At 47.0% G+C, this 71095-nt stretch overlaps 4 protein-coding genes across 4 annotated transcripts; 2 read left to right on the top strand and 2 right to left on the bottom strand.

The window, feature by feature from the left end:
- Positions 1–45415: 45415 nt before the first annotated feature.
- Positions 45416–46392, top strand: LOC100275427 (uncharacterized). Its single transcript, NM_001149502.2, has one exon. It carries the CDS (start codon positions 45506–45508, stop codon positions 46178–46180), a length of 675 nt encoding a protein of 224 aa, NP_001142974.2. The 5' UTR covers positions 45416–45505; the 3' UTR covers positions 46181–46392.
- A 356-nt stretch (positions 46393–46748) lies between these two features.
- On the bottom strand, positions 46749–51010 carry LOC103629005 (pre-mRNA-splicing factor SLU7). Its single transcript, NM_001359643.1, has 9 exons — positions 50843–51010; positions 50390–50553; positions 50176–50288; positions 49559–49969; positions 49231–49366; positions 48814–49113; positions 47818–48034; positions 47120–47223; positions 46749–47023 (listed from the first exon to the last, which is right to left on the bottom strand). Exons 1-9 carry the CDS (start codon positions 50856–50858, stop codon positions 46877–46879), a joined length of 1608 nt encoding a protein of 535 aa, NP_001346572.1. The 5' UTR covers positions 50859–51010; the 3' UTR covers positions 46749–46876.
- Positions 51011–51219: 209 nt separating this feature from the next.
- LOC100217132 (Chloroplast J-like domain 1) lies at positions 51220–55551 on the top strand. The gene is made up of 10 exons (NM_001359641.1): positions 51220–51420; positions 51523–51631; positions 51710–51814; positions 51919–51996; positions 52373–52428; positions 52729–52786; positions 53169–53294; positions 54364–54459; positions 54587–54658; positions 55162–55551. The coding sequence occupies exons 1-10, from the start codon at positions 51308–51310 to the stop codon at positions 55222–55224; spliced, it is 876 nt and encodes a 291-aa protein (NP_001346570.1). The 5' UTR covers positions 51220–51307; the 3' UTR covers positions 55225–55551.
- Positions 55552–56623: 1072 nt separating this feature from the next.
- On the bottom strand, positions 56624–58980 carry LOC100284364 (acid phosphatase/vanadium-dependent haloperoxidase related). The gene is made up of 5 exons (NM_001157259.2): positions 58669–58980; positions 58412–58568; positions 57581–57631; positions 57141–57233; positions 56624–56960 (listed from the first exon to the last, which is right to left on the bottom strand). The coding sequence occupies exons 1-5, from the start codon at positions 58812–58814 to the stop codon at positions 56889–56891; spliced, it is 519 nt and encodes a 172-aa protein (NP_001150731.1). The 5' UTR covers positions 58815–58980; the 3' UTR covers positions 56624–56888.
- Between the last annotated feature and the right edge of the window lie 12115 nt (positions 58981–71095).

The following is a 71095-nucleotide window of genomic DNA, read 5'->3' as shown; positions in this document are numbered from 1 at the left end:
GGAAGTTATCGGGAATTTTGTGAGCTTTGAATGTATGATCAAGGGCTCAAAGAAGATCAACGAGCTTGATGAACCCTCCACGTCCGAAGCACAACCGGTGGCATTTAAGGCGACGGAGGAGAAGAAGGAGGAGTCTACACCAAGTAGACAACCAATTGACGCCTCCAAGCTCGACAATGAGGAGATGGCTTTAATCATCAAAAGCTTTCGCCAAATCCTCAAGCAACGGAAGGGGAAGGATTACAAATCCCGTTCCAAGAAGGTTTGCTACAAGTGTGGTAAGCCCGGTCATTTCATTGCAAAATGTCCTATATCTAGTGACAGTGACAGGGGCGACGACAAGAAGGGAAAGAGGAGAGAAAAGAAGAGGTACTACAAGAAGAAGGGCGGCGATGCCCATGTTTGCCGGGAGTGGGACTCGGACGAGAGCTCCACCGACTCCTCCTCCGACGAGGACGCCGCCAACATCGTCGTCACCAAGGGACTCCTTTTCCCCAACGTCGACCACAAGTGCCTCATGGCAAAGGACGGCAAAAGGAAGAAGGTTAAATCTAAATCCTCCACTAAATATGAATCCTCTAGTGATGATAATGCTAGTGATGAGGAAAATAATTTGCGTATCCTTTTTGCCGATCTTAACATGCAACAAAAAGAAAAATTAAATGAATTAATTAGTGTCATCCATGAGAAGGATGATCTCTTGGGCTCCCAAGAGGACTTCCTAATCAAGGAAAATAAAAAGCATGTTAAGGTTAAAAATGCTTATGCTCAACAAGTTGAAAAATGTGAAAAATTGTCTAGTGAGCTAAGCGCTTGCCATGAGACTATAGACAACCTTAGAAATGAAAATGCTAGATTAATTGCTAAGGTTGATTCTCATGTTTGTGATGTTTCAATTCCCAATCTTAGAAATGATAATGATAATTTGCTTGCTAAGATTAAGGAATTGAATGATTCTCTTGCTAGCCTTAGAGTAGAAAATGAAAATTTGATTGCTAAGGCTAAAGATTTTGATGTTTGCAATACTATTATTTCCGACCTTAGAACTAAGAATGATATGTTGCATGCTAAGGTTGTAGAATTAAAATCTTGCAAACCCTCTACATCTACCGTTGAGCACACTTCTATTTGTACTAGATGTAGAGATGTTGATATCTGTCGGGGACCATAATTAGGGGTACCCTCAAGACGCCTAATTCTCAGCTGGTAACCCCCATCAGCATAAAGCTGCAGAGGCCTGATGGGTGCGATTAAGTCAGGGATCAGTCCATACGAGCGACTCGATCACGCCTCGCCCGAGCCTAGCCTCGGGCAAGGGCAGCCGACCCCGAGGGGTTTCCGTCTCGCCCGAGGCCCCCCTTTTAACGGCGGACACATCTCCGGCTCGCCCGAGGCCTTGCCTTCGCTAAGAAGCAGCCCTGACTAAATCGCTGCGCCGACCGACCGAGTCGCAGGAGCATTTAACGCAAAGGTAGCCTGACACCTTTATCCTGACGCGCGCCCCTCGGCAGAGCCAAAGTGACCGCCATCACTTCGCCGCTCCACTGACCGGTCTGACAGAAGGACAGCGCCGCCTGCGCCACTCCGACTGCAGTGCCACTTGACAGAGTGAGACTGACAGGCAGTCAGGCCTTGCCAAAGGCGCCATAGGAAACTCCGCTCTGCCCGACCCAGGGCTCGGACTCGGGCTAAGCCCCGGAAGACGGCGAACTCCGCTCCGCCCGACCCAGGGCTCGGACTCGGGCTAGGCCCCGGAAGACGGCGAACTCCGCTCCGCCCGACCCAGGGCTCGGACTCGGGCTAAGGCCCCGGAAGACGGCGAACTCCGCTCCGCCCGACCCAGGGCTCGGACTCGGGCTAAGGCCCCGGAAGACGGCGAACTCCGCTCCGCCCGACCTAGGGCTCGGACTCGGGCTAAGGCCCCGGAAGACGGCGAACTCCGCTCCGCCCGACCCAGGGCTCGGACTCGGGCTAAGGCCCCGGAAGACGGCGAACTCCGCTCCGCCCGACCCATTGCTCGGACTCGGGCTAAGGCCCCAGAAGACGACGAACTCTGCTCCGCCCGACCCAGGGCTCGGACTCGGGCTAAGGCCCCGGAAGACGGCGAACTCCGCTCCGCCCGACCCAGGGCTCAGACTCGGGCTAAGGCCCCGGAAGACGGCGAACTCCGCTCCGCCCGACCCAGGGCTCGGACTCGGGCTCAGCCCCAGAAGACGACGAACTCCGCTTCGCCCGACCCCAGGGCTCGGACTCCGCCCTGGCCTCTGCCGAACGACCTCCGCCTCGCCCGACCCTGGAGCTCGGGCTTGGCCTCGGCCATGAAAGACAGACTCGACCCCGGTTTCGGAGGAGCCTCCACGTCGCCCGACCTAGGGCACAGGCCCGACACGTCAACAGGAAGTGCCATCATCACCCTACCCCGAGCCGACTCGGGCCGTAGAGAACAAGACCGGTGTCCCATCTGGCTAGCCTCGCTAGATAGGCAATGATGGCGCCCCGCTAGCCCTGTGACGACGGCGGCTCTCAGCTCCCTTACGGAAGCAGGGGGACGTCAGCAAGGACCCAACCGCTCCGACAGTTGTCCCTCCGCCAGGCTCCGTTGCTCCTCCGACAGCCACGACATCACACCAGCAGGGTGCCAAGATCTCTCCGGCTGCCACATTGGCATGTACTTAGGGCGCTAGCTCTACCCCGCTAGACACGTAGCACTCTGCTACACCCCCATTGTACACCTGGATCCTCTCCTTACGCCTATAAAAGGAAGGACCAGGGCCTTCTTAGAGGAGGTTGGCCGCGCGGGGACGAGGACGGGACAGGCGCTCTCTCGGGGCCGCTCGCTTCCCTCACCCGCGTGGATGCTTGTAACCCCCTACTGCAAGCGCACCCGACCTGGGCGCGGGACGAACACGAAGGCCGCGGGATTTCCACCTCTCTCACGCCCGTCTCCGGCCACATCGCTTCCCCCCTTCGCGCTCGCCCACGCGCTCGACCCATCTGGGCTGGGGCACGCGGCACACTCACTCGTCGGCTTAGGGACCCCCCGGTCTCGGGACGCCGACAGTTGGCGCGCCAGGTAGGGGCCTGCTGCGTGCTGACGAAAAGCTTCCCGTCAAGCTCCAGATGGGCAGTCTCCAACAACCTCTCCAACCCGGGACGGTGCTCCGTTTCGGGAGTCTTGAGTTCATGTCCTTCGACGGCAGCTACGACATGATACTCCTTCCACCGCCGCGCGACAACGACAATGGCGGCCGACAACCTGCCCGCCGGCGGCGGAATCGACGACATCTTCCCCGCGTGGTGGAAGAACAACATTCGAGCTCGCCCCGTCCTCTCCCCCGCCAACGGAGGAGGAGGCGGGGCAACCAAGGCCAAGCGGGAGGCCGCGCTTCGTCGGCTGTCGAGCGAATCGACGTCCCCAGCGCCCCAACGGGGGGCGCGTCGGGCGTCGACCTCGCGTTTGAGACAAAGGCGAGCGCCGTCCCCCCGCGACACGCCAATCCCGAGCAAGTGGACGACGCCAGCGCGCTCGCGGAGGGCCTACAGGACGTCGCCCTCGTACCTAAGACGACGGCGCAATCAGTCCCCGACGTGACTATGTCGCTCCTCGTCGACCAAAAGGTACTGACTGATTCCCATCCTACGTCATTTCGACTCGGCCTCAACCCGCCTAGCGACCTCGCTTTGGCGGGCGCTCTCGTTGAGGCGAGTGCAACCCCTCTGGGGTTTCGTATGCGGTCGCCTTGGGACCGATTGACGGACGTCTCGACCTACGGGCCCTCTGGGTCTGAGGAAGATGACGATCCCAACATCTGCTGGGATTTCTCTGGATTTGGCAACCCCAGTGCCATGCGGGACTTTATGACCGCATGTGACTACTGCCTCTCCGACTGTTCCGACGGTAGCCGCAGCCTTGACGACGAGGACTGCGGCCCAAGCCGCGAATGTTTCCACGTCGAGCTAGGGGATCCCTCCAAAGGCAACCATCTCGGCATGCCGGAGGACGGTGATCTCCCTAGGCCGGTGCCTCGCGCCGACATCCCGCGGGAGCTAGCTGTGGTCCCCGTTCCGGCGGGGGGTCACGACCCACAGCTCGAGCAAGTCCGCAGGGCGCAGGCCAGGCTCGACGAGGGAGAAGGAGCTCTCGAGTCGATCCGCCGGGACGTCGGGCAGGTATGGGCGGGCCAACCCCCGGCCGGAGAAATACGTCACCTGCCCCAGGGTTTCCAGCATCGCGTCGCCAACGACGTCAGGGTCAGGCCGCCACCCGCATCCAACGGGGTCGGTCAGAACCTGGCAGCCGCAACGATGCTCCTCCGCGCGATGCCGGAGCCATCAACCACCGAGGGTCGGCGAATCCAGGGAGAGCTCAAGAATCTTCTAGAAGGCACTGCGGCCCGACGGGCCGAGAGCTCTGCCTCCTGAAGGCAGGGATACCCCTCGGAACCTCATGTCGCGACCTCCCGATTCATGCGGGAAGCCTCGGTCTACACCGGGCGCACGCGCAACACCGCGCCTGCGGCCCCGGGCCACCTCGGCAACGAGCACCATCGTCACGACCGTCGGGCCCACCTCGACGAAAGGGTGCGCCGAGGCTACCACTCCAGGCGTGGGGGACGCTACGACAGCGGGGAGGATCGGAGTCCCTCGCCCGAACCACCCGGTCCGCAGGCCTTCAGTCGGGCCATCCGACGGGCGCCGTTCCCGGCCCGGTTCCGACCCCCGACTACTATCACAAAGTACTCGGGGGAAACGAGACCGGAACTGTGGCTCGCAGACTACCGCCTGGCCTGCCAACTGGGTGGAACGGACGACGACAACCTCATCATCCGCAACCTCCCCCTGTTCCTCTCCGACACTGCTCACGCCTGGTTGGAGCACCTGCCCCCGGGGCAGATCTCCAACTGGGATGATTTGGTCCAAGCCTTCGCCGGCAATTTCCAGGGCACGTACGTGCGCCCCGGGAATTCCTGGGACCTCCGAAGCTGCCGGCAACAGCCGGGAGAGTCTCTTCGGGACTTCATCCAGTGATTCTCGAAGCAGCGCACCGAGCTGCCCAACATCACCGACTCAGATGTCATCGGCGCGTTCCTTGCCGGCACCACCTGCCGCGACCTGGTGAGCAAGTTGGGTCGCAAGACCCCCACCAGGGCGAGCGAGCTGATGGACATCGCCACCAAGTTCGCCTCTGGCCAGGAGGCGGTCGAGGCCATCTTCCGAAAGGACAAGCGGCCCCAGGGCCGCCCGTCGGAAGAGGCCCCCGAGGCATCTACTCCGCGCGGCGCCAAGAATAAAGGCAAGAAGAAGTCGCAAGCGAAACGCGACGCCGCCGACGCGGACCTTATCGCCGCCGCCGAGTACAAGAACCCTCGGAAGCCCCCCGGAGGTGCTAACCTCTTCGACAAGATGCTCAAGGAGCCGTGCCCCTACCATCAGGGGCCCGTCAAGCACACCCTCGAGGAGTGCGTCATGCTTCGGCGCCACTTCCACAAGGCCGGGCCACCCGCAGAGGGTGGCAGGGCCCGCGACGACGACAAAAAGGAAGATCACCAAGCAGGAGAGTTCCCCGAGGTCCGCGACTGCTTTATGATCTACGGAGGGCATGCGGCGAATGCCTCGGCTCGGCATCACAAGCAAGAGCGCCGGGAGGTCTGCTCGGTGAAGGTGGCGGCGCCAGTCTACCTAGACTGGTCCGACAAGCCCATCACCTTCGACCAAGTTGACCACCCCGACCACGTGCCGAGCCCGGGGAAATACCCGCTCGTCGTCGACCCCATCGTCGGCGACGTCAGGCTCACCAAGGTCCTGATGGATGGGGGCACCTGCCTCAACATCATCTACGCCGAGACCCTCAGGCTCCTGCGCGTCGATCTGTCCTCCGTCCGAGCAGGCGCTGCGCCCTTCCATGGGATCATTCCTGGGAAGCGCGTCCAGCCCCTCGGACGGCTCGACCTTCCCGTCTGCTTCGGAACGCCCCCCAACTTCCGAAGGGAGATTTTGACGTTCGAGGTGGTCGGGTTCCGGGGAACCTACCACGCGGTGCTGGGGAGGCCATGCTACGCGAAGTTCATGGCCGTCCTCAACTACACCTACCTGAAGCTCAAGATGTCGGGCCCCAACGGGGTCATCACCGTCGGCCCCACGTACAAACACGCGTTCGAATGCGACGTGGAGTGCGTGGAGTACGCCGAGGCCCTCGCCGAGTCTGAGGCCCTCATCGCCGACCTGGAGAACCTCTCCAAAGAGGTGCCAGACGTGAAGCGACATGCCGGCAACTTCGAGCCAGCGGAGACGGTTAAGGCCGTCCCACTCGACCCCAGTGGCGACACCTCCAAGCAGATCCGGATCGGTTCCGGGCTCGACCCCAAACAGGAAGCAGTGCTCGTCGACTTTCTCCGCGCAAACGCCGACGTCTTTGCGTGGAGTCCCTCAGACATGCCCGGCATACCGAGGGATGTCGCCGAGCACTCGCTGGATATTCGGGCCGGAGCCCGACCCGTCAGGCAGCCTCTGTGCCGATTCGACGAGGAGAAGCGCAGAGTGATAGGCGAGGAGGTCCACAAGCTAATGGCAGCAGGGTTCATCAAAGAGGTATTCCATCCCGAATGGCTTGCCAACCCTGTGCTTGTGAGAAAGAAAGGGGGGAAATGGCGGATGTGTGTAGACTACACTGGTCTCAACAAAGCATTTCCGAAGGTTCCCTACCCTCTACCTCGCATCGATCAAATCGTGGATTCCACTGCTGGGTGTGAAACCCTGTCCTTCCTCGATGCCTACTCAGGGTATCACCAAATCCGGATGAAAGAGTCCGACCAGCTCGCGACTTCTTTCATCACGCCCTTCGGCATGTACTGCTATGTCACCATGCCGTTCGGTTTGAGGAATGCGGGCGTGACATACCAGCGGTGCATGAACCATGTGTTCGGCGAACACATCGGTCGCACAGTCGAGGCCTACGTCGATGACATCGTAGTCAAGACAAGGAAGGTTTCCAACCTCCTCTCCGACCTTGAAGTGACATTTCGATGTCTCAAAGCGAAAGGCGTCAAGCTCAATCCCGAGAAGTGTGTCTTCGGGGTGCCCCGGGGCATGCTCTTGGGGTTCATCGTCTCCGAGCGAGGCATCGAAGCCAACCCGGAGAAGATCGCGGCTATCACCAGCATGGGGCCCATCAAGGACTTAAAAGGCATACAGAGGGTCATGGGATGTCTCGCGGCCTTGAGCCGCTTCATCTCACGCCTCGGCGAAAGAGGTTTGCCTCTGTACCGCCTGTTAAGGAAGGCCGAGTGTTTCACTTGGACCCCTGAGGCCGAGGAAGCTCTCGGGAACCTGAAGGCGCTCCTTACAAAGGCGCCTATCTTGGTACCCCCACCTGATGGAGAAGCCCTCTTGGTCTACGTCGCCGCGACCACTCAGGTGGTTAGCGCCGCGATTGTGGTCGAGAGGCAAGAAGAGGGGCATGCATTGCCCGTTCAGAGGCCAGTTTACTTCGTCAGCGAGGTACTGTCCGAAACCAAGATCCGCTACCCACAAGTTCAGAAGCTACTGTATGCAGTGATCCTGACAAGGCGAAAGTTGCGACATTACTTCGAGTCTCATCCGGTAACTGTGGTGTCATCCTTCCCCCTGGGGGAGATCATCCAGTGCCGGGAGGCTTCGGGCAGGATCGCAAAGTGGGCGGTGGAAATCATGGGCGAGACAATCTCGTTCGCCCCTCGGAAGGCTATCAAGTCCCAGGTATTGGCGGACTTCGTAGCCGAATGGGTCGACACCCAGCTGCCGACGGTTCCGATCCAACCGGAGCTCTGGACCATGTTTTTCGATGGGTCGCTGATGAAGACGGGAGCCGGCGCGGGCCTACTCTTTGTCTCACCCCTCGGAAAACACCTACGCTACGTGCTACGCCTCCATTTCCCGGCGTCCAACAATGTGGCTGAGTACGAAGCTTTGATCAACGGATTGCGAATCGCCATCGAGCTAGGGGTCCGACGCCTCGACGCTCGCGGCGACTCGCAGCTCGTCATCGACCAAGTCATGAAGAACTCCCACTGCCGCGACCCGAAGATGGAGGCCTACTGCGATGAGGTTCGGCGCCTGGAAGACAAGTTCTACGGGCTCGAGCTTAACCACATCGCTCGGCGCTACAACGAGACTGCGGACGAGCTGGCAAAAATAGCCTCGGGGCGAACGACGGTTCCCCCGGACGTCTTCTCCCAGGATCTGCACCAACCCTCCGTCAAGATCAACGACACGCCCGAGCCCGAGGCACCCTCGGTCGAGCCCGAGGCACCCTCGGTCCAGCCCGAGGTACCCTCGGTCCAGCCCGAGGCGTCCTCGGTTCAGCCCGAGGTACCCTCGGCCCCCGAGGGCGAGGCGCTGCGCATCGAGGAGGAGCGGAGCGGGGCCACGCCTGATCGAGATTGGCAGACCATGTACCTGCAATATCTCCGCCAAGGAGAGCTACCCCTCGACCAAGCCGGGGCTCGGCGGGTAGCGCGACGCGCCAAGTCGTTCGTCTTGCTGGGCGATGAGAAGGAGCTCTACCACCGCAGCCCCTCGGGCATCCTCCAGTGATGCATCTCCATCGCCGAAGGTCAGGAACTCCTGCAAGAAATACACTCGGGGGCTTGCGGCCATCATGCAGCGCCTCGAGCCCTCGTCGGGAATGCTTTCCGGCAAGGCTTCTACTGGTCGACGGCGGTGGCTGACGCCACTAGAATTGTCCGCACCTGCGAAGGATGCCAATTCTATGCGAAGCAGACCCACCTGCCCGCTCAGGCTCTGCAGACGATACCCATCACCTGGCCCTTTGCTGTGTGGGGTCTGGACCTCGTCGGTCCCTTGCAGAAGGCGCCCGGGGGCTACACACACCTGCTGGTCGCCATCGACAAATTCTCCAAGTGGATCGAGGTCCGACCCCTGAACAGCATCAGGTCCGAGCAGGCGGTGGCGTTCTTCACCAACATCATCCATCGCTTCGGGGTCCCAAACTCCATCATCACCGACAACGGCACCCAGTTCACCGGCAGAAAATTCTTGGATTTTTGCGAGGATCACCACATCCGGGTGGACTGGGCCGCCGTGGCTCATCCCATGTCGAATGGGCAAGTAGAGCGTGCCAACGACATGATTCTACAAGGGCTCAAGCCTCGGATTTACAACGACCTCAACAAGTTCGGCAAGCGATGGATGAAGGAACTCCCCTCGGTGGTCTGGAGCCTGAGGACAACGCCGAGCCGAGCCACGGGTTTCACGCCGTTCTTCCTGGTCTACGGGGCCGAGGCCGTCTTGCCCACTGACCTGGAATACGGCTCCCCGAGGACGAGGGCCTACGACGATCAAAGCAACCAAGCTAGCCGAGAAGACTCGCTGGACCAGCTGGAAGAGGCTCGGGACAAGGCCTTACTACACTCGGCGCGATATCAGCAGTCCCTGCGGCGCTACCACGCCCGAGGGGTCCGACCCCGAGACCTCCAGGTGGGCGACCTGGTGCTTCGGCTGCGGCAAGACACCCGAGGGAGGCACAAGCTCACGCCCCCCTGGGAGGGGCCATTCGTCATCGCCAAAGTTCTGAAGCCCGGAACGTACAAGCTGGCCAACAGTCAAGGCGAGGTCTACGGCAACGCTTGGAACATCCAACAGCTACGTCGCTTCTACCCTTAAGATGTTTCCAAGTTGTTCATATACCTCGCACCCACGCAAAGTTTAGTCAACAAGGAAGGGTCGGCCTCGCCTCGGCAAAGCCCGACCCTCCCTCGGGGGCTAAAAGGGGGGAAACCCCCTCTGCGTCAAAATTTTCCTCGAAAAAAGATCTCTTTTACCAGAATATCTTTCGTGCTTTTTGACTACTTCGAAAAGTGGGTCCTGGAAACGACGGAGTACACGTAAGCAGCCAAGGCTGACCAAGCCGAGGGACTCCTACGCCTCCGGGATACGGATACCTCACTCATCACCTTCTGCGATAAGTAACTCGCGTTCGGATAAAGTGGCTCCGCGGATCGAACAAGTCTTTACGTTCGGAAGCCCTTCTGCCGAAGCGATCCTTCGAGCCTTCTCGATCGAGTCGGTGACAGGGCCTCACGGACGGGTGAAAGTACGCGTAAGCGGCAAGGCCGACCGAGCCGAGGGACTCCCATGCCTCCGGGATACGGATACCTCACTCATCACCTTCCGCGAGAAGCAACTCTCGCTCGCACAAACATCCCTGTTACCGACAAAAAGTCCAGATACTCGAAACAAGAGGAAAAGAGACGCAGCTTTACAACGCAGCGAGGGTGTGTGTTCTGGCCTCGGTGGCCACACAAGGCACACGCTACAAGACAATCTGATCCTGCAGGCTCGGGTCTTGATGCTGGAAGGGGGCAGCAACACCCTCGGCATCGACGACACCTTCGGCGAGGCCCGACCTAGCCTCGGACGGCGACGCGGTCCGAGGTTCTCCGCTCCGAAGGACGACGTCATCACCACGCCCGGGCAATCGCTGCCAGGGACTTCTCCGGGAATCCGGCCCGAGCAGGCGGCTCGGCTGGTTACCCCAGGGGCCTCGGCCAACCATCTTCCAAGGGCGCCAGCCCGACCTGAGGCCTCGGCTGATCAACTCCGACGTCGGTCCCGCCAACGGACAACCCGGCTAGGCTACGGCCAACCAGGTTTCATTCTCGAGCCGACTCCCGACACGCCAGCATAGAGGCCCAGGCCCACGCATCGCGCAACCGGCACGCCGGACGCTGCATGCAAGCAACTGCACCGCCTGTGCCACCACCGCGCCTCCTCGATTGCGGAACTAATACCGCGACTCGAGGCGACCCAGCGCGCGACCCAGCAGCGCTAGCCTGACGCGGCGGCCAACGCGGCTAAAAGTGGGCCGGCAGTAATGACGGTGGCAAGCGCGCGGGAGCAGCGGTCACGTCGTCAGCCAAGCTCACGTCCCATCCGAGGGCAGCAAGAGAACCCCCTCTCACGGCGTGAAGACAACGCGCCCGTGATCCGTTCCTCGAACGGCTCGCGCACGCGCAACGGCCGCCCTGCCAACTACTCGCCCCGTCGCATTAACCCCGCGGCTGGACAGGCGGCGCTTCTAGCAGGAGCAGCGGGCGACGCTTCGCCTTCGCCGAAACAACCGCGCCAAAAAAGGTACGCCGCGTCGTTCGGTTTCGTATTCTTTTTCCTTTTTTCCTCTTTCTCTATCTCTTGCGACAGGGACCGGGAAAGGGGGATACCCCGAAAGGGATCCTTCCCCGTGAAGGAACCAGGCTCCGAGCCTCCTTACTGATCAGGGGTTCGAAGGCTGGCCCCCCGAAGGGTTCAACAGCCGCCTCAGATCGCGTGGGCCCTACACCCACTACTGGTCAGAGGTTCGAAGGCCGGCCCCCCGAAGGGTTCCACGGCCGCCTCAGGCTACTCGGGCTCCGCGCCCATTACTGATCAGGGGTTCAAAGGCTGGCCCCCGAAGGGTTCACAGTCGCCTCAGACGCCGAGCGAGGGATGACCAGGGGTACGTTTGATACATAACCAAGGCTCGGGCTGCGCTCCCGAGGTACCCTAGGACATTTCCGAGACCAGCGGGAGCGATCTTGTAACGAAATCCCATCGGAGGGAGGCATCGAGCCCTCGGACCCCGTCGCCAGGGGACCAGGTCCGGCAGATCACCCGCAGGTACTTTTGGGCGTGCCTCTGGGCCCCTAGCTGACCCCCAACGAACGGGGCACGGACGTCCACTCGGATTACCCGCTTGCAGCTCACCGGAGACACCATGTTCGGTGCCCATCGAGGGTAACATGGCGCTCTCCCCCCTCCTCCTTGCGGAAAGGCGACGTAGGGGCGTATGTAAAAAAGCCGAGTCTGTCCCTGATCGCCCTCTCGCCTTGTGCGGAGGCTCGGGGGCTGCTCTCGCAAACCCGGCTCCGGCCGAACCGTTGACAGCGTCAGCATACCAGCCCGAGAACTTGGGCCCCGACCGTGCTCCCGGGCTACGGCCAGTTGAGAGCACCTAGAGGGGGGGTGAATAGGTGATCCTGTGAAACTTAAACTTATAGCCACAAAAACTTGTTAAGTGTTAGCACAATAATCGCCAAGTGGCTAGAGAGGAGTCTCAACAAAACACAATACCACAAGAGATCAAACACAGAGATGACACAGTGGTTTATCCCGTGGTTCGGCCAAGACCAACACTTGCCTACTCCACGTTGTGGCGTCCCAACGGACGAGGGTTGCAATCAACCCCTCTCAAGCGGTCCAAAGACCAACTTGAATACCACGGTGTTTTGCTTTGCCTTTCAATATCCCGTTTGTGAGGAATCTCCACAACTTGGAGCCTCTCGCCCTTACACAAGATGTTCACGAAGAATCACAGAGCAAGGGAGGGATTAGCAACTCACACACGACACAAAGATCACAGCGAATACGCACACGCAAAACCCAGACTTGAGCTCAAGAGACTAGCACACTAGAACGGAGCTCAAATCACTAGAATGTCGAACAAGTGCGCAAGAATGAAGTGTGAGTGATCAATGATGCTCAAGGGATGCTTGGTGTTCTCCTCCATGCGCCTAGGGGTCCCTTTTATAGCCCCAAGGCAGCTATGAGCCGTTGAGCACAAATCTGGAAAGCCATTCTTGCCTTCTGTCATCGGGGGCACCGGACAGTCCGGTGCACACCGGACAGTGTCCGGTGCCCGATTTCCTTCCTTAAATGGCGAAGCCGACCGTTGGCGGCCTTGGAGCCGTTGGCGCACCGTACATGTCCGGTGCACACCGGACAGTCCGGTGCCCCCTTCTAGCCGTTGGCTCGGCCACGTGTCCCGCGCAGATCGCGCGGCCGAACGTTGGCTCGGCCGACCGTTGGCTCACCGGACAGTCCGGTGCACACCGGACAGTCCGGTGAATTTTAGTCGTACGTCGCCGGTGAATTCCCGAGAGCGGCCACTTCGCCCGAGCCAGCCTGGCACACCGGACACTGTCCGGTGCACCACCGGACAGTCCGGTGCTCCCAGACTCAGCAGATTCTTGGCTGCTCGAGCCAAGACATTTCCAATTGGATTTTTCCTGTTTCCAGCACTTAGACACAATACATTAGTCCATAAAACAATGTACTAAGTCTGAGAAACATACCTTAATTCTTGATTTGTACTTTGTCCATCTTTTTACACTTAGGCACTCTTGTTGAACACTAAATCACCAAAACACTTAGAAATGGCCCAAGGGCACATTTCCCTTTCAATCTCCCCCTTTTTGGTGATTTATGCCAACACAACATAAAGCAAGTAGAACAAGTACAAAATCAAATCAAATAAGAACTCAATATTGTTTTGTTTCAATTTGACATATATGGATCACTCTATGCCACCACTTGGTTTGTTTTTGCAAATCCAACTCAAATTTCTATCTCTAAGTCAAACACACATGTTAAGACATAAAGAGAGTCATTCCAAGAGAAATTGATCCAAGATTTCGAAAACTCCCCCTTTTTCCATAATCAATACTTCTCCCCACAAGAAGCCAACTTTTGACAAGAGAGACAACAAAAGAGTTTTAACAAACCAAAAGCTCTCTTCTACTCTTTTCAAAATCTCTCAAGTGGTAGCTGATCCATTTATCGCTTTGGCCTTTATTTTCTCCCCCTTTGGCATCAAGCACCAAAACGGGATCTATCTTGGCCCTTTAACCCCATTGCCTCACCAAAATCTTCAACTAAGAGCAAATAGGCAATGAGAGTATAAAGATGAACTTGGAAGAGTTACTCTTTTCATCGGAGTGCAGTGGAAGTCTTGCATGGTCCAAGTCCACCTTTTTCCCTTTCAATTCTCCTTGGAGACTAAAACAACCAAACTCAAGTACATGGTTAGTCTCAAAGGGCCAAGTTGTAGCACAGCTCCCCCTAAATATGTGCATCACTTGCAAACAGGACTTGTGAGGTCCAGGGAGTGTTTGTACAACTTGAGCACCATACTAAACAACAAAATGCAAAAAGTAACATGATCAAGAGCATAAATACATGTATGCTACAATTCAATCCAAGTTCCACGAATCTAAGACATTTAGCTCACTACGCAGCCTGCAAAAGGTCTTCTCATCTAGAGGCTTGGTAAAGATATCGGCTAGCTGGTTCTCAGTGCTAACATGAAACACTTCGATATCTCCCTTTTGCTGGTGGTCTCTCAAAAAGTGATGCCGGATGTCAATGTGCTTTGTGCGGCTGTGTTCAACAGGATTTTCCGCCATGCGGATAGCACTCTCATTGTCACATAGGAGTGGGACTTTGCTCAGATTGTAGCCAAAGTCCCGAAGGGTTTGCCTCATCCAAAGTAGCTGCGCGCAACACTGTCCTGCGGCAACATACTCGGCCTCAGCGGTGGATAGGGCAACGGAGGTTTGTTTCTTAGAGTTCCACGACACCAGGGACCTTCCTAAGAACTGGCACGTCCCTGATGTACTCTTCCTATCGACCTTACATCCAGCATAGTCGGAATCTGAGTATCCAACCAAGTCAAAGGTAGACCCCTTTGGATACCAGAGCCCGAAGCAGGGCGTAGCAACCAAATATCTAAGAATTCGCTTCACCGCCACTAAGTGACACTCCTTAGGATCGGATTGAAATCTAGCACACATGCATACGCTAAGCATAATATCGGTCTACTAGCACATAAATAAAGTAAAGACCCTATCATTGACCGGTATGCTTTTTGATCAACGGACTTACCTCCTTTGTTGAGGTCGGTGTGTCCGTCGGTCCCCATCGGAGTCTTTGCGGGCTTGGCGTCCTTCATCCCAAACCGCTTTAGCAGATCTTGCGTGTACTTAGTTTGGGAGATGAAGGTGCCGTCTTTGAGTTGCTTCACTTGGAACCCAAGGAAGTAGTTCAACTCGCCCATCATCGACATCTCGAATTTCTGCGTCATCACCCTGCTAAACTCTTCACAAGACTTTTGGTTAGTAGAACCAAATATTATGTCATCGACATAAATTTGGCACACAAACAAATCACTGTCACATGTCTTAGTAAAAAGAGTTGGATCGGCTTTCCCAACCTTGAAAGCATTAACAATTAGAAAGTCTCTAAGGCATTCATACCATGCTCTTGGGGCTTGCTTAAGTCCATAGAGCGCCTTAGAGAGCTTACACACGTGATCGGGGTACCGTTCATCCTCGAAGCCAGGGGGTTGCTCCACGTACACCTCCTCCTTGATTGGCCCGTTGAGGAAAGCGCTCTTCACATCCATTTGGAACAACCTGAAAGAATGTTGAGCGGCATATGCTAGCAAGATACGAATTGATTCTAGCCTAGCCACAGGAGCAAACGTCTCCTCAAAGTCCAAACCTGCGACTTGGGCATAACCTTTTGCCACAAGTCGAGCCTTGTTCCTCGTCACCACCCCGTGCTCGTCCTGTTTGTTGCGGAATACCCACTTGGTTCCCACAACGTTTTGCTTGGGACGAGGCACCAGTGTCCAAACTTCATTGCGCTTGAAGTTGTTGAGTTCCTCCTGCATGGCTAACACCCAGTCCGGATCTAGCAAGGCCTCTTCTACCCTGAAAGGCTCAATAGAAGAGACAAAGGAGTAATGCTCACAAAAATTAACTAATCGAGATCGAGTAGTTACTCCCTTGCTAATATCACCCAGAATTTGGTCGACGGGATGATCCCTTTGAATCATCGCTCGAACTTGGGTTGGTGGTGTCGGTTGCGCTTCTTCCTCCATCACATGATCGTCTTGTGCTCCCCCTTGATCACACGCCTCTCGTTGATGAACCTGTTCATCGTCTTGAGTTGGGGAATGCATCAAAGTTGAGGAAGAAGGTTGATCTTGCTCCTTTTGTTCCTGTGGTCGTATATCACCAATCGCCATGGTTCGTATAGCGGCCGTCGGAACATCTTCTTCATCTACATCATCAAGATCAACAGCTTGCTCTCTTGGAGAGCCATTAGTCTCATCAAATACAACGTCGCTAGAGACTTCAACCAATCCCGATGATTTGTTGAAGACTCTATACGCCTTTGTATTTGAGTCATAACCTAACAAAAACCCTTCTACGGCTTTGGGAGCAAACTTAGAATTTCTACCCTTCTTCACTAGAATGTAGCATTTGCTCCCAAATACACGAAAGTAAGATACATTGGGTTTGTTACCGGTTAGAAGCTCATACGACGTCTTCTTGAGGAGGCGGTGAAGGTAGACCCTGTTGATGGCGTGGCAAGCCGTGTTGACGGCTTCCGACCAAAAACGCTCGGGGGTCTTGAATTCTCCAAGCATCGTCCTCGCCATATCGATTAGCGTCCTGTTCTTCCTCTCTACCACACCATTTTGCTGTGGTGTGTAGGGAGCGGAGAACTCGTGCTTGATCCCTTCCTCCTCAAGGAACTCCTCCACTTGAAGGTTCTTGAACTCGGACCCGTTGTCGCTCCTTATCTTCTTCACCTTGAGCTCAAACTCATTTTGAGCTCTCCTGAGGAAGCGCTTGAGGGTCCCTTGGGTTTCAGACTTATCCTGCAAAAAGAACACCCAAGTGAAGCGGGAATAGTCATCAACAATAACTAAACCATACTTACTTCCTCCTATGCTTAGATAGGCGACAGGTCCGAAGAGGTCCATATGTAGCAGCTCCAGGGGTCTTGATGTGGTCATCACATTCTTGCTGTGATGCGCTCCTCCCACCTGTTTACCTGCCTGACAAGCTGCACAAGGTCTGTCTTTTTCGAATTGTACGTTAGTCAAACCTATCACGTGTTCTCCCTTTAGAAGCTTGTGAAGATTCTTCATCCCCACATGTGCTAAGCGGCGATGCCACAGCCAGCCCATGCTAGTCTTAGCAATTAAGCATGCATCTAGACCGGCCTCTTCTTTTGCAAAATCAACTAAGTAAAGCTTGCCGTCTAATACACCCTTAAAGGCTAGTGAACCATCACTTCTTCTAAAGACAGACACATCTACATTTGTAAAAAGACAATTATATCCCATATTGCATAGTTGACTAACAGATAGCAAATTGTAACCAAGAGACTCAACTAAAAACACATTGGAGATAGAGTGCTCATTAGAAATTGCAATTTTACCTAACCCTTTTACCTTGCCTTGATTCCCATCACCGAATATAATTGAATCTTGGGAATCCCTATTCTTGACGTAGGAGGTGAACATCTTCTTCTCCCCCGTCATATGGTTTGTGCATCCACTGTCGATAATCCAGCTTGAACCCCCGGATGCATAAACCTGCAAGGCAAATTTAGGCTTGGGTCTTAGGTACCCAACTCATGTTGGGTCCTACAAGGTTAGTGCAAATATCCTTAGGGACCCAAATGCAAGTTTTGTCTCCCTTGCATTTTGCCCCTAACTTCCTAGCAACTATTTTCCTATCCTTTCTACAAATAGCAAAGGAAGCATTTAAAGCATGATAAATTGTAGAGGGTTCATTCATTACTTTCCTAGGAACATTAACAACATTTCTCCTAGGCATATTATGAACAACATTTCTCCTACCAACATTTCTATTATGCACATAAGAAGAACTAGAAGCAAACATGTCATGAGAATTAAAAGCATCATATGCGTTACATCTCCTATAAGCATTTCTAGATTGTCTCCTATCATGGTACATAAAGGCATGGTTCTTTTGCACACTACTAGCCATAGGGGCCTTCCCTTTCTCCTTGGCGGAGATGGGAGCCTTATGGCTTGTCAAGTTCTTGGCTTCCTTCTTGTAGCCAAGTCCATCCTTAATTGAGGGGTGTCTACCAATTGTGTAGGCATCCCTTGCAAATTTTAGCTTATCAAAATTACTCTTGCTAGTCTTAAGTTGAGCATTAAGACTAGCCAATTCATCATTAAGTTTGGAAATTGAAACTAGGTGTTCACTACAAGCATCAATGTCAAAATCTTTACACCTATTACAAGTTTCAACAATTTCTACACAAGAATTAGATTTACTAGCTACTTCTAGTCTAGCATTTAAATCATCATTAAAACTCTTTAACTTAGCAATAGTTTCATGACAAGAAGATAGTTCACTAGAGAGCATTTCATTCCTCTTAATTTCTAGAGCAAGAGATTTCTGAGCTTCTACAAATTTATCATGCTCTTCATACAACAAATCCTCTTGCTTTTCTAGAAGTATATTCCTATCATTCAAGGCATCAATTAATTCATTGATTTTGTCTACCTTGGTTCTATCTAATCCTTTGAATAAGCATGAGTAATCTATCTCATCATCATCACTAGACTCATCCTCACTTGAAGAAGCATAAGTACTAGTATTATGAGTGCTTACTTTCTTCTCCCTTGCCATGAGGCAAGTGTGACGTTCGTTGGGGAAGAGGGATGACTTGTTGAAGGCAGTGGCGGCGAGTCCTTCATTGTCGGAGTCGGACGAAGAGCAGTCTGAATCCCACTCCTTGCCAAGATGAGCCTCGCCCTTTGCCTTCTTATAGTTCTTCTTTTTCTCCCTCTTGTTCCCTTGATCCTGATCACTATCATTGTCGGGACAGTTAGCAATAAAATGACCAAGCTTACCGCATTTGAAGCATGAGCGCTTCCCCTTGGCTTTGGTCTTGCTTGGCTGTCCCTTGCGACCTTTAAGCACCGTCTTGAATCTTTTGATGATGAGAGCCATCTCTTCATCATTAAGTCCGGCCGCCTCAATCTGTGCCACCTTGCTAGGTAGCGCCTCCTTGCTTCGTGTTGCCTTGAGAGCAAGGGGTTGCGGCTCGTTGATCGAACCATTCAAGGCGTCGTCCACGTACCTCGCCTCCTTGATCATCATTCGCCCGCTAACGAATTTCCCAAGAACTTCTTCGGGCGACATCTTGGTGTACCTGGGATTTTCACGTATATTGTTTACCAAATGAGGATCAAGAATGGTAAATGACCTTAGCATTAGGCGGACGACGTTGTGGTTCGTCCATCGCGTGCTCCCGTAGCTCCTTATTTTGTTGATGAGGGTCTTGAGCCGATTGTATGTTTGTGTCGGCTCCTCGCCCCTTATCATTGCGAACCGTCCAAGCTCGCCCTCCACCAACTCCATTTTGGTGAGCAAGGTGACATCATTCCCCTCATGAGAGATCTTGAGGGTGTCCCAGATCTGCTTGGCATTGTCCAAGCCGCTCACCTTATGGTACTCGTCCCTGCACAAAGAGGCTAGCAACACAGTAGTAGCTTGTGCATTTTTATGAATCTGTTCATTAATAAACATGGGACTATCCGTACTATCAAAGTGCATTCCACTTTCTACAATCTCCCATATGCTAGGATGGAGAGAGAACAAGTGACTACGCATTTTGTGACTCCAAAATCCGTAGTCCTCTCCATCAAAATGAGGAGGTTTACCAAGTGGAATAGATAATAAATGAGCATTAGTACTTTGAGGAATACGAGAGTAATCAAAAGAAAAGTTCGAATTGACCGGTTTCTTTCTCTCGTATTCGTTGTGGTCGTCGTCCTTTTGGGAGGAAGTAGACTCATCGCTGTCGTAGTAGACGATCTCCTTGATGCGTCTTGTCTTCTTCTTCTTCCCATCTTTGCGTCTGTGGCCCGAGCCCGAGTCGTTGGACTTGTCATCCCTTGGCTCGTTGACGAAGGACTCCTCCTTGTCGTTGATCACGATTCCCTTCCCTTTAGGATCCATCTCTTCGGGCGGTTAGTCCCTTTGTGAAGAGAACGGCTCTGATACCAATTGAGAGCACCTAGAGGGGGGATGAATAGGTGATCCTGTGAAACTTAAACTTATAGCCACAAAAACTTGTTAAGTGTTAGCACAATAATCGCCAAGTGGCTAGAGAGGAGTCTCAACAAAACACAATACCACAAGAGATCAAACACAGAGATGACAAAGTGGTTTATCCCGTGGTTCGGCCAAGACCAACACTTGCCTACTCCACGTTGTGGCGTCCCAACGGACGAGGGTTGCAATCAACCCCTCTCAAGCGGTCCAAAGACCAACTTGAATACCACGGTGTTTTGTTTTGCCTTTCAATATCCCATTTGCGAGGAATCTCCACAACTTGGAGCCTCTCGCCCTTACACAAGATGTTCACTAAGAATCACAGAGCAAGGGAGGGATTAGCAACTCACACACGACACAAAGATCACAGCGAATACGCACACGCAAAACCCAGACTTGAGCTCAAGAGACTAGCACACTAGAACGGAGCTCAAATCACTAGAATGTCGAACAAGTGCGCAAGAATGAAGTGTGAGTGATCAATGATGCTCAAGGGATGCTTGGTGTTCTCCTCCATGCGCCTAGGGGTCCCTTTTATAGCCCCAAGGCAGCTATGAGCCGTTGAGCACAAATCTGGAAAGCCATTCTTGCCTTCTGTCATCGGGGGCACCGGACAGTCCGGTGCACACCGGACAGTGTCCGGTGCCCGATTTCCTTCCTTAAATGGCGAAGCCGACAGTTGGCGGCCTTGGAGCCGTTGGCGCACCGGACATGTCCGGTGCACACCGGACAGTCCGGTGCCCCCTTCTAGCCGTTGGCTCGGCCACGTGTCCCGCGCAGATCGCGCGGCCGACCGTTCGCTCGGCCGACCGTTGGCTCACCGGACAGTCCGGTGCACACCGGACAGTCCGGTGAATTTTAGCCGTACGTCGCCGGTGAATTCCCGAGAGCGGCCACTTCGCCCGAGCCAGCCTGGCGCACCGGACACTGTCCGGTGCACCACCGGACAGTCCGGTGCTCCCAGACTCAGCAGATTCTTGGCTGCTCGAGCCAAGACATTTCCAATTGGATTTTTCCTGTTTCCAGCACTTAGACACAATACATTAGTCCATAAAACAATGTACTAAGTCTGAGAAACATACCTTAATTCTTGATTTGTACTTTGTCCATCTTTTTACACTTAGGCACTCTTGTTGAACACTAAATCACCAAAACACTTAGAAATGGCCCAAGGGCACATTTCCCTTTCACCAGTTCGCATGAGGGAACCACCAGACCAGCCGAAGCATTACGCAAGGCATTAAGACCTCGAAGGAGTGAAACCACTCCTCCGAGGCCTCGGGGGCTACACCCGGCGGGTGCGCTCGCGCGCACCCACCGGAACAAAATGCAACCGAGAAAGGCTGGTCCCCTTGCAAAAAAGTGTGACGAAAGCCTCCAAGCGAGTGCTAACACTCCCTTCGAGGCTCGGGGGCTACTGTCGGGGACCATAATTAGGGGTACCCTCAAGACGCCTAATTCTCAGCTGGTAACCCCCATCAGCACAAAGCTGCAGAGGCCTGATGGGTGCGATTAAGTCAGGGATCAGTCCATACGAGCGACTCGATCATGCCTCGCCCGAGCCTAGCCTCGGGCAAGGGCAGCCGACCCCGAGGGGTTTCCGTCTCGCCCGAGGCCCCCCTTTTAACGGCGGACACATCTCCGGCTCGCCCGAGGCCTTGCCTTCGCTAAGAAGCAGCCCTGACTAAATCGTCGCGCCGACCGACCGAGTCGCAGGAGCATTTAACGCAAAGGTAGCCTGACACCTTTATCCTGACGCGCGCCCCTCGGCAGAGCCGAAGTGACCGCCGTCACTTCGCCGCTCTACTGACCGGTCTGACAGAAGGACAGCGCCGCCTGCGCCACTCCGACTGCAGTGCCACTTGACAGAGTGAGACTGACAGGCAGTCAGGCCTTGCCAAAGGCGCCATAGGAAACTCCGCTCCGCCCGACCCAGGGCTCGGACTCGAGCTAAGCCCCGGAAGACGGCGAACTCCGCTCCGCCCGACCCAGGGCTCGGACTCGGGCTAGGCCCCGGAAGACGGCGAACTCCGCTCCGCCCGACCCAGGGCTCGGACTCGGGCTAAGGCCCCGGAAGACGGCGAACTCCGCTCCGCCCGACCCAGGGCTCGGACTCGGGCTAGGCCCCGGAAGACGGCGAACTCCGCTCCGCCCGACCCAGGGCTCGGACTCGGGCTAAGGCCCCGGAAGACGGCGAACTCCGCTCCGCCCGACCCAGGGCTCGGACTCGAGCTAAGGCCCCGGAAGACGGCGAACTCCGCTCCGCCCGACCCAGGGCTCGGACTCGGGCTAAGGCCCCGGAAGACGGCGAACTCCGCTCCGCCCGACCCAGGGCTCGGACTCGGGCTAAGGCCCCAGAAGACGACGAACTCTGCTCCGCCCGACCCAGGGCTCGGACTCGGGCTAAGGCCCCGAAAGACGGCGAACTCCGCTCCGCCCGATCCAGGGCTCGGACTCGGGCTAAGGCCTCGGAAGACGGCGAACTCCGCTCCGCCCGACCCAAGGCTCGGACTCGGGCTCAGCCCCAGAAGACGACGAACTCCGCTTCGCCCGACCCCAGGGCTCGGACTCCGCCCTGGCCTCTGCCGAACGACCTCCGCCTCGCCCGACCCAGGAGCTCGGGCTCGGCCTCGGCCATGAAAGACAGACTCGACCCCGGCTTCGGAGGAGCCTCCACGTCGCCCGACCTAGGGCACAGGCCCGCCACGTCAACAGGAAGCGCCATCATCACCCTACCCCGAGCCGACTCGGGCCGCAGAGAACAAGACCGGTGTCCCATCTGGCTAGCTCCGCCAGATAGGCAATGATGGCGCCCCGCTAGCCCTGTGACGATGGCGGCTCTCAGCTCCCTTACGGAAGCAGGGGGACGTCAGCAAGGACCCAACCGCTCCGACAGCTGTCCCTCCGCCAGGCTCCGTTGCTCCTCCGACAGCCACGACATCACACCAGCAGGGTGCCAAGATCTCTCCGGCTGCCACATTGGCATGTACTTAGGGCGCTAGCTCTCCCCCGCTAGACACGTAGCACTCTGCTACACCCCCATTGTACACCTGGATCCTCTCCTTACGCCTATAAAAGGAAGGACCAGGGCCTTCTTAGAGGAGGTTGGCCGCGCGGGGACGAGGACGGGACAGGCGCTCTCTCGGGGCCGCTCGCTTCCCTCACCCGCATGGACGCTTGTAACCCCCTACTGCAAGCGCACCCGACCTGGGCGCGGGACGAACACGAAGGCCGCGGGATTTCCACCTCTCTCACGCCCGTCTCCGGCCACCTCGCTTCCCCCCTTCGCGCTCGCCCACGCGCTCGACCCATCTGGGCTGGGGCACGCGGCACACTCACTCGTCGGCTTAGGGACCCCCCGGTCTCGGGACGCCGACAATATCAATGCTATTCATGATCACATGGCTTTAATTAAACAACAAAATGATCATATAGCATTATTAGATGCAAAAATTGTCGAGCATAACTTAAAAAATGAAAAGTTTAAATTTGCTAGAAGTATGCTCTATAATGGGAGACGCCCTGGCATCAAGGATGGCATTGGCTTCCAAAGGGGAGACAATGTCAAACTTAATGCCCCTCCTAAAAATTTGTCTAACTTTGTTAAGGGCAAGGCTCCCATGCCTCAGGATAACGAGGGTTACATTTTGTACCCTGCCGGTTATCCCAAGAGCAAAATTAGGAGAACTCATTCTAGGAAGTCTCACTCTGGCCCTAACCATGCTTTTATGTATAAGGGTGAGACATCTAGCTCTAGGCAACCAACCCGTGCCAAGTTGCCTAGAAAGAAAACTCCTATTGCATCAAATGATCATAGCATTTCATTTAAGACTTTTGATGCATCTTATGTTTTGACTAACAAATCCGACAAAATAGTTGCCAAGTTTGTTGGGGGCAAACACAAGGGCTCCAAGACTTGTGTTTGGGTACCCAAAGTTCTTGTTTCTAATGCCAAAGAACCCAAAACCGTTTGGGTACCTAAAGTCAAGAACTAAAATTGTTTTGTAGGTTTATGCATCCGGGGGCTCAAGTTGGATACTCGACAGCGGGTGCACAAATCACATGACAGGGGAGAAGAAGATGATCTCCTCATATGAGAAAAACCAAGATCCCCAACGAGCTATCACATTCGGGGATGGAAATCAAGGTTTGGTCAAAGGATTGGGTAAAATTGCCATATCACCTGACCATACTATTTCCAATGTTTTTCTTGTAGATTCTTTAGATTACAATTTGCTTTCTGTATCTCAGTTATGTCAAATGGGCTACAACTGTCTATTTACTGATGTAGGTGTCACTGTCTTTAGAAGAAGTGATGATTCAATAGCATTTAAGGGAGTATTAGAGGGTCAGCTATACTTGGTAGATTTTGATAGAGCTGAACTCGACACTTGCTTAATTGCTAAGACTAACATGGGTTGGCTCTGGCATCGCCGACTAGCCCACGTTGGGATGAAGAATCTTCATAAGCTTCTAAAGGGAGAGAACATTTTAGGACTAACAAATGTTCATTTTGAGAAAGACAGGATTTGTAGCGCATGCCAAGCAGGAAAGCAAGTTGGGACTCATCATCCACACAAGAACATCATGACTAGTGACAGGCCACTGGAGCTCCTACACATGGACCTATTCGGCCCGATCGCTTACATAAGCATCGGTGGGAGTAAGTACTGTCTAGTTATTGTGGATGATTATTCTCGCTTCACTTGGGTGTTCTTTTTGCAGGAAAAATCCCATACCCAAGAGACCTTAAAGGGATTCTTGAGACGGGCTCAAAATGAGTTCGGCTTAAGGATCAAGAAAATTAGAAGCGACAATGGGACGGAGTTCAAGAACTCACAAATAGAAGGCTTCCTTGAGGAGGAGGGCATCAAGCATGAGTTTTCTTCTCCCTACACCCCACAACAAAATGGTGTAGTGGAGAGGAAGAATCGAACTCTATTGGACATGGCAAGAACCATGCTTGATGAGTACAAGACACCGGATCGGTTTTGGGCCGAGGCGGTCAACACCGCCTGCTACGCCATCAACCGGTTATATCTACACTGAATCCTCAAGAAGACATCATATGAACTCCTAACAGGTAAAAAGCCCAATATTTCATATTTTAGAGTTTTTGGTAGCAAATGCTTTATTCTTGTTAAGAGAGGTAGAAAATCTAAATTTGCTCCTAAAACTGTAGAAGGATTTTTACTAGGATATGACTCAAACACAAGGGCATATAGAGTCTTTAACAAGTCCTCAGGACTTGTTGAAGTTTCTTGTGACGTTGTGTTTGATGAGACTAACGGCTCTCAAGTAGAGCAAGTTGATCTTGATGAGATAGGTGAAGAACAGGCTCCGTGCATCGCGCTAAGGAACATGTCCATTGGGGATGTGTGTCCTAAGGAATCCGAAGAGCCTTCAAATGCACAAGATCAACCATCCTCCTCTACACAAGCATCTCCACCAACCCAAAATGAGGACGAGGCTCAAGTTGATGAAGGAGAAAATCAAAGAGATGAGCCACCTCAAGATGACGGCAATGATCAAGGAGGAGATGCAAATGATCAAGACAAGGAGGATGAACAACCAAGGCCGCCACACCCAAGAGTCCACCAAGCAATCCAACGAGATCACCCCGTCGACACCATCCTCGGCGACATTCATAAGGGGGTAACCACTAGATCTTGTGTTGCACATTTTTGTGAACATTACTCTTTTGTTTCCTCTATTGAGCCACACAGGGTAGAGGAAGCACTCCAAGATTCGAATTGGGTGATGGCGATGCAAGAGGAGCTCAACAATTTCACGAGGAACGAGGTATGGCGTTTAGTTCCACGTCCTAACCAAAATGTTGTAGGAACCAAGTGGGTCTTCCGCAACAAGCAAGACGAGCATGGTGTGGTGACAAGGAACAAAGCTCGACTCGTGGCCAAGGGGTATTCACAAGTCGAAGGTTTGGATTTTGGTGAAACCTATGCACCCGTAGCTAGGCTTGAGTCAATTCGCATATTATTAGCCTATGCTACTTACCATGGCTTCAAGCTTTACCAAATGGACGTGAAGAGTGCCTTCCTCAATGGACCAATCAAGGAGGAGGTCTATGTTGAGCAACCTCCCGGCTTTGAAGATAGTGAGTACCCTAACCATGTTTATAGGCTCTCTAAGGCGCTTTATGGGCTCAAGCAAGCCCCAAGAGCATGGTATGAATGCCTTAGAGATTTCCTTATTGCTAATGGCTTCAAAGTAGGCAAGGCCGATCCTACTTTATTGACTAAAACTCTTGACAATGATTTGTTTGTATGCCAAATTTATGTTGATGATATCATATTTGGGTCTACTAACGAATCTACATGTGAAGAATTTAGTAGGATCGTGACAAAGAAATTCGAGATGTCGATGATGGGGGAGTTGAAGTATTTTCTAGGATTCCAAGTCAAGCAACTCCAAGAGGGCACCTTCATTTGTCAAACAAAGTATACTCAAGACATTCTAACCAAGTTTGGAATGAAGGATGCCAAGCCCATCAAGACACCCATGGGAACCAATGGGCATCTCGACCTCGACACGGGAGGTAAGTCCGTCGATCAAAAGGTATACCGGTCGATGATAGGTTCATTGCTTTATCTATGTGCATCTCGACCGGACATTATGCTTTCCGTATGCATGTGTGCAAGATTCCAAGCCGACCCTAAGGAATCACACCTTACGGCCGTAAAACGAATCTTGAGATATTTGGCTTATACACCTAAGTTTGGGCTTTGGTACCCTCGGGGATCCACATTTGATTTGATTGGTTATTCGGATGCCGATTGGGCGGGGTGTAAGATTAATAGAAAGAGCACATCGGGGACTTGCCAGTTCTTGGGAAGATCCTTGGTGTCTTGGGCTTCAAAGAAGCAAAATTTGGTCGCTCTTTCCACCGCCGAAGCCGAGTATATTGCCGCAGGCCATTGTTGCGCGCAATTGCTTTGGATGAGGCAAACCCTGCGGGACTATGGTTACAAATTGACCAAAGTTCCTCTTCTATGTGATAATGAGAGTGCAATCCGCATGGCGGATAATCCCGTTGAGCATAGCCGCACTAAACACATAGCCATTCGGTATCATTTTCTTAGGGATCACCAACAAAAGGGGGATATCGAGATTTCATACATTAACACTAAAGATCAATTAGCCGATATCTTTACCAAGCCTCTCGATGAACAAACTTTTACCAAACTTAGGCATGAGCTCAATATTCTTGATTCCAGGAATTTCTTTTGCTAATTTGCACACATAGCAGACAAGTATACCTTTGATCATGTCTCTTTTATATATGCTATGACTAATGTGTTTTTAAGTGTATTTCAAACCAAGTCATAGGTATATTGAAAGGGAATTGGAGTCTTCGGCGAAGACAATGGCTTCCACTCCACTCTACTACTCATCCTTCGCCGTCACTCCGAGCATCTCTCCAACTTTGTTATAATCTTCACTCCTTTATTTTATGACCAAAGGAGGAGAAAGTATTTCGTTGGGCTCTAATGATTCCGTTTTTGGAGATTCATGCCAAAGAGGCAAAGAGGGAGAAAATATGAGCCCAAAGCAAAAGGACCGCACCACCACCTAATTTTTAAAATTTGGAGATTTTCAATTGGTCAATTTCAAATTGGTATCTTATTATGTTCTAAAGGGGGAGAAAGTAGTATTTCAAAAATGATAAATCAAAACCCTCTTGAACACTAAGAGGAGGATCTCATTTAGGGGGAGTTTTGTTTAGTCAAAGGAAAAGCATTTGAAACAAGGGGAGAAACTTTTAAACTTGAAAATGCTTTGCAAAAATCTTATTCATCTACCTTTGACTATGTTGCAAAAGGACTTTGAAAAGGATTTACAAAAAGAATTTGCAAAAACAAAACATGTGGTGCAAGCGTGGTCCAAAATGTTAAAAATAAAGAAACAATCCATGCACATCTAGTAAGTAACATTTATTGGCTCAATTCCAAGCAACCTTTGCACTTACATTATGCAAACTAGTTCAACTATGCACTTTTATATTTTCTTTGGTTTGTGTTGGCATCAATCACCAAAAAGGGGGAGATTGAAAGGGAATTAGGCTTACACCTAGTCCCTGATTAATTTTGGTGGTTGAATTGTCCAACACAAATATTTGGACTAACTAGTTTGCTCTAGTGCATAAGTTATACAGGTGCCAAAGGTTCACACTTAGCCAATAAAAAGACCAAGTATTGGGTTCACCCAAAGAGCAAAGGGACAACCGAAGGCACCTCTGGTCTGGCGCACCAGACTGTCCGGTGTGCCACCGGACATGTCCGGTGCACCAGAGGACTCCGACTTCAAACTCGTCACCTTCGGGAAATTCCAGGGGCGTCTCCGCTATAATTCACCGGACTGTCCGGTGTACACCGTACATGTCCGGTGCTCAAAGGAAGAGCGGCCCACGGAACTCGACAGCCTCGGGAATTCATCTCAGCTGCTCCGCTATAATTCACCGGACTGTCCGGTGTACACCGGACTGTCCGGTGTAACAGCGGGGCAACGGCTATTTCGGCGCCAACGGCTACCTGCGACGCATTAAATGCGCGCGCAGCGCGCGCAGAGGTCAGGCACGCCCATGCTGGCGCACCGGACACTCAACAGTGCATGTCCGGTGCGTAGGGATGGCAGTGGGTAAGGTACCCAGTGGGTACACGAAGCCATACCCATACCCACTAGGAAAAAATTGACCCATACCCATACCCACTACCCATCATGGGTACAAAATTACGCCATACCCATACCCACCATGGGTAGCGGGTACCCATCGGGTACCCATACCCATTAACATTATGATAGACATGATCATTTGAATCGCAAAAATAAGTACCAGCATAACAAATGTATCGAACCCAACATAATTTTATCATAGGTTCAACAATATTCAACATTAAATGGCAACATCATGCCTTCAAATCACAAAAAACATAGCATTGATTCTACAAAACTGTGGACAAAATCATACCTTCAAATCTAATTGTTGAGACATATAAATCTGGACCCACGTGTCATATATTAGAGGGTTCCCCATCGGGTAGCGGGTATGGGGCAACAGAGAACATACCCACGCCCACCGTACCCGATGGGCATAACAAATGACCCAATAAAATACCCATGGGTATCAAAATCCGCCATACCCATGCCCTAATAGGGTTTTTACCCATCGAGTTTCGGGTTTCGGGTACCCATTGCCATCCCTACCGGTGCGCCACCGGACATCCAGGCGGGCCCAGAAGACAGAGCTCCAACGGTCGAACCCAACGGCATTTGGTGACGTGGCTGTCGCACCGGACATGTCCGGTGTGCACCGGACTGTCCGGTGCGCCATCGAACAGACAGCTCCACCAAACGGCTAGTTTTGTGGTTGGGGCTATAAATAACCCCAACCACCCCACATTCAAGTCATCCAAGTTTTCCAGCTTCCAACCACTATACAAGAGCTAGCATTCATTGCAAAGCACACCAAAAGAGATCAAATCCTCTCCCAACTCCACACAAAGCCTTAGTGACTAGAGAGAGTGATTTGTAGTGTTCATTTAAGCTCTTGTGCTTGGATCGCTTCTTTTTCTTTGGCATTCTTTCTTGTGATCAACCACTCACTTGTAATTGAGGCAAGAGACACCAATCGTGTGGTGGTCCTTGCGGGAAGTTTGATTCCCAAGTGATTTGAGAAAGAGAAGCTCACTCGGTCCGAGGGACCGTTTGAGAGAGGGAAGGGTTGAAAGAGACCCGGCCTTTGTGGCCTCCTCAACGGGGAGTAGGTTTGAGAGAACTGAACCTCGGTAAAACAAATCCGCGTGTCTCACTTCATTACTTGCTTGCGATTTGTTTTATGCCCTCTCTCGCGGACTCGATTATATTTCTAACGCTAACCCGTCTTGTAGTTGTGATTATTTTTGAGAATTTCAGTTTCGCCCTATTCCCCCCCCTCTAGGCGACTTTCAGCTGGGACGGGTGAGGATTCAGGTAATAATCCTCCTCAAAAGACTCATGCGCGGACTGTCCGGATATGTACCCGGACCGTCCGTGGTTATGTGCGGACCGTCCGTCGTTGTATGCGGACCGTCCGACTGGGTAGTTTGGGTCCTGTGCCGTGTGTGGTGGCTCGGGCGCGTATCTAGGTAACTCATTAGAAATAGGCCCGACTGTCGCTGGCCCGGACGGTCCGCGCTCACGTGCGGACGGTCCGGGCATGTGCAGATCGGCTGATTTGCTGCCGATTTGCGGTTGCTTAGGGTATGTGTCCATCGGCATCCCATAAAGGGGTTGTGACTGGTCGTGACAACCTGTAGCCGATGTGTTACGCGTGTTACCTCCTAACTCAACCTCGTGCGAAGGAAAATTTGCGATACTAGATTTATCAAATGCACGTACTAGTCTCTTAAGATCGCTTTGCATACCCCCTATCATGTTCTGCATTTGTTCACGCTGATCTTCTACATAATTTCTAAGAGATTGCAGATCGTTGGTATTACTTACATTGGGGATATCTGGCGTGGGTTGGAGCGAAGCCGGATCCGTCGCCCGATGTCGGACGACCTTGTTGTTCCTGTCCACTTTGAAGTTGGCCAAGAACTTTGCTTTCGCCTCCTGGATCATCCGCTTCTTGTGCTCCTCGAACTGGAGCTGCTCGTCAGCCGGCAAGGTTTCCCAAGTCGGCTCTATGATGTTGCTTGGAGAAATATTAGAGCTATCCCTTGAACCGGCCATTGAGGGCCGATTTGATGAGCTTAGATGTGTTTTCCCAGCGGAGTCGCCAAAAAGTATGTTGACGCCTTTTTGGAGGCGCCAATTACTCAAGAGAACCAGCGGCGGTGCTCTCTGCACAGGGGCGGATGGTCCGCGCGCGGGGGCCGGACGGTCCGCGGCCTGGTGCGAGGAGGCGGTGCTCTCTGGTCAGGGGCGGACGGTCCGTGGCCTGGGGCCGGACGGTCCGCGGCCTGGTGCAGGAGCCCGGGTTCCCTGCCTGACGGCCGGACGGTCCGCGCCCTGGGGCCGGACGGTCCGCGCGTACGCAGGGGCGGCGGAAGATCGCCGACGGCGCCTGGATCTCGCTCCCGGGAGGGACCCCGTCGGGGAGTAGAGATCCTAGGTGGTGTCTAGGCTCGGGCCGGCCGACCTAGACTCCTCTAATCGACGTAGAGTCGAAGAGAGACAGAGAATTTGGGGATTGGAAGGCTAAACTAGAACTACTCCTAAGATAAAATGCGAAATAGAAGTTGTATTGATTCGATTGTTTATTACAAATCAGCCGTAGACCTCTCTTTTTATAGAGGAGGGGGGCTGGACCCTTTACACGACTGGATTCCGAGTTAATCCCGCAAATCTAGCCAACAAACATAACACAAAACTCGGAACCCTAAACTGCTCTGCGCATGCGCGGACCGTCCGGCCCACAGGCGCGGACCGTCCGGCCTCAGGGCCGGACCGTCCGCCCGCTCAATTTGGTGCTCAACACCAACTTATGAATTATATAAACATTTAATGATCTATTTATGGATTATCATAATTTAGACATCTAGATTATAGAATTCTCTAATAACTTGGGTTGTTTGTTTGTTACTTAACTTATTTAAATTGTATTATATAATTTATAGGGTAAATAAACAGTGCCTAGTCAGACCATTGCACATGCTAAATCCTATAGGGGAACAGAAAAGAGAAATAAGGACCCGAAACTGCATCTTTGTATGCATCCACTGAAGAACTAAAATGATCACATAAGGTCCTCTGATGCAGATTACGTAAACTAAGAACCTAACAAACACTGACATGGTACTCAATTTGCTACTTGATATTTTAATTAGCTAGTTGACGATGTTATTTGTGTTCCCCTTCTATATTAATCCGTAATAGCGTCTTGCGTAACTAGGTCATCCTATTATTTTCATTTCCTCTTTTGTTATTTTATTATTGCATACTAAATGTCTGGTCTATCACCAGCCCTCTAATTACCAAGTAAAATGTAATTAGCATTTTCCTTATTTGGTCTCCCTTTTAGCTGATCTCTAATGGCATTTATGTTATTTGATATTAGTCTTTTTACTAACGTTGTTGTGCTTGTTATTATTGTCATTCTTTTGTCTGGCCTAATTAATAGATAGATTGGTCAAGTGAAAGTTATAGATCTAAGGATATTAGTTTATTTTGTTTCGGATTTCCGATGTCATGTATATTAATTTTGTTCTATTTTTTGTAGTGTTTTTTTTTAAAGCTTTAAGCTTTCTTTTTATATTGTAATATGTATATTTCTAGTTATCTATGTATTTTAGTATACATAATGGTTAGACGGTTTGAACGAGCACAACAGTAAAATAGAGAATTTTCGACGGTCAAAACCGTCGAAAATAAGATTTATACCATCGCAATCTGATCCACTAGCTCCCCCTCTAGGCTCTAGTGGCAAAAAAAGATATCCTTTTCGAAGAACCAAGAGAATCCTGCATGTATTCTTCATTTCATTCCCTTAGCCTTTAAGCAATATAAACATTATCGATTCCTTTCCTTTTCGCTGCAAGTTGAGAGCTCGTTCGTCCACAAATCACAATGCAGGGAGAAGAAGGCCGGCCGGCCGGCTTGCAGGTTGCGAATTCCAAGCTGCACGCCAGCCGCCTTATCCCCTGTCGCGAGGAAAATGAGTGTGACCAGCAAAACTTTCCCGACGATTATTACACACATGACTGATGGCTAGCTCTGGAAGGTTCGTTCGAGTCAACATTCTTGATCGCCGTCTGAAAGCAGCCGCAGAGACTTGCATTCAGGGAGAAACTATCAAGAGGGTGATTGTATTATTCTTTGCATGGAGGGATGAACTAGAGGAGTATATATACACGTACCTACATTGCCGTGAAGGCGAGCTAGCTAGAGGGATGAATAGAACTTTCTAAAACTTATAAGGATATCCGCAGTCTATATTTTTATTCTATACCACTATTTACATTCTAGTCAATAAAATTACTTACTTTATAACATAATCCTCTACCCTTATATCTCTCTATCCATTCTCTCTATATAAACTATCATATATTATATTCAACCTAATATGAAATTGTTAGACTTATATATATGTATAGGGGCGGACCTAGCCCAAAATCCGAGTGGGGGCCTAAATAGAGGCTTACTAGCAAATAGCATTTCATAACTACAGTAATTAAGATAGGAAGTCCATTGTAACCAGAAATTTGAGTGGGGGTTGTGCCCCCACTCCCATAACGTCGGTCCGCCACTGTATGTATACAGTTGTCTAAGAATATAAAGTCAATCAACCTTGGGCTGCGAAAAGGACTGGTAGCGGAGAAACGGATTTACGTTGTATATGACGTACTACTGTTCTCATGGAACCATCTAGTGGAAGGTACCATAGAGTGTTGCTATCTTTTTTTCTCTATATTTGCTTTAGGGAAAGTTTTACAGTATAACAGTGGTGCGGATAGCCTAATGGCGGCTACCAAATTAAATGCGGAACTAAAACTATTCAGGCTAGTTAATGTTGTATTATATTGCTCTGTCTATCACAAACACCTTATAAAAAAGTACAAAGTGAAGCAACTAAAGTGCGGATCTATTGATAGCTCACCTACACAAGTCTGGTTAGTAAGGTCATATAAACATATGCAACTAGTACTTTAAGCATACCGAGAACTCTTACACATACTAGTAAGCAAAGCGCACAAAGTACAAGCACTACACTAACACTAGTGTCTGGTTACACTACACAAACATAAGTAAAGAGCTATAACTGCTTATGTACACAAACTAAAGTTAAGCTAATTAGCTAACTGATAAGAGAGCAACTACTTTACTACACAAGTAAACTAGTTATATAAGAGCAATAAATACTCACTACCAAAAGTATATGAACAATAAAAATACAAGCTAGTGAGGGAAATTACAAGCCAACAGGAAGATGTTGATATTTTGACATTGCGATTTTGATGGTTTGCCAACCACTTAATTTTCATCGGTGGATAAGCCTAAGATTGTCGATGATCCTTTGGCTAGTGGTGATCACAAAAGATGTCTCTCTACCATATATAGTGCTCACACAAGAGCTCTATCACTTTGATTTAGCCAGACCACTTGGCACTATTCCCACCTCACTTAAGTAGAGGTGCTCTCCACGATCTCCCGCGGGGAGCATAACACCCATCATAAAGCTTTCTCTGAAGCCATAAAATACAAGCTAGTGAGCGAAATTACAAGCCAACAAGAAGATGGTGATAGTTTGACATGGCGATTTTATCATGAGGTTTGATGGTTTGCCAACCACTTAATTTTCATTGATAGATAAGCCTAAGATTGTCGGTGATCCTTTGGCTAGTGGTGATCACACAAGATGTCTCTCTCTACCATATATAGTGCTCACACAAGAGCTCTATCACTTTGATTTAGCCAGACCACTTAGCACTATTCCCACCTCACTTAAGTAGAGGTGCTCTCCATGATCTCCCGCGGGGAGCATAACACCCATCATAAAGCTTTCTCTGAAGCCATAAAATACAAGCTAGTGAGCGAAATTACAAGCCAACAAGAAGATGGTGATAGTTTGACATGGCGATTTTATCATGAGGTTGGATGGTTTGCCAACCACTTAATTTTCATTGATAGATAAGCCTAAGATTGTCGGTGATCCTTTGGATAGTGGTGATCACACAAGATGTCTCTCTCTACCATATATAGTGCTCACACAAGAGCTCTATCACTTTGATTTAGCCAGACCACTTGGCACTATTCCCACCTCACTTAAGTAGAGGTGCTCTCCACGATCTCCCGCGGGGAGCATAACACCCATCATAAAGCTTTCTCTGAAGCCATAAAATAATACAAGCTAGTGAGCGAAATTACAAGCCAACAAGAAGATGGTGATAGTTTGACGTGGCGATTTTATCATGAGGTTTGATGGTTTGCCAACCACTTAATTTTCATTGATAGATAAGCCTAAGATTGTCGGTGATCCTTTGGATAGTGGTGATCACACAAGATGTCTCTCTCTACCATATATAGTGCTCACACAAGAGCCCTATCACTTTGATTTGGCCATACCACTTGGCACTATTCACACCTCACTCAACTAGAGGCGCTCTCCACGATCTCCCGCGGGGAGCACAACACCTAGAGATGGCCAAACGGGCCGCTAGGCCCGGCCTGTTAGGCACGGTTAGAAAATCGGGGCAGGTCGTCTAACCCGCGGGCTCGTTTTTCTGTCCAAGTCGGCCCGCAGCTGGCCTAAACAGGTCGGGTCGGGCCAGCCCGTTAAGCACGAAAAAACCGGGCTAAAAATGGGTCGATAAGCACGTTTATTGGCTTATTGCAAAAAAACGGGCTTGACGGGCTTAGAGGTAAACGGGTCGTTGATAGTCGCCTAGAGGGGGGGTGAATAGGGCGAAACTGAAATTTACAAATATAAACACAACTACAAGTCGGGTTAGCGTTAGAAATATAATTCGAGTCCGCGAGAGAGGGCGCAAAACAAATCGCAAGCAAATAATAAAGTGAGACACGCGGATTTGTTTTACCGAGGTTCGGTTCTCTCAAACCTACTCCCCGTTGAGGAGGCCACAAAGGCCGGGTCTCTTTCAACCCTTCCCTCTCTCAAACGGTCCCTCGGACCGAGTGAGCTTCTCTTCTCAAATCAAAGCCGGGAATAAAACTTCCCCGCAAGGGCCACCACACAATTGGTGCCTCTTGCCTTAATTACAATTGAGTGTTGATCACAAGAGCAAGTGAGAAAGAAAAGAAGCAATCCAAGCTCAAGAGCTCAAAAGAACACGGCAAAACTCTCTCGCTAATCACTAAAGCCTTTTGTGGATTTGGAGAGGATTTGATCTCTTTGGTGTGTCTAGAATTGAATGCCTAGCTCTTGTAAGTGGTTGAGAAGTGGAAAACATGGATGCAATGAATGGTGGGGTGGTTGGGGTATTTATAGCCCCAACCACCAAAAGTGGCCGTTGGGAGGCTGTCTGTTCGATGGCGCACCGGACAGTCCGGTGCACACCGGACAGTCCGGTGCCCCCGCCGCGTCATCACTGCCGTTGGATTCTGACCGTTGGAGCTTCTGATTTGTGGGCCCGCCTGGATGTCCAGTGCACACCGGACATGTACTGTTGGATGTCCGGTGCGCCAGTATGGGCGTGTCTGACATCTGCGCGCGCTGCGCGCGCATTTAATGCGACGCAGGTAGCCATTGGCGCCGAAATAGCCGTTGCTCCGCTGTTACACCGGACAGTCCGGTGTACACCGGACAGTCCGGTGAATTATAGCGGAGCGGCTGAAGTGAATTCCCGAGGCTGGCGAGTTCTTGGGGCGGCTCTCCCTTGGAGCACCGGACACTGTCCGGTGTACACCGGACAGTCCGATGAATTATAGCGGAGTCGCCTCTGGAATTTCCCGAAGGTGACGAGTTCGAGTTGGAGTCCTCTGGTGCACCGGACACTGTCCGGTGGTGCACCGGACACTGTCCGGTGGTGCACCGGACACTGTCCGGTGTACACCGGACAGTCCGATGCCCTCAGACCAGAGGTGCCTTCGGTTGCCTCTTTGCTCCTTTGTTGAATCCAAAAACTTGATCTTTTTATTGGCTAAGTGTGAACCTTTTACACCTGTATAATCTATACACTTGAGCAAACTAGTTAGTCCAATTATTTGTGTTGGGCAATTCAACCACCGAAATTTAATTAGGGACTAGGTGTAAGCCTAATTCCCTTTCAATCTCCCCCTTTTGGTGATTGATGCCAACTCAAACCAAAGCAAATATAGAAGTGCATAAGTGAACTAGTTTGCATAATGTAAGTGTAAATGTTGCTTGGAATTGAGCCAATCTAAATACTTACAAGATATGCATGGATCGTTTCTTTCTTATTTAACATTTTGGACCATGCTTGCACCACATGTTTTGTTTTTGCAAAAATCTTTTGTAAATCTTTTCAAAATTCTTTTGCAAATAGTCAAGAGTAAATGAATAAGAGTTTGCAAAGCATTTTCAAGTTTTGAAATTTTCTCCCCCTGTTTCAAATGCTTTTCCTTTGACTAAACAAAACTCCCCCTAAATGAGATCCTCCTCTTAGTGTTCAAGAGGGTTTTGATATATCATTTTTGAAATACTACTTTCTCCCCCTTTTGAACACAATAGGATACCAATTGATAATATTCTTGGAAAACACGAAGTTTTTGAAATAGGTGGTGGTGCGGTCCTTTTGCTTTGGGCTCATACTTTCTCCCCCTTTGGCATGAATCGCCAAAAACGGAAGCATTAGAGCCCTCGAAGTGCTATCTTCCCCTTTGGTCATACATAAATGAGTTAAGATTATACCAAAGACGAAGTCCTTTTGCTCTCTCCCCCAAAGATGGAGAGTCTCTTGGAGTGACGGCGAAGGATGAGTTACGAAGTGGAAGCCTTTGTCTTTGCCGAAGACTCCAATTTCCTTTCAATACACCTATGACTTGGTTTGAAATAGACTTGAAAAATACATTAGTCATAGCATATGAAAGAGACATGATCAAAGGTATATAGAAGAGCAATGTGTGCAATTTAACAAAAGAAGTTCCTAGAATCAAGAATATTGAGCTCATGCCTAAGTTTGTTAAAAGATTGTTCATCAAGAGGCTTGGTAAAGATATCGGCTAATTGATCTTTAGTATTAATGTATGAAATCTCGATATCTCCCTTTTGTTGGTGATCCCTAAGAAAATGATACCGAATGGCTATGTGTTTAGTGCGGCTATGCTCAACGGGATTATCCGCCATCTTGATTGCACTCTCATTATCACATAGCAAAGGGACTTTGGTTAATTTGTAACCGTAGTCCCGCAGGGTTTGCCTCATCCAAAGCAATTGCGCGCAACAATGTCCTACGGCAATGTACTCGGCTTCGGCGGTGGAAAGAGCGACTGAATTTTGCTTCTTTGAAGCCCAAGACACCAAAGATCTTCCCAAGAACTGGCAAGTCCCCGATGTGCTCTTCCTATTGATTTTGCACCCCGCCCAATCGGCATCCGAATAACCAATCAAATCAAATGTGGATCCCCTAGGATACCAAAGCCCAAACTTAGGAGTATAAGCCAAATATCTCAAGATTCGTTTTACGGCCGTAAGGTGAGCTTCCTTAGGGTCGGCTTGGAATCTTGCACACATGCACACGGAAAGCATAATATCTGGTCGAGATGCACATAAATAGAGTAAAGAACCTATCATCGACCGGTATACCTTTTGATCCACGGACTTACCTCCCGTGTCAAGGTCGAGATGCCCATTAGTTCCCATGGGTGTCTTGATGGGCTTGGCATCCTTCATTCCAAACTTGGTTAGAATGTCTTGAGTATACTTCGTTTGACTAATGAAGGTGCCTTCTTGGAGTTGCTTGACTTGGAATCCTAGAAAATACTTCAACTCCCCCATCATAGACATCTCGAATTTCTGTGTCATGATCCTACTAAACTCTTCACATGTAGACTTGTTAGTAGACCCAAATATAATATCATCAACATAAATTTGGCATACAAACAAGTCATTTTCAAGAGTTTTAGTAAAGAGTGTAGGATCGGCCTTTCCGACTTTGAAGCCATTAGCAATAAGAAAATCTCTAAGGCATTCATACCATGCTCTTGGGGCTTGTTTGAGCCCATAAAGCGCCTTAGAGAGCTTATAGACATGGTTAGGATACTCACTGTCTTCAAAGCCGGGAGGTTGCTCAACATAGACCTCTTCCTTGATTGGTCCATTGAGGAAGGCACTTTTCACGTCCATTTGATAAAGCTTAAAGCCATGGTGAGTAGCATAGGCCAATAATATGCGAATTGACTCAAGCCTAGCTACGGGTGCATAGGTTTCACCGAAATCCAAACCTTCAACTTGGGAGTATCCCTTGGCCACAAGTCGAGCTTTGTTCCTTGTCACCACACCATGCTCATCTTGCTTGTTGCGGAAGACCCATTTGGTTCCTACAACATTTTGGTTAGGACGTGGAACTAAATGCCATACCTCATTTCTAGTGAAGTTGTTGAGCTCCTCTTGCATCGCCACCACCCAATCCGAATCTTGAAGTGCTTCCTCTATCCTGTGTGGCTCAATAGAGGAAACAAAAGAGTAATGTTCACAAAAATGTGCAACCCGAGATCGAGTAGTTACCCCCTTATGAATGTCGCCGAGGATGGTGTCGACGGGGTGATCTCGTTGGATTGCTTGGTGGACTCTTGGGTGTGGCGGCCTTGGTTCTTGCTCATCCTCCTTTTCTTGATCATTTGCATCTCCCCCTTGATCGTTGCCGTCACTTTGAGGTGGCTCATCTTCTTGATCTTCTTGTTTAACATCTTGAGCCTCATCCTCAAATTGAGTTGGTGGAGATGCTTGCATGGAGGAGGATGGTTGATCTTGTGCATGTGGAGGCTCTTCGGATTCCTTAGGACACACATCCCCAATGGACATGTTCCTTAGCGCTATGCATGGAGCCTGTTCTTCACCTATCCCATCAAGATCAACTTGCTCTACTTGAGAGCCGTTAGTTTCATCAAACACAACGTCACAAGAAACTTCAACTAGTCCTGAGGACTTGTTAAAGACTCTATATGCCCTTGTGTTTGAATCATATCCTAGTAAAAAGCCTTCTACAGTTTTAGGAGCAAATTTAGATTTTCTACCTCTCTTAACAAGAATAAAGCATTTGCTACCAAAAACTCTAAAATATGAAATGTTGGGCTTTTTACCGGTTAGGAGTTCATAGGATGTCTTCTTGAGGATTCAGTGAAGGTATAACCGGTTGATGGCGTAGCAAGCGGTGTTGACTGCTTCGGCCCAAAACCGATCCGGTGTCTTGTACTCATCAAGCATGGTTCTTGCCATGTCCAATAGAGTTCGATTCTTCCTCTCCACTACATCATTTTGTTGTGGAGTGTAGGGAGAAGAGAACTCATGCTTGATGCCCTCCTCCTCAAGGAAGCCTTCAATTTGAGAGTTCTTGAACTCCGTCCCATTGTCGCTTCTAATTTTCTTGATCCTTAAGCCGAACTCATTTTGAGCCCGTCTCAAGAATCCCTTTAAGGTCTCTTGGGTTTGAGATTTTTCCTGTAAAAAGAATACCCAAGTGAAGCGAGAATAATCATCCACAATAACTAGACAGTACTTACTCCCGCCGATGCTTATGTAAGCAATCGGGCCAAATAAGTCCATGTGTAGGAGCTCCAGTGGCTTGTCACTCGTCATGATGTTCTTGTGTGGATGATGTGACCCAACTTGCTTTCCAGCTTGGCATGCGCTACAGATCCTGTCTTTCTCAAAGTGAACATTTGTTAGTCCCAAAATGTGCTCTCCCTTTAGAAGCTTATGAAGATTCTTCATCCCAACGTGGGCTAGTCGGCGATGCCAGAGCCAACCCATGTTAGTCTTAGCAATTAAGCATGTGTCGAGTTCAGCTCTATCAAAATCTACTAAGTATAGCTGACCCTCTAACACACCCTTAAATGCTATTGAATCATCACTTCTTCTAAAGACAGTGACACCTATATCAGTGAATAGACAGTTGTAGCCCATTTGACATAATTGGGATACAGAAAGCAAATTGTAATCTAAAGAGTCTACAAGAAAAACATTGGAAATAGTATGGTCAGGTGATATAGCAATTTTACCCAAACCTTTGACCAAACCTTGATTTCCATCCCCGAATGTGATAGCTCGTTGGGGATCTTGGTTTTTCTCATATGAGGAGAACATCTTCTTCTCCCCGGTCATGTGGTTTGTGCACCCGCTGTCGAGTATCCAACTTGAGCCCCCGGATGCATAAACCTACAAAACAATTTTAGTTCTTGACTTTAGGTACCCAAACGGTTTTGGGTCCTTTGGCATTAGAGACAAGAACTTTGGGTACCCAAACACAAGTCTTGGAGCCCTTGTGTTTGCCCCCAACAAACTTGGCAACTACTTTGCCGGATTTGTTAGTAAGCACATAAGATGCATCAAAAGTCTTAAATGAAATGTCATGATCATTTGATGCATTAGGAGTTTTCTTACTAGGCAACTTAGCACGGGTTGGTTGCCTAGAGCTAGATGTCTCACCCTTATACATAAAAGCATGGTTAGGGCCAGAGTGAGACTTCCTAGAATGAACTTTCTTAATTTTGCTCTCGGGATAACCGGCAGGGTACAAAATGTAACCCTCGTTATCCTGAGGCATGGGAGCCTTGCCCTTAACAAAGTTAGACAAGTTTTTAGGAGGGGCATTAAGTTTGACATTGTCTCCCCTTTGGAAGCCAATGCCATCCTTGATGCCAGGGCGTCTCCCATTATAGAGCATACTTCTAGCAAATTTAAACTTTTCATTTTCTAAGTTATGCTCGGCAATTTTAGCATCTAATATTGCTATATGATTATTTTGTTGTTTAATCAAAGTCATGTGATCATGAATAGCATTAATATCAACATCTCTACATCTAGTACAAATGGAAACATGCTCAACACTAGAAGTAGAGGGCTTGCATGAATTAAGTTCAACGATCTTAGCACACAAGATATCATTATTATCTCTAAGATCGGAAATTGTAACATTGCAAACATCTAGTTCTTTAGCCTTAGCAATCAAATTTTCATTTTCTACTCTAAGGCTAGCAAGGGAAATGTTTAATTCTTCAATCTTAGCAAGCAAATCATCATTATCATTTCTAAGATTGGGAATTGAAACATTACAAACATGTGAGTCAACCTTCGCATTTAACCTAGCATTTTCGTTTCTAAGGTTGGTAATAGTATCATGGCAAGTACTTAGCTCACTAGATAATTTCTCACATTTTTCTACCTCTAGAGCATAAGCATTTTTAACCTTAACATGCTTTTTATTTTCCTTGATTAGGAAGTCCTCTTGGGAGTCCAAGAGGTCATCCTTTTCATGGATGGCACTAATTAGCTCATTTAGTTTTTCCTTTTGTTCCATGTTAAGGTTGGCAAAAAGAACGCGCAAGTTATCCTTCTCATTGCTAGCATCATCCTCATCACTAGAGGTTTCATATTTAGTGGAGGATCTTGATTTTACCTTCTTCTTTTTGCCGTCCTTTGCCATGAGGCACTTGTGGCCGACGTTTGGGAAGAGGAGTCCCTTGGTGACGGCGATGTTGGCGGCGTCCTCGTCGTCGGAGGAGTCGGTGGAGCTCTCGTCCGAGTCCCACTCCCGGCAAACATGGGCATCGCCGCCCTTCTTCTTGTAGTACCTCTTCTTTTCTCTCCTCTTTCCCTTCTTGTCATTATCCCTGTCACTGTCACTTGATAGTGGACATTTAGCGATAAAGTGACCGGGCTTACCACATTTGTAGCAAACCTTCTTGGAACGGGATTTGTAATCCTTCCCCTTCCGTTGCTTGAGGATTTGGCGAAAGCTTTTAATGATTAAAGCCATCTCCTCATTGTCGAGCTTGGAGGCGTCAATTGGTTGTCTACTCGGTGTATACTCCTCCTTCTTCTCCTCCGTCGCCTTAAATGCCACCGGTTGTGCTTCGGACGTGGAGGTTTCATCAAGCTCGTTGATCTTCTTGGAGCCCTTGATCATACATTCAAAGCTCACAAAATTCCCGATAACTTCCTCGGGGGTCATTTGAGTATATCTAGAATTACCACGAATTAATTGAACTTGAGTGGGGTTAAGGAAAATGAGTGATCTAAGAATAACCTTAACTACCTCGTGGTCATCCCACTTTTTGCTCCCGAGGTTGCGCACTTGGTTCACCAAAGTCTTGAGCCGATTGTACATGTCTTGTGGCTCTTCCCCTTGGCGAAGTCGAAAGCGACCGAGCTCCCCCTCGATCGTTTCCCGCTTGGTGATCTTTGTTAGTTCATCACCCTCGTGCGCGGTCTTGAGAAGGTCCCAAATTTCCTTTGCATTCTTCAACCCTTGCACCTTGTTGTATTCATCTCTATTTAGAGAGGCCAAGAGTATGGTTGTGGCTTGGGAGTTGAAGTGCTCGATTTGGGCCACCTCGTCCTCATCATAATCCTCATCCCCTACGGATGGTACCTGTGCTCCAAACTCAACAACATTCCATATACTTTTGTGGAGTGAGGTTAGATGAAATTTCATTAAATCACTCCACCTAGCATAATCTTCACCGTCAAAGGTTGGCGGTTTGCCTAATGGAACGGAAAGTAATGGAGTATGTCTAGATTTACGAGAATAGTGTAAGGGGATCTTACTAAACTTCTTACGCTCTTGGCGTTTAGAAGTTACGGAGGGCGCATCGGAGTCGGAGGTTGATGTTGATGAAGTGTCGGTCTCGTAGTAGACCACTTTCCTCATCCTCTTGTGCTTGTCGCCTTTCCGATGCGATTTGTGAGAAGAAGATTTTTCCTTCTTCTCTTTGTGGTGAGAAGAGGAAGATCTTTTCTCCTTCCGTTTGGAGGAGTCCTTCTTCTTCTCCTTCCTCTTGGTGCGGGACTCTTCCGATGAAGTGCTCCCGTGGCTTGTAGTGGGCTTTTCGCCGGTCTCCATCTCCTTCTTGGCGTGATCTCCCGACATCACTTCGAGCGGTTAGGCTCTAATGAAGCACCGGGCTCCGATACCAATTGATAGTCGCCTAGAGGGGGGGTGAATAGGGCGAAACTGAAATTTACAAATATAAACACAACTACAAGCCGGGTTAGCGTTAGAAATATAATTCGAGTCCGCGAGAGAGGGCGCAAAACAAATCGCAAGCAAATAATAAAGTGAGACACGCGGATTTGTTTTACCGAGGTTCGGTTCTCTCAAACCTACTCCCCGTTGAGGAGGCCACAAAGGCCGGGTCTCTTTCAACCCTTCCCTCTCTCAAACGGTCCCTCGGACCGAGTGAGCTTCTCTTCTCAAATCAAAGCCGGGAATAAAACTTCCCCGCAAGGGCCACCACACAATTGGTGCCTCTTGCCTTGATTACAATTGAGTGTTGATCACAAGAGCAAGTGAGAAAGAAAAGAAGCAATCCAAGCTCAAGAGCTCAAAAGAACACGGCAAAACTCTCTCGCTAATCACTAAAGCCTTTTGTGGATTTGGAGAGGATTTGATCTCTTTGGTGTGTCTAGAATTGAATGCCTAGCTCTTGTAAGTGGTTGAGAAGTGGAAAACTTGGATGCAATGAATGGTGGGGTGGTTGGGGTATTTATAGCCCCAACCACCAAAAGTGGCCGTTGGGAGGCTGTCTGTTCGATGGCGCACCGGACAGTCCGGTGCACACCGGACAGTCCGGTGCCCCCGCCGCGTCATCACTGCCGTTGGATTCTGACCGTTGGAGCTTCTGATTTGTGGGCCCGCCTGGATGTCCGGTGCACACCGGACATGTACTGTTGGATGTCCGGTGCGCCAGTATGGGCGTGTCTGACATCTGCGCGCGCTGCGCGCGCATTTAATGCGACGCAGGTAGCCGTTGGCGCCGAAATAGCCGTTGCTCCGCTGTTACACCGGACAGTCCGGTGAATTATAGCGGAGCGGCTGAAGTGAATTCCCGAGGCTGGCGAGTTCCTGGGGCGGCTCTCCCTTGGAGCACCGGACACTGTCCGGTGTACATCGGACAGTCCGGTGAATTATAGCGGAGTCGCCTCCTGGAATTTCCCGAAGGTGACGAGTTCGAGTTGGAGTCCTCTGGTGCACCGGACACTGTCCGGTGGTGCACCGGACAGTCCGGTGCCCTCAGACCAGAGGTGCCTTCGGTTGCCTCTTTGCTCCTTTGTTGAATCCAAAAACTTGATCTTTTTATTGGCTAAGTGTGAACCTTTTACACCTGTATAATCTATACACTTGAGCAAACTAGTTAGTCCAATTATTTGTGTTGAGCAATTCAACCACCGAAATTTAATTAGGGACTAGGTGTAAGCCTAATTCCCTTTCAGTCGTGCCGGGCTAGCCCACCGTGCTTAGTTTCCTATCTGAGCCCGGCTCTCTTATTCGTGTCAGGCCGACCTAAGCCTGTATAAAAGCGGGCTGGAGCAGGCAGGTACCGGGCAAAAAAACGTGCTTCGGACCGAGCTTTCGTGCTTCGTGCTTTATGTACATCTATAACAACAATCATAAAACTTTCTCGGAAGCCGTGCACAATCACCAGCATGCATATATGTTCCCTGCCAAAGCCAAACTCGCTAGCAAGGCTTAGGGCTTGTTTGGTTTGATGACTAACTTGCCCCACTTTGCCACACTTTTCTGCCTAAGGTTAGTTCTTCAATTCGAACGACTAACCTTAGGCAAAGTGTGGCACGTTTAGCCACAAACCAAACAGCCCCTTAGTAAAACAGGAGACTTGTGACTCCCCTGACATTAATTTGTGGTGAAGTGGAAACCTTTTTGAATGGTCCTCTTAAATTAGGGGTTTCAGGATATACTTGTGTCCCTTTGTTCTCCCACCGCACCCCTACTAGGTCCCCTACACACGAGGGAAAAACAACAAAGAAAGAAAGAAATAAAGAAAAGGGTAGCTAGATGGTGTTCACAATGATTTCAGAACCCACACTCAGACTCATCAGGTAAGAAAAGCAGCAGCCAGCTGCGCAGCGCAGCTGCAAATAAAAGGAGATGCTGGTGCCTGGGGCCTGGGCTGGGCCTGGAGTGGTGGCATCCATTCCAATCCCAACTGCCAACCGGAAGCGGGTAGCGTGAGTCTTACCCGCCCAACCACCGAAAGTGCTCGCCACTCCGTTCTTCTCACGCCAACCCCCACCTATAATAGCTACTTCTCACTCAGCCCCTGCTTCCTCCAAGCCTCCAGCTGACAAAAGCTAAGCAATCGAGCTGACAAGAGCTAAGCAATCGAGCTGACAAGAGCTAAGCAATCGGGGGAGTTCACTGATGTCTTGCTTCAGCGCCATGACCACGACGACGGGCGGCAGAGGCACCTACTACTACTCGTCCTCGCCGGGGCGGCCCCGCGGCGGCGGCGGCGGCAAGAGGCCGTGGCGGCGGTGGCGCGCCAAGTGCGCCGGCATCGCCGCAGCCGTCGGGTCCAGGCTCCGGAGATCTGTCGTCAGGGCCGTCGACGGTGGCCGCCGGCGCACGCCGCCGCCTTCGTCCTCATCCGTTCACCGCGGGTGGTGCCACCACCACCACCACGGCCGCCAGAGCTTCGCGCCGGTCTACGTCGACGACCTCTACAGCCACAGCCTACAGCCGGCAGCCAAGGCCCACCGCGGCGTCGTCGTGCGGCAGGAGCAGGTGCATGAGCCGCCGAGCACCAGCGCCCGCGACAAGCTGCCGGCGACGGATGCGGCTGCGCCCGCGCACGGCGCCAGTGCCAGCAGCAACAGGCAGCAGGCGCGCGCCATGGCTGCGGGCGTCGCCGCGATGAGGAACGTGCTGCTGCGGAGCCCCGGCAGAGGCGGCGGCGGCGTGCTCGGGGTGGTGAAGGGGATGGGGGAGGTGGACCTCAGGGCCGAGCTCTTCATCCGCAAGTTCAAGGAGGACATGCGGCTGCAGAGCCAGCGCTCGGCGGAGGAGTTGCAGGCCATGCTCGCAAGAGGCCTATGACACCACGTACCATACCATAACATAGCATAGCATAGGAGATTATTTGTTAAAGGGCAAGAAGAAAATTTGGTAAAATTAAACTCTCTTAGCTGTGGCTTTGGTTTGAGAGGTTGGTTTTCTTTGTGTTCAATCGATGTACATACATGATTGTTCGTGTTACATTCGTTGGTGGTGTCTTGCTTGTAATAAAGTGCATATATTTGTTTGACGTTGATAACCAGCTAGAAAACATGGAGAGAATAACCGCTCCGTTTTAATTTATTTGACTTTTTAAATCAAGCTTGATTGGCTCATCTTATTCAAAATATTTATGAGAAAATGAAAAATTCAAAATCATACATAAAATATATTATATGCTAAACAAAATCAAGCAAATAATAATAATTATTATGATTTTTTTAAAATAAGACGGGTCGGTCAAATTTAAGGTAAAAATGTCCACATGTTTCTGGTTAGATACACCTGAAGAAGGCTCCCGTGTCTTGGATACGGGAACTATGGAAGCAAGGATTCTGATATCAGAAATCATGTCATTTCAACACGCAGCTTGTAAAAAGCATAGCCATTCTAGACTAGAGTAGTTTACAGCACCACCCTGGTTCGGACAGGTACATAGTCTATCTTACAATTACACAGCTTCACTGCAAGGCAGGGTGCCACCAATGTTATACGGCAGTGCGGACATTTACCACACTTTTAGTTGAGAAAATCTTTCATAGGATCGTCATGGTGAATCCTCTTCATACGGTAGGCCTCCATGTCTTCTGCAGTAACCTCATCGTTAAACTTCACGTTATACTTCCTCTTCCTTTCATCCTTCTCCTCTTTCCTCCTCGCAGTTTCCTACAGGATTAAATTAAAAACCCAAGCTTCAGTGTCTACAAATAGGGGGGAAATTATGAACGAAAGACACCAAAGGTCAGATAGAAAGACACTAACCTTCTTTAGAGATTCCTGGAGCTTCTTCTCGTTAAGAACAAGATCCTGAGGCACATCGGTTCCCCAAGTGGCTAATCGCTTCTCTTCATGCTGTACAGGCTCATCTGCATTGAGCATTTTTAAGTCAATGCAATGCAACATGGTGGCCACGCACATCTCATTCAAACAGATTTATTCATTCGTAAACAGGAACAAATTGCATCTAGCTATTTTTGCATCTCATTGTCTGCCTAAACTTATCTCCGAATAACCCAGCATGGAAATATGGAACTAATAAGACTTGAGACCACACTAACTTGAACAATACACTTTCCATGTAATTCGGAGAATAGTTAAATGATGGGAAATAAAACTGGCACTTAGGTTCGAGCTCATGACTGATAAAAAGCTGGCACACCAATTATGATTTGATCAATGGCAGGTGAAATTTTTTTAATAGGTGAAGGTTTAGTCACTGGCACCAATTATCCTACACCAAATGCAAGTTGTCCAGATATATAAATAATAAATAAAAGGGAAATTTGGATCCATACCATTAAAAGATCACCACTTTGGATCCATACCATTACTATCTCACTTACATATGGGTCCACATGAGTCAATGACATGTGGGGTCCATGGTATATATCTAAAGTTTGGATTTTTTAATGGTATAGATCCAATTGTTCCTAAATAAAAGTGTTTTCTCGACAAAATACCTTCTGCAGCCTCCTTGCGAGCCATATTGGCCTTCATTAGATCTGCTGATGCCTCGGCAGCTTCTATTCCAGCCAAGCCAGTACAGTAACTATTCTTGATAGTTTGCTTGCAGCACTTGTAGCCCCATTGATGATCTTTCCACCATGAACCCCACACACTCGTATGATTATTAATGAACACATCCTCTTCATATTTGCTCTTGGGAAGAGATACATCCTGTAGATATAAATTAAGGTTACTCATTAGCATTTAGCACTCATGACCATACCAAACATGGAAATAATGCCCCATCAGCACAATAATTATACTCAATTGGTGGCATCCAATCTAAAAGTCACAGAATAACCATTCACATAAAGTGGAGGAGGTTATAGTTCTTAGTACTTCTTAATCGCACCCAAACATATAGTTAATTCACGATCTTTGCATGTGCTCCTAGTGTGCGGTAACTATGATAGGAATACATGTGCTGCACCATGAGCTAGGATAACATTCTCCTTTTACTATTGTTGGTACTATATTAATAAGCTTTTACTTCCACAAAACCTTTCTTTATGGTCCTTGTTGCATTTGATCTCTCTAGCATATCCCCACATAATTGAAACAAGGTAAAAAAAACTAATATTATGACTAGACCTTATAGGAAACCTTAGTTCCAAGTTTGATTACAAAAACTCCACAAAATGCACATGCATTTGTGGAGGCTGAGTAGTCCTACTTCTATTGACTCAAAATTAAGATTGGATACAAGACTCCAGATTCTTTTAACCGTATCTAATGCCTTCAATGCCTCTGTGAATATGATTCCTTCTAAAGAAGCGGAGATTATTGTCATCTCTAATGTTGTAACATTTAGACACAATTACCTAGAAAGCCCTTCCAGGCACAATATATATAGAATGTGACAACAAGAACAAGCAGGAACAGTTATAAGAAGAACAAGAGACCACAAAGTTGAAAGGCATAATTAACAACACTCAGTATTGTGTACCAACCTGTCCTTTGATTATTCGACCAGTACGGTCATACTCAATCTCTCTCTCACTTTGCCCAAGCAGCAGCTCCCGAGGAATTGCATCTTCGGACGCAGCATTCCCATACTTCTCCATAATTTTATCCTTATGTTCAGACTTCAACATTTCTTTCTTGACCTTGAAACTCTTATACAACAGTTCTGCTTGAGATGGGGCTGCTTGCATATGGATATCCTGCCCCTTTTCAAAAGCTTCCCATGCATGGATGTTGAGTTGCTTGAACTCCAGAGCTTGACCACTAAGACGATTTTGGTTGTCACCCTGCACCATAATATCACATCAGAAAACAGAATTCAAGATCCTAGAGAACAGAGGGTTTTCGTATTTATAATTGTGTAAAGCATTAAAATCATATGTCGTCACTCGTCAGTTACTTACCACATAGAACTTATCATTTGGATCCGCATCTGGCAAGGGGTCTTCCCTCATGGAGCGAGTTTTTGGATCATAATATGCAGAGTTAACATCAAGATTCAAAAGATATTTTGCCGTGTCTTCTCTGATACGCAAGTTCCTGTGGCAACAAAAAAGTACCATCAGCATGTAAATTGGTTGCTAATAAATCCTTTACACAGGACCCTAGCACTAGAAGCTGATAAATCCTTGACACATGAACCCTAGCACTAGAAACTGATAAATCCTAGCACATGAACCCTAGCACTAGGAGGAACATGATCTGTTTTCTGAGTAGCAGTGCAGTACATACCTAACAGTACCAGTGCTTCCACCACCGGTTGTGCGCACACGCTTCTCTACCTTAGCGAAGTCCATCTGGGCACTCTCATCAACTTTGGCCTCATCTATCCTCAGGCCATCTTCTTCATCATCTTCACTACCAGCATTCTCATCATCCTTCTCAGTATCCTTCTCCTCAAGTTTCTTGAGCTGCTGTTCTTTCAGATACTTTTTCCTAGCTTCTTCTCTAGCTTCATAATCAGCGATAACTCGAGTGTAGGTTGATGGGTCATAACCATTCCAACGATCGCGCTTTCCATCATAGTCAAGCTCAAAAGATTCAACCTTCTCATCAGGAGCTATGTTGACATTTGTCCATTTAGCCCCCACATTTCGAGGCCGCTCCATGCAAGACTTCTTGTCATGTGTCATGGCTCCACAGCTAAAACACCAAGGAAAATCGTCTGTCAGCAAATCTACACTGAAAGTCTATTTATTCATGCATGTTGGATACTAAACTGATTGCAAATTCTAAAAGTTGGTCCCCAACTGCAAACTGGAACCAACAAGACGATGGCACACTAATAAGCAATAAGTACATGTTGAGCAGCGCCTCAAAAGAAATATGGTGAAACAAACACCACTTACTTTTCGCAAGCACCTTTCCTGTACTTGTTGGCCTGGAAAAGCTTTGCGCCTCTATCATACCACGACTTGGTGTAGTTCGGATCCGACTTCCACTTCCGTTGATGCTTCAAACTCTGAATTCGTCAAACCAACAAGGAGTGAGCCCTCCAATCAGCCAGATCCCCATGCATAGCTTTGGCCAACAGCATGCAAAATAGAGCAAACAGTGACTTACCGGCTTCTCAGCATTAAGATACCATGGGGCCGAGGACATGTACTGGGGAATATGGGGATTGATCTCGTTTCCATCCTCGTCAACCTCCGCAGGCGCGAGCCCGGCCTTGCGCGCCTCCTCGAGCTCGAGCTGCTTCCGGTGATCCTCCCGTGACTTGAAAGTCACTGCCACAATCGGTACAAGACATCATAAGTCGCTAATTCAAAACAGCGCAGTAAAAATCAAAAAAAAAACGCGAGTCACAAGCACCCTCCCCGCAGAAGCCCCGATCCCCAAATTAGGCAAAACACGAGATACAGCACCCCGAACAAACCCTAATTCACGTCGAATCGGGGAGAAACAGACCGGATAGGGAGATAACCGCCGAGCGCAACGGATCGGTTCACGCGGTTTTGGTAGGATCGAATCGAACCCACGGAAAACTAGGTTAGGGTTACGTGATGCTCTACTCACCTGAGGCTGTCGCCATGGAGTCCTCTCCTCTTCACCCCGCTCTCCTTCCCTTCGCTTTGCCGGCTCGACTCGGCGGCGGCTCGGCTGTACGACGGCGAACGGCGGCGAAATAACAAAACGAGGCGGCGAAATAACGAAACAAATAACGAAACGAGGCGGCGAAATAACGAAACGAGGCGGCATCCGTATTTTATAATGGCAAAAATCTCGTACATGCGAGGTCTTCTTTGAGAGTCCGACTCCGACCCGATGCCGCCTCTGTTCCATGGGCTTAATTGGCCTGATGAAACCATAAATAAAAAGAAGGCCCATTGTTGGCCTAGTTATGGCCCAGGACAACTTGCCCACCTTCCACGGCGACCCACCCAGATAGACCTCGCCCTTGGCTCCCATGGCTTCCGGGCTCCGGCTTCTTCTCCTCGCCGTCGCGTGAGACTGCGCTAAAACCTAGGCTTTGAGACACCAATGGCCTCCGCGACGGCGACGGCGCCCACATTCGCTCTCGCATCGTCCTTCTCGCGCGGCGGCTTCCTTCCGCTCCCTCGTCACGCCGGCCGGCCCATGCTTCAGTCTCTGCGGTAATTCCTGCGCCGGCCAGCTATGCTTTTCTTGTGGAAGAAGTTTTTAAGGGCGTTTTTGGGTAGAAATTTCTGAATTCCTTTTTTCCGCGGTAAGTGAAGACTCGTCGCGTCAGCCGTGAAGCGGCGGCGCGGCGCGGTCGTGGTGGCAGCGGACGCGGCGGCGGCGGCCGGGAGCGCGGAGTTCGGCGACGAGGAGAACCCGTATGAGGTAGAACCTGAGTGAAATGGTGGGCAAAGATTCTGTCTTTTCGATTCGTGTTGTGATTTTGTGCTCTTTGGGTGTTAGCTTCTGGGCATCAGGCCGCTTGATAGCTTCGATCACATGAAAATGGCCTACAAGAAGAAGCGCAAGGACGCCGAGGAGACTGGAGACGACGAGTTCCTTGCCAAGGTAGGGAAGAGACGAAGAGTGCTCTTGCCCGAGTTCTCTACGCTAGCATATGTCATTAGATTTTGCTAACTGCACTAATGGTTGAATTATCGGGGTTATAATAGTTGGACAGGGCCTATGACACTGTCATGATGCAGCAGCTGCAGTATCGGAAGAAGGGAGTCACATACGGGTCTGTTCAGGTCAGTTGCCATGCTATGCTTAGATGCGCATGGTTCTTCTTGATTCAAAACATTGTTGTGCAATAGCATAGCAAGGAGTACAATGTGTTTGTTATATGCTCCTTCATCACCAGTTTGAAGGTAAAAAATTGTTACGTTATGGACTTGTATTAATGTGAGCCTTACTGAGTTATTGCAACAAAAAATGTGGTCATTGATTGAGCATTACAGAGCTACACATTAAATCAGGGTCGCTAGCTAAGCAATGTATGGTTCAAGCATCTATGGTTGATTGGTTGCTTTTTCTAAACTGCACTGGTCAAACTATCTGATTCTTTCAGTTACCCTCTTATGATGATTCTATTCATTTGTTATCTAACCTTGTTCCCATTATCAGGTGTCCAAGGATATCAAGTATGCTGACAATCAACCAGTGGTGCCTTGGGGACCAAGGTACTTTTTTACTCAAGTTAACTTAGGCTTCATTTCGTAAGTCAACTCAGAAATTTTGTGGGTATGATTGTGTGAAGCATGTTTTAGGAAGTGGTGCCTTTTTTATGAATGTAGACACTATAATCTGATATGAGTTATCCTTTTTTCATATGGAAACCTGATGAAATGGGGTTAGCAATTAGCATTTCTGACAGTCCTGTCCTTCTGACAGTGTTCTTATTCTATGAATGCGTATGAATTATGACTACTAAACAGAAACACAGTGTGAAGCTGTTAATAGGTGATCAACTTATCTCGCAGATTCTCCCGATCAACAATGAAGGACATGCGCATAAATATGGCAGTATCAGCAGCATTTGTATGTACTCTCCTCTTAATTCATAAAAAAATTACAGCTATTGCTAACATGCTCATTGTGTGAATTCGTGGTTATTAGAATTTGGGCCAGGGACAGCATTTTGACCAAGTTACTGACACACTTGTTTTCACCACATCCATATACTTTCCATAGTTCATTTCAAAACTACAAATATGTTAAAATACCAAAGGCATTTATCCTTTTGGAATTGTGTCCATTGTACTCATAAGCGCATAGCTTGAATAATATGTATTATGTATGATGAATTAGATGGAGTAGTTTTTTTCTTTCTGGTCTATTCCAGATAATGCTTTCCACATATCCTTAATCACTGTTGATATGTTTTATTCCTCAAAAAGATATTTATCTACACTGCATCCAGGTTGTTTGGATAGCTATTATGGGCAATGCAGACTGGAAGCCTTTGCAGTTCCTTTGTTTTGCTTTCTTCTACAGAATACTACAGAAGCTAAGAGCTACTGAACCACCAATTACTCCAATATACAATGTGAGACAGTTTCTGGTACTCCATGTTTGCCATTTAGCGAATTTACGGTTTGTACATTTTTTATGGTTTTGTCATCTAATGGTGTTTTTATCAGTCACTTTTTGCTTATCCAAATTTTCTCTTCCCATTATGGTAATTCTATTGATGCAGAAATAATATGTATTCACATAGCATGGCGCTGTGTGGGCTGCATTTTATTTTCTTATGCCTTATCTCCTTGGTTTGTTGATTGGTGTCCAGATATAAAGTTAATCTGAACTTAACAATAACAATAAAGCCTTTTAGTCTCAAGCGAGTTGGGGTAGGCTAGAGTTGAAACCCAACAAAAGCCATAAATCAAGGTTCAGGCATGTGGGTAGCTGACTATTTGTTTCCCATTCACTCCTATTCAAGGCTAAATCTTTGAGTATATTCCATTCATTTAGGTCTTTTTTTTAGGGAAATTTGGATCTGTACCATTAAAAGATTACAACTTTAGATATATACCATTGCTATCTCACTTACATGTGGGGTTAACATGAATCAATGACATGTGGAGTCAAATGGTATATATCTAAAGTTGCAATCTTTTAATGGTATAGATCCAATTATTCCTTTTTTTTACGGTTTCTTTCCATGTCAACTTTGGTTGTCTCTCTTCCTATTACTATCGCACCTCAATATTCCACTACACACCGGTGTCTCTGGAGGTCTCCGTTGAACATGTCTAATCCATTTCAATCAGTATTGGACAAGCTTTTCTTTAATTGGTGCTACCTCTAGCCTATCACGTATATCATCGTTTCGGACTCAGTCCCTTGTATGGTCATAAATCCAATTTAACGTGTGCTTTTTCGCAACACTTATCTGCTGAATATGATGTCTTTTTGTGGGCCATTCTGCACCATGCAACATGCAGGACTTCAGGTCTAATTGTCATCCTATAAATTTTCCTTTTAGCTTTGGTTATGTGCCCAACTAAAAAAGCTTATGCAAATTTACATATGATGGTTCTTATTGATGATGGGACCTGGGCTGCCATTTAGGTTTTTTGAACTGGTTAGAAAATCACATCTGGTGTTTGTAACAGGAATATGGCGAGGTCGAAGGACGAGGGATAAGAATGGCAAAAAGAGTAGTCCGTGCTTTGGGTTTGATATTTGGATGTGTGTTCGCTGCATCCCTGGTACATGGATTCTTATCTGATGCAACTCTGCTATTTTTTTCTCAGTCTATGCCCTCCAGTCCTGTGTCCCTGGTTGTGATTTGTTCAAATGCATTTTGGTTAAATTGTCCTCTCCTAACATTTTCAGGGTTATACAGCAGCTATTAACTTGATCGAGCTTTCAATGCAGTACACTCCCCGCCTTGTTTATTACTACCAGGTATGAAGACTGTTAACATGACTCCCCTTTTTAAAATCAGAGTGCCTAACATGGTTAGAAAATGTGGTTATTGAGAGCTTCAGTATAATGTATGTATGGTACAAGTCCTTGGAAAATAACGAGCACATACTTCTCTTCACTCAAACAGACAGGGGAACCGTGTGTGATTGCATTAGGAAGAATTAGAGTTTTTTAAATTATATATGTACCCGTTTTGGTGTGTAAAACAATCGAACACATAGGTTACATAGCAGTAAGTCATGATGTGTCTGGCTGTAGGGATATGATTTGCGTTGATGTTGAAAGTGTAGACGTAGACGCAGGATGGATTGAATTCATGGAACGGATTGAATTCATGGAACGAGCGCTCCTTTGGTCCTCTGTTACATGTTACATATCACCTTTGTTGCAGTCTTGCTGCATGCTTTTGGTGTGACAAAATCCTTGTCATTCTCGCTGTCTTCCGCGAGGAGGTAACTAACTGGCCGATGCTTTTGCCTCAGGAGCTGATTGTTACGGCGGCTACCTCCGTTCTTCTGTGCATCACAGCCTCATACTACCGATGAACACGACGACGAGCAGTGATGGCCTGGCTGAGGCGATTGTGAGATAGCCGAGAATCCACAAATTTTGTAGCATACTTCCACCAGCACCTGTCAGCTTTGAGGCAGAGAGTTCTTAGTGCAGGATCATACATGACCACTTGTGGCACAATGCAGATGACCAATGGATGAAAAACATTTGGCGTGAATACTTCAACAGCAGTGTTGTGTGTGTGCAATTTTTAATTAGGTCTTGGACATGTTAGACAACAGGGTTAGCTGCAATGTGCATGTGCTTTGTTTTGCCTCGATCAACGAATGAATGAAAGTACTAGCTGCTGCTTCTTTGTTAAGCTGCCTCTCCGCATCGGAGCTCCCATTTGTCGGACACACAATGCTGCTCCCATTTCTATACGAACCTGCTGCTATGCAATGTGAACTTTAAACTCGTGTCTATGATCTGGTGTGTTCCTCTTTATTTGTTTTTTAAGTGTGCTGATAGGACATTTGTGAAGCTTGTGCATAAACTAATGTGTGCCTACTCTTACCTTAAAATATATTTATTATTTATTTGCAGCCTTAGAAATCTCATATTTTAGTTCACAAGTATACTTTTGATTTTCACTATTTGACAACCTGAGCAAATTTTCATTCCTATTTGGCACAACAAGAGCATTCATGTTATTTTGCCGGTCACTTACGCTGTTACCGGCCCAAATCCATCGGAGTGTTATTTACTGAAGAAAATTTTAACGCAGTACCTAATAAGATTTTTTTCCAAAAAAACAGCGCCCTAAAAAGAGGTTTGGTTTGTCTTAGTACCAAATAGATAATTCTCTCTTGCCTTTTATCTTTACAGACCGTTAATGAAAACACAGTTGTGGTTGGATAAAACCCAAGTTGTGGACTTGTGGTTCAGTTCTATTTTACCTAAATTAAATTCAGTTGATATTTTAGCATTCTTGATGGCCTCCTTTGCATAAATTATGTATATAAATGTTGTAGATAATGCGAGCTATATAGTTCCTCATGGATATCGAGAATTTTTAGATGAGTGCCTAAAAAAGTCATAAAAATGTGAAGCTTGCTGTCCGAAATTTTCAGGCAGTTTCTGCCTTTCTGGAACCTGTTCATAATTGCCCTTTAGGCCAACCTTAATAGCAGAAAAAATATTGTATCTCTGGATTGTAGGTTGTACCATGGTTATTTAAAAATCCACAATATGTTTATATGCCATCATCACTGATTTTGCATACATTAAAATTTATGACCTACCGCATAACTATCATAATACGCAACTTACAAACACCTTGCTTTCCATGAAAATCCAATTCGGCACTGGGCAAAAATATGGATACTCAACATCTCACATATTGATGATGTTGCACTTGAACATAAGGTTTGGAAATTAATCGCAATGGCTGTGCAGAAATCTCATGAATGCTTTATCACCAGGTACTTTCAATCACTCCAAATACTTTGGACAGGAACGAATACAGCATATAGTTCACTCGTCGATTAACTACAAAAGAATGGCGCAAGTTTCTCTTCAACAAATTGACATCAATTTGCATATTAAATACACCTATACACAACGCATTATCTATCATAAGCTGGCTAGGAAACATGTGTCCAATTTGAATTCCAGAACTTCAATGCGAATGTTGACCATTTCTTCAAATGCGGAGTCAACTACCAAGCCCAGCAATCATCGCTGTAAATGTGGCTACTGCAAATCCAAGCACTCCGCCAGCAAATACCTGGTGACAGAACTTGGAATTAATGATACCGTGTGGCATGTGAGAGTAAGAATACCAAATATCCACACACAATAGATTTTCCAGTGAAATGATTTGAGGAGAAGCCAATTGGTTAACAAAATTTAATTCAGACATTCCTTGTTCCCAACAGCTCAATCCAGGAGGAGCAAAAGATCGAACCTGTGGAGGTGTGTGCCCTAGCAGCTCTCGCAGCGGTCTTGTTTCAGCTAGTGGATGTTCTGATGGAAGCTCGTACACAATCTGGTTCAAGACCTGGCATTTAATAATAGTTAGATCTGAACTGTAGCAGGTTAGGTTAGCAACATAGTGCTTCTCAATAGAAAGGCCATTTCACTTCAGGTCTAGGTTTTTTATTTTCGTTCACACAATCAATGGGGTTTCATATAAACGATTGGGCAACAGCGACACTACAGGCACGAAGGACTGCATCTGATAATACAAAATTGTTGTCATTGGTGGCGTAGGTGTTAACCATTCTGCTTGAATAAAAGAAACCCGGTTTTAGTGGTTGGTCATTATTTGCCACTTAGAAAGATGTTCACATGATTCGAAAAGGGAACTCGCTTGTCAGTGGCTGCAACATAGAAAGCTTGTCATACCTCTGCTTGCTTCCCTGCATGTAGCCTAACACCAAAGGCATCATACATCACCTGCAAAGTGCCGCAAGAAACAGTCAAGTCTGTATAATGAGAAGCAATGCATGCAGTGAAACCGTGGTGCAGAAGTTGTGTTTCTGAAAGAAAAAAAAAAGAAGGTGATGAAAAAAAGGCACAATAACTAATCAGTATTTCTGAGATACCAAAAAATAAAACATGGGGCAAGTAGGGACGGACTGTTGGAATTAAAGCACATCACACGTGCCTAAGTGCTATGGCACTGTATGCCATCATTTTGCATGACTGGTTTTGGACACATGCAAAAATTTAGTACACATGGAAAGGCTTCCACAGGCTAGCTGTTAATCCTTTGTTCTGCAGGTTTCATCCTCGTCTGGTCTGGCAGTAGATCTTGGCTATCAGATTTCCACCATAACCGCAGCCGCATTTATCGTTCTGTATATATCAACTGGAAGTCTGAAACTTCAGCAACAAACTGACACTAATTTCCTACAGTGTACTCAACTCCCATCAATATCGTACAGTCCTGTCCTCGTATGTACACGGTACTTGTACTTCTGTCCACAATCTACACGGCAGGAATGTACCTTCCACGACTGAGGTCCATACTTGAAGCTAAGTGAGGTGACCTAAGGAAGCAAAATTCATCAAGCAGGAGCTTTGAAGTGCAAAGGACACTCATTTGCCTCCCCCAGATCACCACAACGCGTCCCAAAATGATAAGGCTGCCTACCAGATCCACCGCCTGCCAAAGATGGTCAGCGCGTTTTTGGTGTCGAAAGGGAGAGGGGGGAAGCGGAGAGGGGAACCAACCACGGAGGCGAAGACGGCGGTGGTGGCGAACAGCGAGCTGGCGAACCCCTCCTGCAGCCCGACGGCGACGGCGAGCGCGGTGACGGTGGCCGAGTGCGAGGACGGCATCCCGCCGGAGCCCACCAGCTGCTTCGCGTCCCACCGGTTCTCCTTATACCTGCACGTCGGTCGCGCGCGCGGAGGAGGTGAGGGCAGATGCAGATCCCGTCAGGGAGGGAGCTCAGATCCGGGCACCGCGTGGAAGGGAGAGTGCGTACCAGGTGGTGAGGACCTTGATGGACTGCGCGATGGCGAAGGCGAGCACCGCGGCGACGAGCGGGCAGTTGGAGAACACGGCCAGGTAGGAGAACGAGGGCGCGCCCGGCGGCGGGGCGGCGGCGCCGGAGACGATGGATTCCGCCATGGGCTCACGATCGGACACGCCCGGCTCTGGGAGTGGAAGGGTCCTCCCGCGTCCGCGTAGAGGGAGGCTCGGGCGCGGGCGCGTTCGGCGGCGTCGGCGGCGACTGGATCACCCCGACAGCGTCGGCTCCCAAGTCCCAACTCACCAACTGCCCCCGTTTCCGTTTGCCGTTTGGTGGTGGTGGCCACTGGCACTTGTGGTGGGCTTTGGCTTGTGGCTGCGGGTGCACGGAAGGCGGGGCGCAGTCGGAACTGTGTGAACTGCTATGGATTCCGTCCCTGATCCGACTCCGACCTCGGAGCCTGTGCCTGTCTACAACTCCTGATGCAAATAACCAATACTCGTCCGTCTCTAAAGTCTAAACAGAGGTAAAAATAATAATATACTACCAATTAGTTAAAAACTATGGTTAGGTATAACACCCTAAATCCATCAATTGAAGATAATTTAGTTTATATTATTATTTTTCAATAGAAAGGAAAAATACTTATGATTTCTAATAGTAAAAGGGGTAATATAAATAATTTGAACAATTCTGGAATAGATAAAATTTTAATCAAGTGTTTGAAGCAATCATGCTGGAGCATAAATTTTGGTTGAATTGATTTGCAAATACAATTTTTGATTTAATCATATGAAGTAAATCTAGTTCTATAAAATAATAAAGAATTATTCAAACTACTACTATTGTAATATGTATTTTATTATGTTAATAACTTTTCAAATGATAGTGCTTGCAAAAACTCCATTTTTATTTTCTTGTGGTGGAGATCTTTTATTAAAAAAATAGAATTCTTCCTAAAACAATATTCTTCTACAAAACAGATATTTATTTGTGTTAATATTATTTTGAGAGTTTTTTCTACAATGTATATATATGTATATTGTTACCATAAAAAGAAATTCGAAAAGAAAAAAAGAAAAAAAATACAAAACCCTAGCCCTAGCCGAATTCGGCCCAGTTGGCCCACCCGGCCGCCCTCTCTCTTCCTTCTCCCTCTGGCCGCCGCCGCTACCTGGTACCGCGCGCGCCCTGCTTCCTCTCCCCTGCTCCAAGCCGAGCGACCAGCCCCCGCCTCTGCGTCCACGCCAGGAGCCAAGTCCCGCGCCATCCCGGACCAGAGCCGCGCCCAGCAGCGCCCCAGCCGCGACCGCGCGTGACCCCGAGCCTGACACCGACGAGTAGCCGCCAGCGACTGGCCGAGCCAGCCGTCCGTGCCCTGCTCCTGCACGCCCGCGCAGACGACCGACGATGCCGCGCCCACGTCCCGCGCGACCGTCCGTTCTTCTCCCTGCGTTATGGACCTTCAAGACAATCGTTTCTTCCTCGCCATTACTCCCTACCGCCATCAATGGCAGCCACGAAGCACCCGACGACCTCTGCTCTTCCTCCCTCTCTCTATAAAACCCGAGTCGAGCCCTTCTCTTCTCCCTCCCACAGCAGGACTCCCTTCTCCACTCCGAACTCTCCCTCTCGCTCACGCCCTCCTCATTCCCGAGCTCGCCGTCGACCAAACCGTTCGTCACCATCGTCGCCGGAGTTCGTGGAGCCTCGCCGGAGTTCGTGCTCACCATCCACGTTTTCCGTCGGAACTTTGCCGTCCGTGCAGCACCCCGTGACCGTGACCACGCCGCTTGCTGTCGTACCTCGCCATCGGAACGCTCACCGACGACCGTGTCCGTTCTTTGCCCACCAAGACCGCCGTTCATCCCAAGGTTGAAAATAACCTCAACCCATTAATGTATTTTCTAAATCGTGTTGAATTACTTAGTTGATGTTATGAATTATTGTTGTAATATTGATGCGATTTGGTGATTCGTATATGATTGTAGAGATTTCGTTTTATACGTGTAGTCAAAATCGAACCCCGCGACAATGCTTTAATATGTGTATGATTTTATAATTTTAAAAATGAGCACGATCACTATTCACTACTTCATTAATTTTCATACTAGAAAATGTTTAGAGATTTGATTTCGCTTTTGTGTGTGGAACGATAATTGTTAGTAGTAGTTTAAGTATAAACTTATTTGCATGAAGAAATTGAAATAGACACCAAGTCATGTATTTTCCAGTCGAATGAAAATAGATATAGATTTTACTATTCATAGTAAATATATTCATAAGTATAGCATTTAATTACTTAGAATAGTAAAATGCTCATTTATGTCATAATAACCATGAATAGGTTATTAAAAGTTCCGTTTAGTAATTTGCAACTAATTCTGGTATATTAATGTTAGAAGAATTAAATAAACAATTTTTAGTATGCGTATAAATTTCTATTTAGAAAAGAAAGGAGAAAACAGAAAGAATAGAGTTTTCTAAAAGATACTAAAATAATAGAATTGGTGTTCATATCTTTAAAATAATGACGTATCGGTTTAAATGTAGTTTTCTCAACTAATGTAGATTTAGTGTTTTTCTAATAAAATGATAATCATTTATTATCCCTTCACATAAAACTCATTTAGTCTCATATTTAAGTATCTATAATCATATACTTTACAATAAAATTATGTCATATAACTTTTCTAATAATAATGACTTAATTAAGTGCTCACACCATAACTAAAATGATAGTTTATACATAACTTCCTTCTAATGAATTAGATCATTTGTTTCTACAATAAAATTAAAGATAATTAATAGACTAATTATCCTTTATCATAATCAAACCGATAGTCAATTTGTTCTTAACTAGATTTATGGCAGGATTAATGATTTCATAGAATTTAATCCACATTATATACGAATCACTTAGTTTTTCTTAAAGGATAAAATAAAGTAATAAGAGTTTAAGTTCTTTTATAACTTAAAAATGTTACTTTATATATATTGACTTCAAATATAATATTATAGGCCATATGCTTTTTAATGACATTAAATGATGGTTATGCGTTCATTATCTTTTGCATGAAAATCTACTTAAGGCCCATAACCTAACTCGTCTTAAATAGGTGATTAATAATATAATTATGATCTTTTCACATAAAAAGTTATTTAAGCTATTTATGAGCTTTTTATAAAAGTAATGTTTAATAATGTGTTTTCTTAGATATATAACTTATATCTTTTCTAAAAAGGTTAAAAATGTTTAATATCGTTATAACGTGTTTAATCGCCTTATAAACCCATAATCTTAGACATATCACATATGACGTTTTATAAATGATTAATTTGGTGAACCTAATATTTGCATATTTTAATTAAGATATTTTTAAGCTCATGTCTTGTTTTATAAAGTATATATCACACATTTTTAAAAGAATACCCTCTTATTATAACCATTACTTGCGATGTTCTTTAAAAGCGAACGCTCTTTTCGTTAGGCTTTCTTTTAGCTTTACGTATGGTGAATGTGGTATGTTATTGAGTGGTGTTTGTTCTTCTTGTTTGTTTGTGTGATATTCAGTGGTTGATCTAGTAGTTAAGAATCAAGATCTATTCAGATCCGTGGAAGAACCTCAAGTTTTCAATAAGCAAGGCAAGTGGACTTCTCCCTCTGCATATTCTGTTTGATCCCATACAATACATTTAATAAAGTTTATTCTTTTGGATATATATGCATAATTTGATGGGTTACCTATTTAGATAACCTTTCCAACCTTATTCCTTGATCAAACCTGGGAATTATACTTTACCTTCGTAGCTATGCTATTGCTACAACTTAATGTTATGCAGTCACTCCCGCTTATGATATTAATGTTCCAAAATGGTAAGTTTACTTTATTGTTGTTAACCCGATGGTTAAACAAGATCATTGCATATTAATTGGAACATGGAGTGACCACCCGGGAAAACAGTGCTACCATGAGAACTATCATGGCTCTGGTCTTGGCTAAATAACTAGGGAAGTCTTATGTTGGGTGCTGGTCGTGGTCGACCGGAACGGGGGCATCTGGCAAGCTCTTATAGTTCCGGCTCAGGCAGATTGGATACGGGCATAGTTCCCAAAGCTTTACCTGTAGTCTGGACTATAAGTTGGTTACGGTAGGTGTGCCTTATGCAGTTTGACCATTTCCAGCATTTGCGTAATGAGGACTCTAGGGAGAAGCCTCGTAGTGAGACCCTGGCCATTCACCTCGGAAGTGAATACGGGTCTAGCTAACCCGGGCTAAAAGGGAATCGCGACTCATGGGTAAAGATGTGCCACCTCTGCAGAGTGTAAAACTGATATATCAGCCGTGCTCACGGTTATGAGCAGCCTGGACTCCTCACATGATAATTGAACTTGAAGATGGAAATAAATCGAGATTCGATGATCTGCCAATGGTTTGCTTAAGTGGTTTCACTTAAGTGTTTTTGATATACTCTTGTACCTTTGTTTAATGGGAATACTTGGGATTCACACTTATTAGTAAGACAGGTGTTGTTAATAAAATGTTGACCAACTAAAATGCTTACTGCTCAACCTTAGCCTCACCTTGTTATACCTGCATTAGTTTTTCCCCCACTTGCTGAGCCCCGACCATAAGTGAGCTCACCCTTGCTTAATTTTGATCAGAAGTTTGCAGATGAAGATTTTGATGGTGAACTCCATGGATGCTAGTCTAGTGATACCCCCCGGTCATCTTCCTGTGGATGGATGTCCATGTTCGCTGTACTTTGATGAATAAAGGTTAAGACATTATGTCTGTTCGAAGTGTAATATGTTAATATAATCGTTATTTACGCTCTTGTGCATTGTTCTTTTGATATATTACACTTGTGACGTCAACATATGTGTGGAAATAGATCCTGGCACACATATGCTATGCACCCGGTTCTGCCCTTGGAAACGGGTGTGACAGAAGTGGTATCAAAGCAATGTGACCGTAGGTCGCTAGATTAGTTAGAAATGGAAAGCCCAGTCAGTCTTTCAAAGCCTGATATATTTTCCTCCATAAAAACTTACTTTATATCATGACTCGTCTCTTTTATTTTCAACTCTACTTATCTGATTCTTCGTCTATCAGAAGATTCTAATGAGAAGCATTGCAAGATGATCAAGCTAGGATTGCGGAACTTGAAGCGAAGTTTGCCAGAAGAAACCTTTTCGAAGCTGTCGACGATGCCCCATTCTCTGTCTTATCCCCGCCCCGCAAGAAGTTCTCGTTATAGATCTCTTGGATCTATTACCATTCTTCTTGGCTAGGTTGATAGGATAGTTCTTTAGTATTAAGATTTTCGACTAGATCGGTAATGGCGATATTATATTATATTATAAGTGGTTTTCTAATCCCTAATATTGCTATATAACCCTTGACTTCTTATACTTTTGTTGTCTTGCCATTGTATTGCCACCCTTGTGCAATATCTACCTTGATATATTAAACTTTTGCCTCTCTACTTTTCTCCTCGATAATGCTTTCTCCCTATTGAATTCTTATACTTTTGCTTTCGTGCCATTGTATTGCCACCTTTGTGCAATATCTACCTTGATATATATTAAACCTTTGCCTCTCTACTTTTCCCCTTGATAATGCTTTCTCCCTAACTCACTTCATATCCTTGGTTGTATCATTTATCCTCATTTTAATAGTTCATGGTTATCTTATTTCACTCTTGGCCACCAACAAATATGTCTTGCCTAACTCCTTGATAATTCTTACCCAACTCCTTGACTTTATAATATCTTTCTTATTCCAAATCTTGTCTCACCTTTTGTTTTGGTTAAATGAGTAGAATTGGATTGTGTTGTGCTAGTATGCTTGAATTCATTGTACTTTATGTTCATGTTTGATTTGCTTCTTTGAAATGATTGTTGGTGTATTGTGTGACTTTTGTCCACAATGACATCAGTTAGCTAGGTAAAACCTTAGATAGATGGGTTTTCTCTGCTCTCTATAATCTGTCTTTGCTCAACCCTTTCGTCCCTTCCATTCTTCCATACCCATACAGATGCCAGTCCTTGGAAAGTCAACAACAAGTGATGTCACTAAATGCAAAGAATGCAGTGTGTTGACAAGTCAAAACAACACTATAAATGAAACAGCTGATGAACAGACCTTCAAGACACAAAAGGATGAACAACCAAACCAACAGACAAGTGACCTTGGAACATGTTGTTGTTGTGAGTACTATGGAATTCCTTGCCGCCAGATCAGTACAAACGAAAGTGAAACTACAAAACAGAAGAACCGTATTTTATTTTCTGGCATAAAAAGACAAATGTCTCCCCAAGAACAACTAATAGCAGATGCACTGTCAGACGATGAATTGCCAGGTTTTCCAAAAAGGAAACATCACAAGGATGCTCAGCTCTAAAAAGAAGCAAATGAGTGTTACATTGATGGATGGACTATCACATGCACACAGTTTCAGCCTCGTGTTCGCATCAGGTCCAAGAAACAAAAAGGGAAACATGGAAAAAGTCAAGAAATAACTTCAAGAAAGGCTTGCTATCAATGTGGACGTGAAGGTCATTACTTCCGTAACTGTCCTGAGAAAAGTTCACTGTTGATCACCTCCAAGATGAAGCTATCTCAGTCTTCAGACATGGAATATGAACAAAAATGCACAGAAACTTCTACCAACAACGTAAAGACAACTCCACCATGTAACTTATCAAGTCATACTTGCTTTGGCTGTGGTGATATCGGCCATCTTGTTAATGGTTGTCCTAAGAAGGATGTGGAGATCAATAAGGTCCAAAAGAAAAGACAACACCCTCAAACCCATGCATCAACAAAGAATAAACAACGGAAAGAGACAACAAGAAAGATAAGTTATGCAGTGACAGGAACCATCCCATATGACGATGCAGTAATTTTTGGAACACTAGTCATTCACACAACTATCGCCACCGTGCTGTATGATCCTCGTACAACACATTCTTTTATCAGTGCCCAGTTTGCAACGAAGTATGGTATCTTTAAGTGTCCCTTGAGATCAAGGAAGACCATCAGTACACCTGAAGGAAAAATGTTAGTAAACTACATATGTCCGAAAGTAAGTGTTAAAATCAACGGGATAGATTTTTCAGCTGATCTCCTAGTGATAGAATCAATGGGAAAGGATGTGATTCTTGGAAAGAATTGGTTACAAAGAACTAAGGCGGTAATCCAACATACTGAGAAAACCATGTGCTTGGAAACTCCATCTGGAGAAACAATAGTAGTTGAAGACAACCGACCTCCAGCTCAGATTGGTACATCTATCAAGGAAGAGTAATATATCGTTTAGCTAGGAGAAGGAGTATGTCTCACGGGAAAAAAAATGTCAAGTTGTTGCCCCTTTGAGAAATTGTAATTGTGCTAAGTGATATATGAATAAATTTGGAGAATCTTTTGCACCTATTGTGTTTTGCCTCTTTATAAAGAGAATAAAGTATGGTGTCATCTGCTATATGCAAACAATGTGATACTCTAGTTGCCGTAAAATCCCGCTCAAGTCTTTCTCTCAAATTTGTGCTCAAAGAAATACTCTTGGATCAGAAAGATGATTTGGATATCATGCTCTGAAATCTATAAAGTTCAAAAGATCTCTGTTAAGGATTATAACACTTGTACGTTCTTGTAGTATGATGAAGCTAGGAGAAATCTGAAACCATCCTTGTTCCTTGACGAATCTTATTTTGGAAATCAAAAAGTTGTGTCCACCCTTTATCTTCATATCGTACAAGCCGCTTATGTAATCTTGTCTCACTATCTCCTTTACTCTCTAACCAGATGATGAACCCCAATGGAAATGAAGTAAATGATGCCAACGACAATATTCCTACCTTAACAACTATGAACGAGAAAAACGAGTCACAGAGATATTCGATGAATGGAATGAAGAACAACAAAAGGAATAGAAAAATGTTTGGATATATGATTAGTCCACCTCAAGCGAAAGCCACGAAACACATGGATACCCAAACAAAAGAATCAAGTCAGGCTCAGCTACATGAGATACAGACACCCAATCAACCCACATCCCCTGTTGGTCAAGCAAAGTTGACTCGCAAAGAACTCAAAGCAAGAGGTGCTTGCTACTACTGCAAAAATGAAGGACATCTTATTCGCGAGTGCCCCAAGAAGCGTCTGGACCGACTAGAGAAGAAAGCTGTCAAGCATGACCTAAGCAATACTTCAGAAGACCCACCATTTTATAAGTATGATGATGAAGGTCGCTTAATTAGCATTCATTGCGGAGCAAAGAAGTAAGGAAGTTCCTTAAGTTTGGAGGAGTTCAATGAGAACTAAGAACCTACAAATAAACCATGTATCTCCCTTGCTTTCGTGCTAGCCTTTCTTAATCTCGAGGACGAGATTCTTTTTAAGAGGGGTAGATTTTGTAACACCCTAAATCCATCAATTGAAGATAATTTAGTTTATATTATTATTTTTCAATAGAAAGGAAAAATACTTATGATTTCTAATAGTAAAAGGGGTAATATAAATAATTTGAACAATTCTGGAATAGATAAAATTTTAATCAAGTGTTTGAAGCAATCATGCTGGAGCATAAATTTTGGTTGAATTGATTTGCAAATACAATTTTTGATTTAATCATATGAAGTAAATCTAGTTCTATAAAATAATAAAGAATTATTTAAACTACTACTATTGTAATATGTATTTTATTATGTTAATAACTTTTCAAATGATAGTGCTTGCAAAAACTCCATTTTTATTTTCTTGTGGTGGAGATCTTTTATTAAAAAACAGAATTCTTCCTAAAACAATATTCTTCTACAAAACAGATATTTATTTGTGTTAATATTATTTTGAGAGTTTTTTCTACAATGTATATATATGTATATTGTTACCATAAAAAGAAATTCGAAAAGAAAAAAAGAAAAAAAAATACAAAACCCTAGCCCTAGCCGAATTCGGCCCAGTTGGCCCACCCGGCCGCCCTCTCTCTTCCTTCTCCCTCTGGCCGCCGCCGCTACCTGGTACCGCGCGCGCCCTGCTTCCTCTCCCCTGCTCCAAGCCGAGCGACCAGCCCCCGCCTCTGCGTCCACGCCAGGAGCCAAGTCCCGCGCCATCCCAGACCAGAGCCGCGCCCAGCAGCGCCCCAGCCGCGACCGCGCGTGACCCCGAGCCTGACACCGACGAGCAGCCGCCAGCGACTGGCCGAGCCAGCCGTCCGCGCCCTGCTCCTGCGCGCCCGCGCAGACGACCGACGACGCCGCGCCCACGTCCCGCGCGACCGTCTGTTCTTCTCCCTGCGTTATGGACCTTCAAGACAACCGTTTCTTCCTCGCCATTACTCCCTACCGCCATCAATGGCAGCCACGAAGCACCCGACGACCTCTGCTCTTCCTCCCTCTCTCTATAAAACCCGAGCCGAGCCCTTCTCTTCTCCCTCCCACAGCAGGACTCCCTTCTCCACTCCGAACTCTCCCTCTCGCTCACGCCCTCCTCATTCCCGAGCTCGCCGTCGACCAAACCGTTCGTCACCATCGTCGCCGGAGTTCGTGGAGCCTCGCCGGAGTTCGTGCTCACCATCCACGTTTTCCGTCGGAACTTTGCCGTCCGTGCAGCACCCCGTGACCGTGACCACACCGCTTGCTGTCGTACCTCGCCATCGGAACGCTCACCGACGACCGTGTCCGTTCTTTGCCCACCAAGACCGCCGTTCATCCCAAGGTTGAAAATAACCTCAACCCATTAATGTATTTTCTAAATCGTGTTGAATTTCTTAATTGATGTTATGAATTATTGTTGTAATATTGATGCGATTTGGTGATTCGTATATGATTGTAGAGATTTCGTTTTATACGTGTAGTCAAAATCGAACCCCGCGACAATGCTTTAATATGTGTATGATTTTATAATTTTAAAAATGAGCACGATCACTATTCACTACTTCATTAATTTTCATACTAGAAAATGTTTAGAGATTTGATTTCGCTTTTGTGTGTGGAACGATAATTGTTAGTAGTAGTTTAAGTATAAACTTATTTGCATGAAGAAATTGAAATAGACACCAAGTCATGTATTTTCCAGTCGAATGAAAATAGATATAGATTTTACTATTCATAGTAAATATATTCATAAGTATAGCATTTAATTACTTAGAATAGTAAAATGCTCATTTATGTCATAATAACCATGAATAGGTTATTAAAAGTTCCGTTTAGTAATTTGCAACTAATTCTGGTATATTAATGTTAGAAGAATTAAATAAACAATTTTTAGTATGCGTATAAATTTCTATTTGGAAAAGAAAGGAGAAAACAAAAAGAATAGAGTTTTCTAAAAGATACTAAAATAATAGAATTGGTGTTCATATCTTTAAAATAATGACGTATCGGTTTAAATGTAGTTTTCGCAACTAATGTAGATTTAGTGTTTTTCTAATAAAATGATAATCATTTATTATCCCTTCACATAAAACTCATTTAGTCTCATATTTAAGTATCTATAATCATATACTTTACAATAAAATTATGTCATATAACTTTTCTAATAATAATGACTTAATTAAGTGCTCACACCATAACTAAAATGATAGTTTATACATAACTTCCTTCTAATGAATTAGATCATTTGTTTCTACAATAAAATTAAAGATAATTAATAGACTAATTATCCTTTATCATAATCAAACCGATAGTCAATTTGTTCTTAACTAGATTTATGGCAGGATTAATGATTTCATAGAATTTAATCCACATTATATACGAATCACTTAGTTTTTCTTAAAGGATAAAATAAAGTAATAAGAGTTTAAGTTCTTTTATAACTTAAAAATGTTACTTTATATATATTGACTTCAAATATAATATTATAGGCCATATGCTTTTTAATGACATTAAATGATGGTTATGCGTTCATTATCTTTTGCATGAAAATCTACTTAAGGCCCATAACCTAACTCGTCTTAAATAGGTGATTAATAATATAATTATGATCTTTTCACATAAAAAGTTATTTAAGCTATTTATGAGCTTTTTATAAAAGTAATGTTTAATAATGTGTTTTCTTAGATATATAACTTATATCTTTTCTAAAAAGGTTAAAAATGTTTAATATCGTTATAACGTGTTTAATCGCCTTATAAACCCATAATCTTAGACATATCACATATGACGTTTTATAAATGATTAATTTGGTGAACCTAATATTTGCATATTTTAATTAAGATATTTTTAAGCTCATGTCTTGTTTTATAAAGTATATATCACACATTTTTAAAAGAATACCCTCTTATTATAACCATTACTTGCGATGTTCTTTAAAAGCGAACGCTCTTTTCGTTAGGCTTTCTTTTAGCTTTACGTATGGTGAATGTGGTATGTTATTGAGTGGTGTTTGTTCTTCTTGTTTGTTTGTGTGATATTCAGTGGTTGATCTAGTAGTTAAGAATCAAGATCTATTCAGATCCGTGGAAGAACCTCAAGTTTTCAATAAGCAAGGCAAGTGGACTTCTCCCTCTGCATATTCTGTTTGATCCCATACAATACATTTAATAAAGTTTATTCTTTTGGATATATATGCATAATTTGATGGGTTACCTATTTAGATAACCTTTCCAACCTTATTCCTTGATCAAACCTGGGAATTATACTTTACCTTCGTAGCTATGCTATTGCTACAACTTAATGTTATGCAGTCACTCCCGCTTATGATATTAATGTTCCAAAATGGTAAGTTTACTTTATTGTTGTTAACCCGATGGTTAAACAAGATCATTGCATATTAATTGGAACATGGAGTGACCACCCGGGAAAACAGTGCTACCATGAGAACTATCATGGCTCTGGTCTTGGCTAAATAACTAGGGAAGTCTTATGTTGGGTGCTGGTCGTGGTCGACCGGAACGGGGGCATCTGGCAAGCTCTTATAGTTCCGGCTCAGGCAGATTGGATACGGGCATAGTTCCCAAAGCTTTACCTGTAGTCTGGACTATAAGTTGGTTACGGTAGGTGTGCCTTATGCAGTTTGACCATTTCCAGCATTTGCGTAATGAGGACTCTAGGGAGAAGCCTCGTAGTGAGACCCTGGCCATTCACCTCGGAAGTGAATACGGGTCTAGCTAACCCGGGCTAAAAGGGAATCGCGACTCATGGGTAAAGATGCGCCACCTCTGCAGAGTGTAAAACTGATATATCAGCCGTGCTCACGGTTATGAGCAGCCTGGACTCCTCACATGATAATTGAACTTGAAGATGGAAATAAATCGAGATCCGATGATCTGCCAATGGTTTGCTTAAGTGGTTTCACTTAAGTGTTTTTGATATACTCTTGTACCTTTGTTTAATGGGAATACTTGGGATTCACACTTATTAGTAAGACAGATGTTGTTAATAAAATGTTGACCAACTAAAATGCTTACTGCTCAACCTTAGCCTCACCTTGTT

The sequence above is a fragment of the Zea mays genome, chromosome 6, assembly GCF_902167145.1.
Source record: "Zea mays cultivar B73 chromosome 6, Zm-B73-REFERENCE-NAM-5.0, whole genome shotgun sequence".
NCBI lineage: Eukaryota > Viridiplantae > Streptophyta > Magnoliopsida > Poales > Poaceae > Zea > Zea mays.
This window is presented reverse-complemented; position numbering and strand designations above follow the sequence as displayed.

What these genes read in the sequence shown, in the direction of transcription:
- LOC100275427 (NM_001149502.2), top strand. Translation starts at nt 45,506, where the DNA reads ATGTCTTGCTTCAGCGCCATGACCACGACGACGGGCGGCAGAGGCACC.
- LOC103629005 (NM_001359643.1), bottom strand. An exon ending in AGGAAAGGTGCTTGCGAAAA is followed by an intron (nt 49,970 to 50,175) that starts GTAAGTGGTGTT and finishes TTGGTGTTTTAG; the next exon opens with CTGTGGAGCCATGACACATG. An exon ending in TCGCAAGGAGGCTGCAGAAG is followed by an intron (nt 47,224 to 47,817) that starts GTATTTTGTCGA and finishes TGCTCAATGCAG; the next exon opens with ATGAGCCTGTACAGCATGAA.
- LOC100217132 (NM_001359641.1), top strand. Translation starts at nt 51,308, where the DNA reads ATGGCCTCCGCGACGGCGACGGCGCCCACATTCGCTCTCGCATCGTCC. An exon ending in ACGACGAGTTCCTTGCCAAG is followed by an intron (nt 51,815 to 51,918) that starts GTAGGGAAGAGA and finishes GGGTTATAATAG; the next exon opens with TTGGACAGGGCCTATGACAC. An exon ending in GTGGTGCCTTGGGGACCAAG is followed by an intron (nt 52,429 to 52,728) that starts GTACTTTTTTAC and finishes CTTATCTCGCAG; the next exon opens with ATTCTCCCGATCAACAATGA.
- LOC100284364 (NM_001157259.2), bottom strand. Translation starts at nt 58,814, where the DNA reads ATGGCGGAATCCATCGTCTCCGGCGCCGCCGCCCCGCCGCCGGGCGCG. An exon ending in ATCAAGGTCCTCACCACCTG is followed by an intron (nt 58,569 to 58,668) that starts GTACGCACTCTC and finishes ACCGACGTGCAG; the next exon opens with GTATAAGGAGAACCGGTGGG. An exon ending in CCGCCGTCTTCGCCTCCGTG is followed by an intron (nt 57,632 to 58,411) that starts GTTGGTTCCCCT and finishes GGCACTTTGCAG; the next exon opens with GTGATGTATGATGCCTTTGG.